This window comes from Procambarus clarkii, chromosome 60 (genome assembly GCF_040958095.1).
Source record: "Procambarus clarkii isolate CNS0578487 chromosome 60, FALCON_Pclarkii_2.0, whole genome shotgun sequence".
Taxonomy (NCBI): domain Eukaryota; kingdom Metazoa; phylum Arthropoda; class Malacostraca; order Decapoda; family Cambaridae; genus Procambarus; species Procambarus clarkii.
This window is the reverse complement of record NC_091209.1, coordinates 30696267-30768355: the sequence shown is the minus strand read 5'-3', so window position 1 is coordinate 30768355 and position 72089 is coordinate 30696267. Positions and strand designations below refer to the sequence as shown.

The window sequence follows — 72089 nt, the reverse complement described above, 5'->3', positions numbered from 1 at the left end:
CGCTATCCACTCTGCCGCGAGGCCCCTGTATGTGTGTGTGTACTCACCTATTTGTACTCGCCTACTTGTGCCTGCAGGATCGAGCATTGGCGCTTGGATCCCGCCTTTCTAGCCGCCGGTTGTTTAAAGCAATGACTCGTGTCCTACTTCTCTATCATACCAAGTTTTAAAGCTATGAACAGTGTTTGCTTCCTCAACCTGCTCCTTTAGTTCATTCCATTTACCCACTACTCTCACGCTAAAAGAAAACTTCCTAACATCTCTGTGACTCATCTGAGGTTCTAGCTTCCACCGATGTACCCTTGTTCTGTTAGTATTCCGTGTGAACATTTCGTCTATTTCCACTATATCAATCCCTTCAGTATTTTGTACGCTGCTATCATATCTCCTTACTCCCTTCTTTTTTCTAAGGTTGTCAGGTTCAGTTCCTTCAGTCGCTCTTCATATGCCATCAAATGCAAGTCCGGACCTAACCTTTTCCAGTTTCCTAATGTGTTTCTTTAGATGGGGACTCCATGATGGCATACTCTAAGACTGGTCTCACGTAGGCAGTGTAAAGTGCTTTTAATGTCTCCTTACTTAGGTTTCTGAATGACGTTCTAACCTTTGCTAGCATAGAGTACGCTTCTTTCGATATCTCATTTATATGTGCTACAGGAGTTAGATTTGGTGTTGCGTCCACATCCAGGTCTCTTTCTTGAATCGTCACAGGAAGGTAGTTTTCCTTCATTGTGTACTGTCCCTTTGGTCTCCTATCTCCTAGTCCCATTTCCATAACTTTACATTTCCTCGTGTTGAACTCCAGTAGCCATTTCTCTGACCATCTCTGCAGCTTGTTGAAGTCCTCTTGGAGGATCCAACAATAGTCATCTGTCACAACTCGTCTCATTAGTTTCGCGTCATCTGCGAACATCGCCATATAGGGCTCGCCTCATGTATACAAGTCGGTCACGTATATTAGAAATAGAACTGACCCCAGCACCGATCCTTGAGGAACTCCACTCGTTACTATTCGCCAGTCCGACTTCTCGCCCCTGACTGTTATTCTCTGGCTCGTGCTTGGTAAGTGATTCTTTACCCAAGCTAGGTCATTTTCGCTTACTCTCGCCTGCCTCTCAAGTTTGAACAGCATTCGCCCGTGCGGTACTGTACCAAAGGCTTTTTGTCAGTCCTGGAATATGCAGTCAGCCCATCCTTCTCTGTCCTGCCTTATTCTTGTTACTTTATCATAGAATTCAAGAAGGTTTGTTAGGCATGATTTCCTTTCTCTGAACCCATGTTGATGTTTGTTTGCATACCTGATGTTCTGTTCTCTAGGTGTGTAGCCAGTCTTAACCTAATTATTCTTTCAAGTACTTTACAGGGGATGCTTGTCAGTGACACTGATCTGCAGTTAAGTGCCTCTTCCCTATCTCCTTTTTGAAAATAGGTACCACATTTGCCTTCTTCCAGTAACTGGGTAATTCTCCCGTCATAAGTGACTCATTAAAGATCCTTGCCAGAGGCACGCTGAGAGCCTGCGCTGCCCCTTTTAGTATCCACGGTGATACATTGTCTGGTTCAACCGCTTTAGTTGCATCCAGTGTTGTCAACTGTTACATTATCTCCTCAACTGTCAACTCTATATCTGATAGTCTTTCATCTAGGCTAATCTCTTCTTACAATTGGAGCTGCTCAGGCTCGGTTGTGAACACTCCATGAAAACTGGCATGCAGTACCTCGCAGATTTCCTTGTCGCTTTCTGACAAGGAAAGTTTTCTGTCCCTTCTGTTTTCCTTAGTCTTGTCAATTGGTCGTTCACCGACGTTTTTCTAATTATATGGCTGTGTAGTAATTTAGGTTGCTTTTTCGCTTTCATTGTAATATCGATTTCATAATTTCTTTCCGATACTCTCCTTATGTTAATGTATCCATTCCTAGCTCTTTTACGTCTAATCCTATTGTCCTTTGTCCTTTGTCCTATGTCACTTTGTCTCTGTACCTTCTCCACTCCCTCCTGCTTCTCATTTTTGCTTCCTGGCACTGTTTAATAAACCATGGGTTTTTATATTCCCTCCAACTTTTTTCTTTTACTGTTGGTATAAAACTCTCTTTGGCCTCCTTGCATTTCCACTTGACTAAGTCCATCATATCTTGCACTGTTTTTCCTCTTAGTTCTTCTCCCACTGCACGTCTCCCAGATATTCTCTTATCCTCCTGTAGTCCCTTTTCCTATAGTCTACTCTCCTTTCCCAGACCTCTTGCCCCTTGGTCACAGTTTTAAACTCCATCATGTCGTCAAAGACTTGGACACAATGGTCACTGGCTCCTAGTGGTATTTCATGTTCCATATTCGTAATGTCTTCCTAATTCTTGGTGAAAATCAGGTATAATAGGCTTGGTGTATCCCCTTTCTTAACCTTGTTTTACTTCACATGTTGTGTTAGGAAATTCCTGTCCATAACGTCCACTAATTTTGTTCCCCACGTTTCTTCCCCCTCCATGGAGGGATTTCTTACAAGAAGAAAATGACAAAAATAGTCAGGAGAATGGAAAGGACATGTGAAGGGTTAGGTAATAACATGGAGCACACAGATATCATAACAACATTGATATATAAGGGCAGAGAGAGGGCGGCATAGTGGCAGTGATCCATAACCCCCACACACGGACTCGTACACAAATATGAAGAGAAACCCCATAATCAGACGATGAGTCCCCCAGGATGGTGCAGGAAGAGGTCATCACATGACAGGAGAGTCACTAGTTATGACACTTCTCTCGGGGAGAACACAATGAGACACGGGGAAATCTTCCGAGAAGGATAAGAATGAGAGTTATTTGAGACACTCCACCTTGTCTTTGTAACTCCGTGTTACGAGTCAATTATTACTTCAGGGGTTTTAAAATGTAAATGAATGTCTTTTTCAACAATTTATTCAAACCAATTTTCTAACATGACTTAAGTAAACTGTAGATGTACACTAGTGGTCTACGTTCCTTGTCAGAGATCCCCATAATATTCTCAACCCTTCAAGTTATGTAGAGTGGTGTAGGAAGCTTGAAGAATAAAGAAGCTTATAAGAAGATAATTCCAAATTTGGTGTGAGGAGAGGGCCAATCAGATCACGCAGCCTTATAAGAATCATCGGTGATTACATATAAATTCATATATAACACTGAACGTCATATATGGCATCTGAAGTGCAGATATATAGACGTTATTGTGACCATATTGCAAAGACGATAGTTTATGTGTCAGTAATGGTATAGTTATGTGTCAGTAATGGTATAGTTATGTGTCAGTAATGGTATAGTTATGTGTCAGTAATGGTATAGTTATGTGTCAGTAATGATATAGTTATGTGTCAGTAATGGTATAGTTATGTGTCAGTAATGGTATAGTTATGTGTCAGTAATGGTATAATGTGTCAGTAATGGTACAGTTATGTGTCAGTAATGGTACAGTTATGTGTCAGTAATGGTACAGTTATGTGTCAGTAATGGTATAGTTACGTGTCAACAATGGTATAGTTATGTGTCAACAATGGTACAGTTATGTATCGCCTGTGTTCAGACACTCTGGGGCCACCATAACATCGTCACTCTCTGGACGAACGGACGCGATTGGGTCAGTTCCCCGGCTGAGCCGTCAATATCATTGGCTAAACATTATGATAAAAAATATTACCTTCTCTCTGATTGGTCAAGCGAAGAACACTAGTAATATCAAGAGAGACGAAGGTGTACTAGATCAATATTACTAACTACGATGAATCAACTGCTTGTTGCATCTTGCATACGGGTCTTCGTAACACTGCTGCTTAAGGAATTGATAACACAAAGTGAATCTGATCTGATTCTGAATCTGAATGGTTCTGATCTCGATTTCCTTGGCCGAACGGAGACGCTTGAGAACGTTTTCTGTCATCTACTGCGACTGTTCACTTTGTGGTAAATGGATGCCAGGGAGTGAGGAGACTGTTGTGGTCTACATCCTGAGGATGGTCAGTCGTAGGCCTAGAGAGACCTGGATAAGCCTAAGAGGTTTGGTGTCTGGGACAATGGGACAATAAATATCCTGGCCAACTGTTGCAGGACAACATTGCTGGCAGGATTATACAACTTTGTGTCAACTCTGCTGATAAAAGTGGTAATTGTTTAATACATAACAACAATCACATAGCAATTGTTGTCAAACTCAAAGTTAGAGCAGTTCATAAAAAAAATTATTTTTTGTTCATTTTCATACTGGCCAATTATTGCAGCTGATAAAAATATATGGTAGAGACCCATTACCCAGATTGATGAGCACTGTAGCAAGGTTAAATGTGTGCACACACACACACACACACACACACACACACACACACACACACACACACGTGTGTGTGTGTGTGTGTGTGTGTACTCACCTAGCTCTATTCACCTAGTTCTGCTTGCGGGGATTGACCTCTGGATCCTTAGGGGCCCCCTCTCAACTGTCAATCACTCAACCTTTTTTTTTTTTTTAAATCTAAAAATCTGATGGAAAATCTGCCTATTTGTTTCCACCATCGCCGGGGGATCGATCCCCAGATCCTAAGATTACAAGTAACGGGCGCTGTTCACTCAGCCACCAGGCTCCTTGGTGTGTGTGTGTGTGTGTGTGTGTGTGTGTGTGTGTGTGTGTGTGTGTGTGTGTGTGTGTGTGTGTGTGCGTGCGTGCGCGTGTGTGCGCGTGTGTGCGTGCGTTTGTGTGTGTACTCACCTAGTTGTGCTTGCGGGGGTTGAGCTTTGGCTCTTTGGTCCCGCCTCTCAACAGTCAATCAACTGGTGTACAGATTCCTGAGCCTACTGGGCTCTATCATATCTACATTTGAAACTGTGTATGGAGTCAGCCTCCACCACATCACTTCCTAGTGCATGCTATTTACTAACTACTCTGACACTGAAAAAGTTCTTTCTAATGTCTCTGTGACTCACTTGGGTACTCAGCTTCCACCTGTGTCCCCTAGTGCGTGTAACACCCGTGTTAAATAATCCATCCTGGTCTACCCCTGTAAATTCCCCTGAAAATTTGGTATATGTGGTGATCATATTTCCCAGAGCTCTCCTGTCTTCCAGCGACGTGAGGTACAGTTCACGCACCCTTTCCTCGTAACTCATGCCTCTTAGTTCTGGGACTAGCCTAGTGGCATACATATAATAAAGTATCATTTTTCCAGATTCGTCTTGTGCTTGACAAGGTACTGGCTCCATGCTGGGGCCGCATACTCCAGGATTGGTCTTACATATGTGGTGTACAAGATTATGAAGATAAACCTTACTCAATTTCCAGAAGGATGTTCTGATGTTAGCCAGCCTTGCATACGCCGCTGATGTTATTTTTTTGAGTAGGGTTTCAGGAGACAGGTTTGGTGTGATATCCACTCGTAGATCTTTATCTCTGTCCGTTTCATGAAGGACTTCATCTCCCATTTGGTATCCGGTGTCTCGCCTCCTATATCCTCCGCCTAGTTTCATCATCTTGCATTTATTTACTTGGGTTGAATTTTAGTAGCCATTTGTTGGATCGTGCCTTCAGTGTGTCTAGGTCGTCTTGTAGCTTTATACTATCTCCTTATGTCTTAATCCTCATAATTTTTGCATCATCAGCAAATATAGAGAGGAAGGAGTCTATTCCTTATGGGAGATCATTTACTTATATCTGAAACAGTATAGGTCCAAGGACTGATCCCTAAGGGACTCCACTGGTGACGCCTCGCCTCTCCGAGACTGTGACTCGCTGTCATGTGTTGATTAAGTACTCCCTTATCCAGTGGAGAACCTGCCCTTACATCGGATGTTTACAGCAATGACTTCGGTCTTATTTCCCTATCATACATAGTTTTAAAATTATGAATAGAATTTTCTTCCACAACCTGCTCCTTCAGTGCATTCCATTTTTCCACTACTCTCACGCTAAAAGAAAACTTCCTAACATCTCTGACTCATCTGAATATGCAGCTTCCACCCATGTCCCCTCGTTCTGTTACTATTCCATGTGAACATTTCGTCTATGTTCACTCTGTCAATTCCCTAGAGTATTTTATATTTTATATGTTCCTAACATATCCCCCCCTCTCCCTTCTCCTTTCTAGTCTCGTAAGGCTCAGTTTCTTCAGGCGCTCTTCATACCCCATCACTCGTAACGCTGGGACGAGTCTCGTTGCAAACTTCTGAACCTTTTCCAGTTTCCTTAAGTGTTTCTTCAGATGGGGACTCTATGATGAGGCGGCATACGCTAAGACTGGCCTCACGTAGGCAGTGTAAAGTGCCCTAAATGCCTCCTTACTTAGGTTTCTGAATGATGTTCTCACTTTTGCCAGTGTAGAGTATGCTGCTGTCGTTATAATATTTATATGGGCCTCAGGAGGTAGATTGGGTGTTACGTCCACCCCCAGGTCTCTTTCGCGCATCGTCACAGGTAGGCTGTTCCCCTTCATTGTATACTGTCCCTTTGGTCTCCTATCTCCTAGTCCCATTTCCATAACTTTACATTTGCTCGTGTTGAACTCCAGTAGCCATTTCCTTGACCATCTCTGCAACCTGTTCAAATCCTCTTGGAGGATCCTACAATCCTCATCTGTCACAACCCATCTCATCAACTTTGCATCATAAGCGAACATCGACTTGTAGGACTCTAATGTAAACATGTCGTCAACATATATTACAAATAGAATTGGTCCCAGCACCGATCCTTGAGGTACTCCACTCGTTACTGTTTGCCAGTCCGACTTCTCGCCCCTTACCGTAACTCTTTGGCTTCTTCCTATTAGGTAGTTCCTTATCCATACTAGGGCCTTTCCTCCCACCCCCGCCTGCCTCTCGAGCTTGAACAGCAGTCTCATTTGCGGTACTGTATCAAAGGCTTTCTGGCAGTCCAGAAATATGCAGTCTGGCCAATCTTCTCTGTCCTGTCTTATCCTCGTTATTTTATCATAGAATTCGAAAAGGTTTGTTAGGCAAGATTTCCCTTTCCAGAACCCACGTTGAAGTTTGTTTACAAACCTAACGTTCTCCAGGTGTGCAACAAGTCTTAGCCTAATTATTTTTTCAAGTATTTTACAGGGGATGCTTGTCAATGATACAGGTCTATAGTTGCCTCCTCCGTATTACCTTTCTTGAAAATCGATACAATATTTGTCCTCTTCCAGCAATATGGCAATTCTCCCAACATAAGTGATTCATTAAAGATCATTGCCAGAGGCACGCTGAGGGCCTGAGCTGCCTCTTTTAGTAACTACGGTGATACTTTGTCTGGTCCAACCGCCTTAGTTGCATCCAGTGTTGTCAACTGTTTCATTACCTCCTCTGCTGTCACCTCTATATCTGATTGTCTTTTATCTAGGTTAATCTCTTCTAACAATGGGAGCTGCTCAGGCTCGGTTGTGAACACTCCATGGAAACTTGCATTCAGTGCCTAGCAGATTTCCTTGTCACTTTCTGTATATGCCCCTTCTGTTTTTCTTAGTCTTGTCACTTGGTCGTTCACTTACATTTTTCTTCTTATATAGCTGTGTAGTAATTTTGGTTGTTTTTTCGCTTTGATCGCAATATCGTTCTCATAATTTCTTTCTGATGCTCTTATGTTAATATAATCGTTCCTAGCTCTGTTGCATCTGATCCTGGTGTCCTCTGTCCTTTGTCTTCTGTACTTCCTCCACTCCCGCCTGCTGGCCATTTTTGCTTCCTGACACTGTCTATTAAACCATGGGTTATTATATTCCTTCTTATTTTTTCCCTTTACTGTTGGTATAAATCTCTCTTCGGCCTCCTGGCATTTCTGTATGACTAGGTCCATCATATCTTGGACTGTTTTTCCTCTAATTTCTTCTTCCCACTGCACTTCTCCCAGATAGTCCCTTTTCCTCCTGTAGTCCCCTTTCCTGTAGTCAACTCTCTTTTCCCAGACCTCTTGTCCCTTGGTCGCAAGTTTGAATTCTATCATGTAGTCAAAGACTAGGACACAATGGTCACTGGCCCCTAGAGATATTTCATGTTCCAAATTCTCGATGTCTTCTACGTTCTGGGTGAAAATCCGGTCTAGTAGGCTCGGTGCATCTCCTCCTCTTTCCCTTGTGTCTTCCTTCACATGTTGTGTTAGGAAATTCCTGTCTATAACATCTACTAACTTGGCTCCCCACGTTTCTTCCCCTCCATTGGGATTCCTTGATTTCAAATTTATCTCACCATGATTTAGGTCCCCCATGACCAGCAATTTCGCTCTCATTCTGTGAGCTAATGTTGCTGCCCTCTGCAGTTCATCTAAGTTCAGTCTTCTACTGTTTGGTGGATAATTGTAGATTACCAAAATCATAATCTTCCTCCCATCTACTGTCAGAGTTCCATGTATGGAGCTTGTGCTCTCATTGGTTCCCCGATTTCCCAGGTCTTCAAACTTCCATTTCTTCTTTATTAGGAGTACCACTCCCCCTCCCTGTCTCTGTGTCCTCTCCTTTTCTTATCACCTGGTACCCCTCTGGAAAGATTACATCCGAGATCATGCCATTTATTTTAGTTTCCACTATTGCAACTATGTCCGGATCTGCCTCACTAACTCTTTTATCTCTTCTGCTTTATTAAATACCCCATCAGCATTGGTGTGCCAAACCTTGAGACTCTTCTTGGAAACTCTGGTATGAGAGTTCACTTTCTCTTGGGGTCTGGGGGGGGGGGTGAATGGGGGCTGGGGGGATCCGGGGAGTGTATGGGGGTGAATGGGGTCTGGAGCTGTGAGCAGGAACTGCGGCATGATCTCCCGCACTACATCACCGAATGCCTAGTTATTAGACCTTTCAGACCAGTTTGCATGAGGTACCTGGAGCTTTGCAATTACTTTATTCACTCTCGTATTCTTGAAGATATCCTCATTGTACCAAAAATTTGCCAGTGGAGGCTACTAAACATATGGTCCTGTATGACTAACCACCCTGCGAGATGGGGACTTGTATTACCACTGCTACCTTATTCACTCTTGTGTTGATGATATCCTCAAAATGCTTCCGGAGTCTGCCAATGCAGACCGCTTATCACATGCTTCTGTATGACTAACCATCCTGTGTGATGGTTTTTTTTAGCATCACCTAGTTAGTTTTTTTGACACACTGTACTCCACTTCATATAGTCTAGGGTAGCTGCGCTAATGCAAATGTACCTCATGTATTAATTTAAAAAAATGGAGGGGTGATTGGGGTGGGGGGGGGGGGGGGGACGAGTGGTGGCTGTGCATCTAGAAAGGTAGGTTGGAAGGTCTGGAGTAGTAGGGCCTTGGTAGGTAGGTCTGGAATAGGAAAGGCATACTGGGTCTGAAAATTAGGGAGGGTCTGATAGGCACAGGGGGTGGGGGGGGAAGGAGGGTTTGAGAGGTAGCGTGAGGATGAGAGTCAGATAGAGGTTGACAGGTTGGGGGGGGGGAGAAGGATAGAGGGGGGTGGGGGAAGAGGGGAGGATGGAGCATGGATAGTGAGAGTGGCAGATAGGTTGTATTAGTCAGGGGGAACTCTGGGGTATGTGTGGCATTGGGGCAGAAGGGGGGGGGGGGAAGTTGAAATGTAGGAAGAGGTTGGCGTGCTCCCCCCGTCCCCCACGGGGGGGTCCATGTGACCCCCTCCCCTTGTGAGGGGGGTCACATGGAAGAAGGAGGGGTGAGGCCTGACCGGGTTTTGGGGGTTGAGGGGTGAGGGGATCTTTGGAAAGTGGGATGAAGCAGATGGATATGATTGCATTGGGGTCAGAGGGGACAGGGGAGGTGTTGGGGAGATAAGCAGGGGGATGGGAAGGCAGGTTTGGGGAGTGTGTCTTGGGAAGCAGTTGTGGGCTTGTGAGGGAATCTAGATTCCCTCAGCTAGTTTTCCTAGTTTCTAGATTAGGCTAGTCGCTCTAGAAACTGAAGCTTTCAAAATAACATATACTTGTGGGGTGTTGAATGAAAGCTTATGTGAAGGACTGTCGGTTGGGACTGGTCAGAAGTCTGTGATTTCTCTGTAGAGAGAATTACAGAGATTTGCATGTTTCTGTGAAATAAGAATGTATGGTATGAGAGGGTACTTGACTAAAACTGTTAGAGGTGGGGGGAAGAGTGGAGTGAACGTTGCCCCCCCCCCCAACATGTAAGACAGTACGCCACTGTCTTTTAGGCCTCCCCCTCCTTGTGACGTCATGGGACGCTCGAGGGTGGTGAGGCTGTGATTGGAGTAGGCAAGTGTGCTCCAAGCCGAGTTTTGGCGCGAAGAGCTGTGATTGGGAGCGGCAGGAGGGAGCCGTGCCGGCTTTGGGCTGATTGGTCAAGACAAAGTAAGGGAGGAGGTAGGGTATTTGAGTTTCCCTGCCCGCCAGGGAGTCAGTTTGAATTGGGCGGCAAGCGGAGGAAGAAGTGTCTGGTGGAGGTGGCAGGCCGGCCACCTCCACCCCACGTTAATCGCTTCTGTCGTCCAAATTACTCATCGAATATGGCACTCCTGCCATCAGGGGTTGTGTCAAGGCCCAATTGCCGTGAATTGGGGTCAAGGATTTACCGAAGGAACAGTAAAAAGCTAAAGAGACAGTTGACAGTGTCCACCCATGAGGCAGCTGGCAGAGCCTCATGGTGCAACAGGTGGTTGAATAACCTGTCTAGTGTGGTTGGACAATTAGCGGAAATCAGACAGGGCCTCCTAGTGTAATTGTGGTAAGATTACAGGCCCCTGTGGGACTTCGAATTCCACCCTGTTGGTCCGACCGGTGGTGACGCCGCCGGCCATTGTCACCCCAGTGTAGAGCAAGGCAGGCTCTGGTTTGCTGGAGATGTGGGCGATTCCTCAACCACGTGTGTATGCCCGGGGGCCACCCCGGCCACCCGCCGCATGGCCCGGCCACCCCACCCGCCTGCTTGCGCGCCGGCCACCCACCCAGGCCACCCGCGCGGCCAAACCCCACCCCACCCCGCGCGCCAGCTCAGCCGGGTGGGGTGCTATGACGTCATGCGCTACCCGTGGCCACCCCCTTCGGGCCACGCGGTGGCCACATGCCTTGGCCACTTTCCCGGGACAGCCTAGGGCCACATCTTGTCGACACATGAGGAGCAAGCAAGCTAAGTGTTGACAGCTAGTGTGGTAGTGACCTGGGAAGTGAGTAAAAAAAATAAGGAAAGACGTGAGTACTATTATCATTCTGTACAGTGTGATGAGTACCGGTGGAAATTCCCGGTAAGAGTTATCTCAGAGCCTCTCCAGGCTAGAGAAGCAGCTGAGTGACAGCTGTCAGTAGGGTCCAGGTGATTGATAGGGCGGTACCTGGAGATAGAGGTTATACACGGGACCACACTGTAGTATCATAATGTATATATGAAGTAGACTGACTAGAGTATGTAACCAGTCAGTGTAGAGATTTACCATATAAGTGATCCAGCCTGTCGATTCTATATAATCGTTCAGACTGGATTAATGCCATAGAGTACCGTAAAATTGTAATCATTAGAGATAGGCAGGCCCGGTTGCAGGGATATCAGTGGGTAACCCTGAGGTCTGTGTAGTTAGTTACATTTACCTGATGATATAATTTTCATTGATTATGTGAATGCCATTTCTATGTGTTCATTTGCATGTTTCTGTACTGTGTTGTGTGGTAAGTCAGTAGATGTGATTGCTGACTGATTGCCTAATGATGTCATTAGCATGTGGGGTATGCTGACGGCATCATTATGTTGCAGGTTTGTGCAGTGTTGTTATCAGTTTATACGATATTATTGCTGCCCTATGAACTGTGTTGAGGGTTTAAGGGACCTCTAGGATTATTCAGGGGAATTCACAGTGCTTAATGAGAGCAGGCAATTGATGGGTTAATTGCCTTGCTGAGGTAAGTGTGTGTTCACAGTAGTCCTTTGCAACGGGTGCAAGATAAGGGGGGGGGCAGTAATATTGGTATACTCTTGTGTGTTGCACAACCGTGTGTCATTATTGTGTGGGCACAGTAATTAGGGAGTTGCAGTAGCCGCAACCGGATGTGGGCAGTGCATTTATGATGTTGCATGCCATTGTAGTGTGACCTATGTAACACTGGGGTTACTTTGTTTCTTTAAGTTGTGTTGAGGACTTAAGGATTCAGTGAGTTAATAATTGGGGAATTAACTGGATAAGGGGTGCACACTTATTGTGGAGTGAGTGAGAGTTGTTATGAGAGAGAACAGCGTTGAGCTTGAGTGAGATACGTCTCGGGAGCAATTAATTGTCCGTGTGACAACTAATTGACCACTCTAGCTAATTATGTAATAAGCCTTCTCATCATGAATTCACGTAGTGGGAGAGGATCTGTCAGAGGCTGTCAGTATTTGTGTTAACGTAATTTGCTCGAGATTAATTACCTTTCTGGGGTATAGCAATTAGTGGCTCAGGGTAATTAGTGGAGTAATTAACATTGGAGAGCTCCGATGACTCGGTAAAGCGAGGTCATGGAGCTAGCATTAATCGTTGTATTAATCATATCCTGTCTGAGGACAGTGGATTAGTGGCACATCTTGTTAATTAGGGGTAATTAACTCCTTTCCCGTGAATTCACAGTGTTTGATGAGACCTGCTTAGGCAGTGTGGAGTGAGACGTATTTATGGATGATTAATTATTGGTCCTCGTGACAGTTAATGAATTGCTCAGAATTAATTAGGGAATTAATTAGGGTAATTAACACACACTAGTAATTTTTTTACACAGACTGTTGAGAAGCTACCAAGTTAGGGTAGGCTTAGTTAACGTAACTCAATGGGGATGTAATTAGTGGTCCGTTTGACCTTAATTGAGAATTACTCACTGAATACTTGCTAGGAGTCAAGTGTGATGTAATATAAGTTTGAGTTATTGTTAACAAGAAAGACAAGTGTTAAAGATTAACGTAGAGTATCATCATGTTGTTGTCTAGTGCGAGACAATTGTTTGTAATTACCGTAGTACTTTGTTGCTGACTGCTGCGATCAGTCAATTAACGTAATTAATCACTTAAGGCAATTTCTTTTGGTTGTCGTCTGGTGACGAGAGTAGAGTCATCTAGGGATCTGTGGAGCTGTGTCCCAGAATCCCGCCTTGCCTGTCTTTATTACTGTTTACAACAGGGCAACTTCTTGTAGGGAGTTGCAAAGAGTGTTCACACTGGGTTGTGATAGGGGGGGTCACTGTTGGACTACCTGCCTAGTTACGTGGGTCTCTCCTGGGGGGCGGGAGGACCCCTAAGTTTGTGATTATAGTAGCTGTCAGGGAAACCGAGACACTATTGATTGCATGCTTGTGTCTTCAGTGGATATCCTTCATTTGTTCAGTTAGTTCATGTTGTCAGCCCGAAGTGTCAGCAAGATGGAGCCTGCTGTCACTTCTCGAGGGGCTGTTGAATAGCCGTTATTGATGTACAATAACGTAACCATTCGCTGTGGTGTAACTTAGTCTGTGATATTTTTCTTTGTTTTGCAATATTGCGTCATCAGTGGGCACACCTGTGTTCAGGTTAGTTCAATATGCAGCCGCACAGCAAGGGTTGCTATTTAGCTGTTTGTTATCGTGCCACTGGATGGACATTAACGTAACATAAACTCGGTAATGTAGTAGTTAGTCTCTTGTTATTAATAAATTGTTATGTTATAGAAAACGGTCTTTGATGTCAACCCTTCAACCATATTATTCCACCATATTTCTGCATATTATTAAATGTTGATGTGATCTTGATATGACGGCTGTTCTTGGGAATTCGAATTCCAATTCATAGCGCCACATCAAATATAAATGTTTGATTGTGAGAACCCGTCGGTTACCCTTTATTAGTTTCAACGTCCTGTTTAACTAGGAGGAGCCAGCGGCCTATTGTGGACAGGTTTTCACCCTTGGTGGTGGAGGCCTGGCGGTTTGCTCCCGCTTTTCCTTTATCTATTGGACTCATGCTTAACTGCCGTGAGCAGCCTTTAAACTTGTAGTCCACCTCCTAAGGGAGGTAGGCGTAGAAAAAAATCTCACAGGGCTGGTTAGCAAGAGTGGTGTGGGTAACTACGTTCACATGGGAGGAGTTGTGTCGTGCCGTGTGTACTCGCCTAATTGTGCTTGCAGCGGTTGAGCTTTGTCTATTTGGTCCCGCCTCTCAACCTTCAATCTACTTGTGTACAGAATTCTGAGCTCCTCAAGCTCCATCATATCTACATTAGAAACTGTGTATGGGGTCAGTCTCCACCACATCACTTCCTTGTGTGTTCCATTTACTAACTATTCTGACGCTGAATTTTTTTTTATTAATGTCTCTGTGGCTCAATGGGTACTCAGCTTCCAGCTGTGTCCACTTGTGCGTGTACCACCCGTGTTAAATTATCCATCCTTATCTACCCTGTCAATTCCTCTGAGAATTTTATCTGTGGTGATCATGTTTCCTCGAGCTCTTCTGTCTTCCAGCGACGTGAGGTTCTGACGTTCCCTCAGCCTTTCCTTGTAACTCATGCCACTTAGTTCTAGGACTAGCCTAGTGGCATACCTCTGAGCTTTTCCCAGCTTCGTCTTGTGCTTGACAAGGTACGGGCTCCATGCTGGGGCTGCATACCCCAGGATTGACCTTACATATGAGGTATACAAGGTTTCTGAAAGATTTCTTACACAAGGTTTCTGAAAGCAGTTCTTATGTTAGGCAGCCTCGCATACGCCGCTGATGTTATTCTTTTGATGTGGGCTTCAGGAGACAGGTTTGTGGTGATATCAACTCCTAAGTCTTTCTTTCAGGAACAGTTTAGGTCCAAGAACTGATCCCTGTAGGACTACATTGGTGACGCCTCGCCACTCTGAGACTTCATCCCTCACAGTGGCTCGCTGTCTTCTGTTGCTTAGGTACTCCCTTATCCAGTGGAGTACCATCCCTTTCACTCCAGCCTGCATCTCCAGTTTGTGCACTAGTCTCTTATGTGATACTGTCTCATAGGTTTTCTGGCAATTCAAAAATATGAAGTCTGCCCATCCCTCTCTTTCTTGCCTGTAATTTTTTAGCCTGGTCATAGAATTCAATCAAACCTTTGAGGAATGATCTGCCATCCCTGAACCCATGTTGATGCTGTTACAAAGTTCTTCCGCTCCAGATGTTCCACTACCTTTTTTCGCACAATCTTCTCCATCAGCTTTCATGGTATGCAGGTTAGAGACACTGGCCTGTAGTTCAGTGCCTCCTGTCTATCCCCCTTGTATATCGGGACTACATTAGCCGTCTTCCAAATCTACAAGGCAAATCACACATAATCTACTGTGTTTTGTTTATAAAGTGTTTATAAAGTTATTTATTATTTCCTCCCTTAAATCTCTCTTGCCCTTTCTTCACAACACCACAAAATACCTTTTGTTTCCCTCAATATTATTTCCAAATATTTATCCTAAATAAAAACAAGAAATGAGATTAATAATCTAATCAATTTCTCTGGCAGAAAAGCTTTTCATTTCGCGTGAAATTTCCTGGCACGCGATTCCGTTGTGTTGTGATGGCGTCCATGAGGCGGGTGTTGTGTGGGGGAGGAGAAAGGAGTATTGGGAGACGCCGCCACCACGAGTCGTATCACAGCTGTGAAGGACATCCAATATCCTGCGGGAATGGGGTTAGCCAGACCTTGTTTAAGGCGGTAATCAAGAGACATCCGGATTTGGATCGTGATACAACGGGTATATTGCAGCCTCAGTTCTCTCTAGCTTATTTTCTCTTCAAGTTAGATTAAGAGAATTTCATAAGGCAAAAATGTTGCTTGAGACGTCCGTCTAGCAGATTAATGAGACAAGGAGGAGGGAGGGGAACTATCAGGAGAAAACGCAAATTCATTACGACAGCACTGGGAAGGGGTCAGGATAAGGATTTGGGATGGGACGGGAGAGGGAAGGAATGATGCCCAACCACTTGTGGACGGTCGGGGATTGACAAGGAGAACTCTGCTACTTGACGAATAAGGGATGTTACGGCCCTCTCGGGACGCAACGGGGTCCTTACTCTGAAGTTGTCAGAGGAAGATATATATATCCGTTCCCAAGCCAGTAGTGGCTATCAAGGGATGAGATCCGTGACGCAAATAACTTAAAGGGAGTAGGGAAAGAAAGCTAAGAACTTAATATTATAATTATTACCATCACCGATTAAATATAGAAAATAAAAGAGTGCACAAGGGGGAGGGGTATTAACACTAGACAAGGGGATTATTCACAATATAGTCTTCTGCTGAAGACTCTGGATCCAGAAGCTAGGTGTTGAGTCCTCGGTGCTTTCTTCGTGGCCCCACAACGAATTCTCCAAAGAAGTTGAGCCTACCCTGGCCACAGGTCAGCCAAAACACAGGTCCACTGGGGGCACCGCCGTGGAGGTGCCCCCAGTGGGCACCTCCACGGCATCAGGGGGAAGGAGGGCAGCCATTGTTGTGTCACCTCCGAGACGTGTGGAGCAAATTCGGCTCCTATCATATCTGGACAATGTCGGCCAGTAACGTCAATAGTATGGAGTGTTAAACAGCCATTGTTTATACTGAGACCAGAGGCTCACACGGGAGCAAATTCGGCTCCTGTTAATTTTACTTGGACGAAGTGTTATGGAAATCAAAGGTCTACCATTATCAACACGCTGTCTACAAATTCAAGTTAAGTGTCTATCCGAAACCCGTTTATCATTCATTTATGGCCATTAATGTCAGGATATAGGGTGATCCGGTTAGAGCACGTGGAAGCCTCAAACTAAAGGTAATTAAGCCAGGTCTTTATTGTTCCATGTACTGTATAGTGTTTTCTCTGATATAGCCTGTCATATATAGGATTCTGGCTTCACAGCTAGCGCACTTTTGACAGGTCAAGACGAGGAAGATTTTGTGCACCAGTTACTGGGTGATGGAAGCTACCTCAAAGAGGATAATTTGGTGTCTACATCCTAGTTATACCTGGTGGACTAACCTGCTGTACTATAAGATAAGGAACCTCTTCAATGTATGTAGTTAATTCTGTAGTTTGATTGGCTGCATACATATAAATATAAACCCCCCTAATGTGTAGAGGATCGATTTGTGAGATTATGAGATTATTGCAGAAATACAGTCCACTTATCATTATACAAATTGCTATCGAAGTATATAAATTAACGTAAATATAAATTCATATAAATTAAATAAATATAAATCTCACAGGTCGGTTCCCACAAAAGCGTCAGTAATTACAAAAGCGCACAAGGAGCACAATAAACCAAGGGTAAATTATAAACAGGAATACACATACAAAAAAACACATACAAAAATAACACAAACGCAAACCACACGCACCATGCGCCGCACCACACAACAGTAGACTACACATGCACCATGTGCCACACCACACAACAGTAGACTATACACGCACCATGCGCCACACCACACAACAGCAGACAACACACACACCATGCGCCACACCACACAACAGCAGATAACACACACACCATGCGCCACACCACACAACAGCAGACAACATACGCACCATGCGCCACACCACACAACAGCAGACAACACACGCACCATGCGCCACACCACACAACAGCAGACAACACACGCACCATGCGCCACACCACACAACAGCAGACAACACACACACCATGCGCCACACCACACAACAGCAGACAACACACGCACCATGCGCCACACCACACAACAGTAGACTACACACGCACCATGCGCCACACCACACAACAGTAGACAACACACGCACCATGCGCCACACCACACAACAGCAGACAACACACGCACCATGCGCCACACCACACAACAGTAGACTACACACGCACCATGCGCCACACCACACAACAGCAGACAACACACGCACCATGCGCCACACCACACAACAGTAGACTACACACGCACCATGCGCCACACCACACAACAGCAGACAACACACCACAGAATCGAGAACACAATAACAAACATGTTAATATAACACTGTAAATACAACATAGTAAGTAAATGCAGGAAAATAACAAAGGAATACAACAAAACAATACACAGCACAGTACATAAAATAAAGGAAACAGAAAACATTAGCATTATATAGTAAAATAACATAGTAAAAAATAAAGTAATCGGTATAGTACAAACCGACATTGGAACATATAACACAGTAAAATGACACAGATAACAAACAAAGTGTAAAAAAGCATAAACACACAAACAAACAACACATGCCACCCATACGGGGCGTGCCAACAGGAACCATAATGAAAAGCACATAACACAAGGCAGCAAGACAAATTGACAATGAACACAAGCATACAAAAAACACACAACAATGGAACACATACGAGACAAACACAGCCACCCAGCACACAAACCCGACCCCTACAGACAGAGGACGGCCAGCCACCAAGCAGAAAAAACACCCAGGCACCGGACACATCAGGAGAGAGACAGACATGCCACGCAACACCACAACACACCCATACCCACCCACACACAAACAAAACCCTACCACACAAGGTAACCAAGCAAACCTCAGCACACACAAAACCCCAAAGACAACCAAACACAGACCCCCCAAACTCCCTCCCACCAGAGGGAACCGAACCAGAGGAACACGCACACACACAACCACACCCACAGGAACCCACCACCTACACCAACGCAGCACCCCGGACATACTCGACCGTGAACCAAGCATCAAAAACCCTAGGAAAGGAGCGACGCAACCACCACATAGTATAAGACAGACGACCTTTCAAAAAGCCCAAAATCCTCCCCACCCCATACCCCTCCATCCTACCAACCCATAAACAAAAAATATAGTCCGCTAACAACACCCCGAGCGTGTTACGCACCCGCCTGGAGCCCCGAGGGAACGAAAAAAACAAAAACCGCAATAAGTCGACCTGCACCCCTGGACCACAAAAGGCTGCAATGACATCCCGCAACCACCCAACCAAACCCTGAACCCGCGCACAAAAATAAAAGATGTGCAACTGAGTCTCACGTCCCCCACAATGAACACAACTATCAGAGGCGACCAAACCCAACATAAAGAGCCTCGCATTCGTAGCCAAAGACTCATGCAAATATCGAAAACCCAACTCACGCGTCCGTGGCGCAATACACGGCCCACTCAACGCCTCCCACACATTCCCCCAGTCGAAACAAGGGTACAAACTTTCGACCCTGGGAGGCACCCGAGAGGCAAGCGCCCCATACACCTCCCGACAACCAAAAGAGACAAACCCAGGAAATCGACAAAGCGCCCGAAGGATCAAAACCGCCCACGAATACACTGGAGGCGTATACAGGGCCACCTCCTGGCAATGATCCAGATCAAGCAAAAAACTAAACCTCATAGAGCAGTAAAACAACCCCAAGGAGTTTAACCCACCCCCTAACACCAAACTCCTCCGAACCGACCCCCAAAACAAAGCCAACGCCTTCACATAGACATCAGCAATACCAATTCCACCTTCTGACACCTTAAGACATAACGTAGATCGACGAACCGGATGATACCGGCCACACCACACATAACGATACACCAAACCCTCCAGAGCGCGAGCCTTCCGCCGATCCAACGGAAAACACTGCGCAACAAACCAGACCCGCGACAAAACCTTACAAGACACGACAATCGCCCGCTGGTAAATAGTCAGGGCCCGTTGCGACAACATCCCCACAGCTACGCCCACCCCCCGTCACTCTCTTAATTGGTCGTTCATCCCTCAGTGTTATTACACGTGTATTCCACCTTTTTCGTCCCTAGAATATTTCTCAATTACGACAGATCATCATTTTGGTACCCTGGTACTTTGGTTTGTCTTCTGCAATCCGACCAAAGGAGGATAAAGAGGGCCATAGTTCCTCTAGCACGGACTACGCTGTTGAATTGGGACCTCAACAGCAGTTCTCGTCACCAGTGGACACTCGCACCCCTACACGTCGGTCAGGGATGATGATATTTACTCAGGTATGGAATTGGCTTTCTTTTTCAGAGCACAAAGAACGCTAATTCTGTAAGTATCATTTAGTTAAGTAGGAAACCCCTTGCTTCTGTCCTATAGAGACCCGGCAAGGTATCCCTACATTCTTGGACTACCCTTTCACTTTTAAAACAATTTAAAGTTTCATTTGTTTTTGAAACTATCAGTTTCATTTGTTTTTGAAACTATCAGTTTCATTTATTTAGTAGGATATTCTTGCCCTTATTCTCTTATATTGAGGTACCGGGTACCGGGTACCGGGTACCGGGTATTCTCTTATATTGAGTACAAGATTTCCTGTGGTTTTGATTGAATAACTATTTAACATCTAATATTAACGTTAATTATTTTTACATTAACGATTGAATTTCCACAGGATAGCTATCAGTTGCCATGTCATCCTGTTACTGACACTTATAATATCACAGGTATATTCGCTGTACATTTATTTGCTATCTCAAAATGTTTCGTCTCCCAGCATTTCGTAATGATTCAGCAAGTGAAGTAGGGAACTTAATTCGTGCCAGGAGGACAGAATTACAAACTCTAGCACATGAGTATCACCTAGATTTTCCCCATGGAGCCAACAAAATTGACTTGCACAATATTATCCTGGACCACCTCTTAGATGAAGGAATTATAGACTCTGATTCTCACGAAAACTATTCTATTGCAGATCGGCATGCTCTGGTAGCAATGAAGTTAAAGCTCGAACTAGCGAAAATAGAGCGTGAACAACAAAAATAAGCTCTCCAGATAAAGGAACGTGAGGCTGCCCTGAAGAAAGAAGAACAGGAACGCGAGACGGCCCTAAAGGAACGCGATGCTGCCCTACAACGTGAGCGTGAGAGGGAACAGCTTGAAGCCAGAAAACGTCACCTGGAGATGCAACGTGAGCACGATAAGAAGCAAGCTGATAGTGTTCTAGAATACCGTCGACAAGAACTCAACTTGGAAACTACACATCACACTCAGCGCCAACAAGCTACAGCTAGTCTTCCAGTAAGCTTCAATGTCTCCCAGACAAGTAAGTTAATGCCACCATTCGTTGAGACAGAGATAGATGTGTTTTTTACTACTTTTGAGGCCCTAGCTAAAAAACTTAGCTGCCCTGAAGATCAATGGTCTACACTTCTCAGAGTGCATCTCACAGGTAGAGTTGCGGTTACTCTCAGTACCTTAGCGTCTGAGAATGACTACCAGATTTTAAAGCAAGCAGTTTTAGACGCCTACCTTCTCTCCACCGAAAGCTACAGACGAAAATTCCGTGATTATCTGAAGGCAAGTACCACCACCTATTTAGAATTTGCCAATACTAAGAAAAGATATATCATGAAATGGCTGGAAGCAGCGCATGTCTCTTCATTTTCAGAACTCGTCAACCTCATTCTAGTTGAGGAATTCTTTAGACGTGCTCCCCCTTCGATCCGTCTATATTTAGCAGACAAAGAGGAAACTGACCTCATCAAATGTGCGAAGTCGCCTGACACCTACAGTCTTATACACCGGTGAACACCTGACACCTCTTCCAGTAAGAAGTCTTGGTCTAGTTATGACAAAGTGAGTACCGATCAGGCGAGCTCTCAATTGTATTGTAGGTATTGCAAGCTCTATGGACATATTATAGATACATGTTGAAAAACCCAATACAAAGGCTATAGTAAAACTCCTAAACCCAAACCGACTCCTCCTAAGTCTGGTAAGCCTGTAATGAATGTTGGTGTTCCTGTTAATGATCTTTCTCTCTTCAGCACACACCTGTATCCTGGAACTGTCTCTGCCAGCAGTACAGATTCGGAGGGACGTTTCAAATTGAAGATCTTGGGGACACAGCGGCTCTTCAGTCAATAATATTGAAATCAGCTGTGCCTAGTATCACCTACACCGGGGAAACCGTCCTTATCACTGACCTCACTGCTACCACTCCGTATCCACTCGCCAGAGTCCACCTAGATTGTTCTTTCGTGACCGGTGAAGTCCAAGTCGCCTTCAGGGAAAAGCCTTTTCCCATTTCAGGGGTACAACTTCTCCTGGGCAACGACTTGGCCGAAGATTAGCAACCTTCCAACTTGATCATCATGCACAAACCCCAGGTATGTGACTTGTAGTGGAAAACCCCATCTTGAAGTATGTTCCAGCAGAGGTCCAAGAAAGTGATGAAGCCTCTCCTCTGGTTTTGGTGACCACCCGTGCACAAGCTGCACGCCCGCAACCAGCTGACTCTACTGCAACAGCTGTCCCTCAAGACCATAAGAATCTACCACCGAATGTTACTATGTTGGAGTTCTGTAAGTTACAGAGGGAGGATCCTTCATTAACACCATTATTCTTCCAGGCCGAGACTCAATCTGACAGTATCCCTGGGTTCTTCCTAGAGAATCAGTTGCTCTACCGCAGGTACAGACCCAGAAAAACTAACAGAGGATGACGATTGGGCTAATGTCGACCAACTAGTAGTTCCCACCAGCCTACGGCCCAATATTCTACACGTGGCCCATGGAGCGCTTTCTCACTACGGTTTTAATAAAACCTATCACGGAATCAGACAAGACTACTACTGGCCAGGTATGGTTAAAGATGTCAAAACTTATGTACAACAGTGTCATACATATCAGATGGCAGGAAAACCTAACATCCCGATTCCCAAGGCTCCTTTAATTCCTATCCCGGTGCCTTCGGAACCTTTCCACAGACTCATCATAGACTGTGTTGGTCCTTTACCCCGGATCAGTTCTGGCAACGCTTATATACTAACCATCCTGTGTCCAACCACCAAATTCCCCCATAGCAGTTCCTGTAAAGAACATTACGGCTGCTACGGTGGTGAAACAACTATTGAAGATCTTTACCCAATATGAATTTCCTCGGGAGATTCAAAGTGACTGTGGCACCAACTTCACCAGTGATCTCTTCATGAAGACACTGGAAGAATTCAGCATCACTCAGGTATTGTCCAGCCCCTATCTTCCTGCTTCACAGGGTTCTCTTGAACGTAATCACCAAACGATAAAATCACTACTTAAGAAATTTTGCAATGAAATCATGAAAGACTGGGATAAACAACTTGACATCATCATGTGCATTTTCAGAAGTCTCCCAAATGATTCTCTAGGAGTATCTCCTTATGAGATACTCTACGGACGTAAATACCGTACTCCTCTCAAAGCTTTTAAAGACTCTCTACGTAATGCCACCTTCAGTGACCCTCAGCTTGTGCCCCAGTTTCTTCAAAACTTAAAGCACATTCTAGAGAGAGTACGTAAATTTGCTAATGATAATTTATTGAAAGCTCAAGATAGGATGAAGACTCATTTTGACAAACGCAGCAAAATCAGGAAATTTAAACCAGGAGACTTCGTGTTGGCATATTTTCCGATCCCAGGTTCTCCATTGCAAAATAAGTTTTCAGGACCTTACCGCATCAAGGAGTGCAGAAACAACCACAACTACTTTCTTGAGACTCCAGATAGGCGGCGGAGGACCCAGTTGTGCCACGTCAATCTTTTGAAGGAGTATAAAGGTATTCCCGCCACTGTGCTAATATCTCTCTCCACTTTTGAAGATCCATACCTCCACAGTGAGACTTTCCTTGCTTCTCCTCCTGAAAGCACTAACACTGAGTCAGTGCCTTCCAACTCGGAAATCCTTACTGATCTTCCTAAATATTTACAGGACTGTAATAGTGCTCCTCTCATCAAAGTTTTTCAAGAACATCAGAAGTTGTTCAGCGATGATCCCCAGGAGTGTAATGTGGTTCAGCACGACATTCAGCTGCTTCCTGATACCCGGCCAATTCGTCAACCCTTCTACCGTATCAGCCCGTACAAAAAGGAAGTTATGCGTGCTGAAGTACAGTACCTTCTGGACCATGGGCTGGCCACCCCTTGTGAGTCCCCTTGGGCCTCACCCTGCATCTTGGTGCCGAAACCGCACGGTAAAGTACGACTATGTACCGACTATTGAAAACTGAACCTTGTGACCGTCAAGGATGCTTACCCTTTACCACGTATAGATGATATCCTTAACGCAGTAGGTAATGCTAATTATTTGTCCCAAATTGATTTGTTAAAGGGCTATTACTAAATCAGCCTGACAAAGCGAGCTAAGGAAATATCTGCCTTCACCACTCCTTTTGGCTTATACAGATATGAACTCTTTCCTTTTGGACTGTGTAACGCCCCGGCCACCTTCCAGCGAGCTGTCAACCGCGTCATCTACGGCCTAGATCACACCTATGCCTACTTGGACGACATCATTATGGCAACTAACACCTGGAGCGAACATCTGCTCCAGCTGCAACGATTGTTCTCCAAGCTCCTGACAGCTGGCCTTACCATCAACTTGGGCAAGTCCACCTTTGCTAAAGGTAAAGTGCGTTATCTTGGTCATGTGATAGGGAGTGGCAGCATAGCTCCTTTAACCATTCACACTCAAGCCATTCAGCATTACCCACAACCTACAAACAGGAAGCTGCTCCTGCGCTTCCTTGGTCTTGCATCTTACTATCGTAGGTTTGTGAAAAATTTTAGTACGGTAGCGACACCGTTGATTAATCTGACCAGCCCCAAGCAACGGTATCATTGGACCATTCAACAGACTGTTGCATTTGAACAATTAAAATCTCTGCTATGTTCTGATCCCATTCTCGCCTCTCCAGATATTACGAAGCCCTTCATCATCATTGTCGACGCAAGTGGCACCGGCATCGGGAGCGTCCTAATGCAACAACGTGGCGAAGAGGTTCTTCCTGTCAGCTACTACAGCTACAAGTTGAAGCCCCATCAAACGAACCATAGCACCATAGAAAAGGAACTCTTCTCCATCGTCCTGAACCTGCAACATTTCGAACCTTACCTACAGGGAAATCGGTCTATTACCATCTTCTCAGACCACAACCCCCTACGGTTCCTGCAACAGGCCCAATTCAGCAATCAACGTCTTCTACACTTGGCTCTGTACCTGCAGAATTTTAATCTGGAGATCTTCTTCATCAAGGGTTCGTACAACATCATAGCCTACTTCCTCTCCAGAGTCTACGAGGTAGAGACTGCTACTCCTACCTCTCTACTATCTACTGAAGATATATGTAAATATATATATATATATATATATATATATATATATATATATATATATATATATATATATATATATGTATATGTATATATATATATATATATATATATATATATATATATATATATGTATATATATATATATATATATATATATATATATATATGTATATATATATATATATATATATATATATATATATATGTATATATATATATATATATATATATATATATATATACATATATATATGTATATATATATATATATATATATATATATACATATATATACATATATATATATATATATATATATATATATATATATATATATATATATATATATATATATATATATACATATATATGAATGAAAACTCACACCCCAGAAGTGACTCGAACCCATACTCCCAGAAGCAACGCAACTGGTAACTACAGGGCGCCTTAATCCGCTTGACCATCACGGCCGTCAAAAGGAAGTGATAGCCGAGGCTATTTGAGCCACTTCTCCGGAGCTCGGAGATGGAGGATGGAGCTCGGCTATCACTTCCTTTTGACGGCCGTGATGGTCAAGCGGATTAAGGCGCCCTGTAGTTACCAGTTGCGTTGCTTCTGGGAGTATGGGTTCGAGTCACTTCTGGGGTGTGAGTTTTCATTCGCATATAGTCCTGGGGACCATTCAGGCTTGTTCGCATACATATATATATATATATATATATATATATATATATATATATATATATATATATATATATATATATTATCACTTGCGTTTAAACTTTTGCCAACACCTATGTTGACTTCAGTGCTACACAAGCAGGAGGTGCTGCCAATCACCGGGAAGCAGCCAAGTCACGTAAATACAGAGACTTTGAGCACCACTACAATTTTGTCCCCATTGCCTCAGAGACACTTGGTGCCTGGGGTAAAAGTGCTGCTAGTTTTTTGAAGGAGTTCTTGTCCCAGCTAATTGAAACAACTAGAGACCCTAGAGCTTCCAGTTTTCTCTTTCAGCGCCTTAGTGTGGCGATCCAGAGAAGAAATGCTCACTGCATCCATGGTTCCTGCCCGCCATCTGAGGAGATGGAGGAGCTCTACAACTTGTGACAAGTAGCCTTGTACCCTGCATGTAACCAATTTTGTAACCCTTTTTCTGTAATGCCATTTTCAAATAAAGTTATATAGATATACACACATACCAAAAGAATAGGGGTGGTAGAAGAAGAAAATATCAAAGTGTTCAGTGAGGATCCACAAGGTCTTCTCTGAGTACTTTTTATTTTCTTCTCCGAGGCTATGGGTCTCTACGCTTGCACCAGAGGTGGTACCCCTTCTAGGTTTACAAAAAAATTATATTATATTATATAATATATATATATATATATATATATATATATATATATATATATATATATATATATATATATATATATATATATATATATATATATATATATATATATATGTCGTACCTAGTAGCCAGAACTCACTTTTTGGCCTACTATTCAAGGCCCGATTTGCCTAATAAGCCAAGTTTTCCTGAATTATTATATTTTTTTCTAATTTTTTTCTTATGAAATGATAAAGCTACCCATTTCATTATGTATGAGGTGAATTTTTTTTACTGGAGTTAAAATTAACGTAGATATATGACCGAACCTAACCAACCCTACCTAACCTAACCTAACCTATCTTTATAGGTTAGGTTCAGTTAGGTAGCCGAAAAAGTTAGGTTAGGTTAGGTTAGGTAGGTTAGGTAGTCGAAAAACAAATAATTCATGAAAACTTGGCTTATTAGGCAAATTGGGCCTTGCATAGTAAGCTGAGAAGTGCGTTCTGGCTACTAGGTACGACATATATATATATATATATATATATATATATATATATATATATATATATATATATATATATATATATATATATATATATATGCGGAAAATCCACAGAGAAATATGAAATGAGGTGAACGTTTCGGCTTTGTTAAAGCCTTTGTCAACACCAGACTGACTGGTGTTGAGTCAGAGTCAGTCTGGTGTTGACAAAGGCTTTAACAAAGCCGAAACGTTCACCTCATTTCATATTTCTCTGTGGATTTTCCGCATAAAATGATCAGTGTTTTGTGATCGTCAATTGCATATATATATATATATTTATATTTATATATATATATATATATATATATATATATATATATATATATATATATATATATATATATGTGTGTGTGTGTGTGTGTGTGTGTGTGTGTGTGTGTGTGTGTGTGTGTGTGTGTGTGTGCGTGTGTGTGTGTGTGTGTGTGTGTGTGTTCCCTGTGGGCGCCACAGGAACGCCCACAGGGGCGCCACAGGGAACGGACGCTGGGAGGAGGCTCTGCCAGCCATGTGCCATTATCTTGTGACATCCTGACCCCACCAGACCCAGACTTAACAGTGTGCAGTGTGAACATCCTGGGAAGGTGTGAGAGTGTCGGGAAGTGTCCAGGGTGAACTATCGCAACCAAAAACAATCAAACAAGTGGATTGGCAGTGTGGAATCGTTTGAACTGCAGTGAGGGCCAACAAGGGCGCCCTGAGGGGCTCCCTCGGTTATGGTGGTGGGGGTGGGGGGTGATGGGGATGGGGTGTTGTTGTGCGGTCAGTCGAGGGTGGGGGGTGACCAGTGTGTAAGTGTTTATGAAAATATCCCTCAAAAATAGATGCCTCGGCTCTCAGGAAACAGGTATCGTGTTTTAAGTGCATCGAGTCTACAGTGAACCAGATTATATTGTGCAGTGATATATCATGAAATTATACAAACGTGTTAGTGTCACCCCTCTGACCCCCCCCCCTCCCCATACCCGCTAGTGTGTACCGTCACCCAACCCAAGAGTCATCCCCCCCCCTGCCCCACCCCAACGGCGACCGCCACCTCCCTGTGTCCACTCCCTCAAGCTACGTCCTCCCAACGCCCACCCAGCGCCCGCCCAGCGCCCCCCGATGTCGCAGGTCACAACTGACAGCCAGGCTTCTCTCAGCCAAGAGGAGCCATCAAGCGAGGCACATGCCAAGTGTGTGACAAGGTGTGGAGACTCAAGCGTAACGGAGATGTGCGCAAGCATGCTCACAACGGAACCGATTGTCCGGGCATGTGGCGCCCTCCCAAAAAGAGTATCAATCAAGGCCCCACTCCAGCAGTCAGGGAAAACACCTCCAACAGCTTCATTTCGACTGAGAATCTACTAGAAGCCATCAAAGCAACATCGGTTGGAACCTTGCAGCACATCCCCAAAGCTGCCCGGCCCTAGGCAGCAGCCAAACTATCCAGCCTCTTGAAAAAGGTCAATGACTCCCCCGGAACCATCCAAGCATGGCGCAACCTTCTCCTGTTTGGAAACATATGCCTAGCTGTCCCTGCATGGAGAGACAAATCACTAGCTTCGTCGGTCATTATGGCTATAAATAGTTTTCCTAGAGAGGACAACCAGGCACCCCTCCCCACCCGTGCCAAAAACACCCACGGTAGGAAAGGTATCAACAGCAGAACCGAGGCATCCAAAATCAGAGCAACAGTCAGCAAGAAAATAGAAGAAGGCAACACAATAGGGGCAATCAGAGTCATCACCAGTGAAGACACAGTTGCCACCAGGGATGCCGATACAGCACAAGCCCTGAGGGAAAAACACCCACCCAGAGCTCCTCGTGACGAGAGTGTTCCCCTAGTCGGTGTCACCAGAGCAGAACCCCTGTGTGTGCTCGAATCCATGGTGCATAAAGCAGCTTTATCCTTCCCACCAGGATCAGCAGGTGGGTTCACAGGACTAAGACCCAACTACATCAAACAAATGCTCAACCCTGCACTGGGAGACATTGCACAGGGCCTCCTGGTGGAACTAACTAGATTCGCCAACACATGTCTAGCTGGCAACATACCAGAGACCATATGGCCTCTCTTTTTTGGCGCTACCCTCTGTGCCCTGAGGAAAAAAGATGGAGGAATCAGACCGATAGCTGTGGGCAATTCACTCCGGCGTCTCGTCGCTAAGGCTGCTGCTACAGCAGTTAGTCAGGCAGCAGCCGACATGCTGAAGCCAAAACAGCTTGGGTTTGGCATTCCCCAAGGGTGTGAGGCAGCGGCTTATGCAGCTAGAGCTTATAAGCCGCATAAGCTTATGCGGCTTATGCATTGCCAACATTACAGATGAAAAAGCCCTGATAAAGCTGGACTTCCAAAAAATGCTTTCAATCGGGTTAGAAGGGATGCAGTACTCAGTGCGGTTCATCGCCTTTTTCCTTCCCTCTACCCGTTTGTAAACACTTGCTACAGCAAGAATCTAACTGCTTTTTGGGGAATATGAAATTGAATCACAAGAAGGTGTCCAACAGGGTGACCCCCTTGCTCCTTTTCTTTTCTGCCTAGTCATCAAGGAAGTCACCAATAACCTGTTCAGTGAGCTCAACATTTGGATTTTGGACGATGGTACTCTAGCCGGCTCCCCAGCCTCACTCTTGGTCGACATAAGAATAATTCAGGAGTAAGGAGCAAGCCTAGGCCTCACCCTGAACCCTTCCAAGTGCGAAATAACCTCCACCAACCATCACATAATAGAGCAAATAAAGGTTGTTTTGCCTGACATTCATACAAACAACCCTGAGGACAGCACACTCCTAGGTGCTCCTATTGGAAGGAATGCCATCGACGAGGTCCTTGGTAAGAAGATCACTGACCTGAAGAGGATGAACGAGAGGATTGAAGACATCGATGCCCATGATGCACTTTACCTCATCACCAGATGCTTGTCCCTCCCCAGGCTGACCTACTTTCTAAGATGTTCGCCATCTTTCAACAATATTAAATTAGAAGAGTACGACAGCTTGCTGAAATCAACACTAGAAAAAGCCTTCAATCTTTCCCTCAGCGACTCACAGTGGAAACAGGCCTCATTCCTGTCAGACTCGGGGGCCTTGGCGTGCGCACAGCAACACAAATTGCTGTACCAGCGATCCTGTCCTCTTCAGTGGGGTCTGACAACTTGGTGAAGGAAATCCTACCTGAGCACCTAGTTCAACAGGCAAGGGTACATGATCCCAGCTTCACAGACTGATTTACTGTATCAGTCTGTGAAGTGTATCAGTCTCCCACAACCAAATGGGTCTCTCTCGCAGGACCAGCACCCCAACCACCGCCTTCTGAAGCCCATAAGCAATCCAGCTGGGATCGCCCCATTGCCGACCAAGAAGCTGCGGCTTTGCTAGAAGCTGCGACAACACCACATGACACTGCCCAACTTAGAGCTGTAGCAGCTCCCCATGCAGGTGATTTCCTATTAGCAACCCCAATGTCAGCAACCGGCACCTGTCTCAAACCGCAGGCCCTTCGAATTGCCGTGGCTCTCCGCCTCGCTGCCCCAATCCACACCGAGTACAGGTGTGTTTGCGGCGAGGCAGAGGCTGACAGGTACGGATGGCATACAAGACACTGCGAGGTCAATGACATTATTAAGAGAAGCCTTACCACAGCCGGTTGTCCAGCAGAGAGAGAGCCCTGTTTCCTAATGTCCCGCAACTCTGATGAGCCTGTCGGTCGCCCAGACGGAATGACGGTGAACCCCTGGAAGAAGGGTAGACAGTTGGTGTGGGACTACACTTGCGTTTCAACTTTACCCAGTACCTATGTTGACTTCAGTGCTACACAAGCAGGAGGAGCTGCCAATCACTGGGAAGTGGCCAAGTCACGCATATACAGAGACCTTGAACACCACTACAATTTTGTCCCCATTGCCTCAGAGACACTTGGTGCCTATAGTAAAAGTGCTGCTAGCTTTTTGAAGGAGTTGGGGTCTAAGCTAATCGAAACAACTAGAGACCCTAGAGCTGTCAGTTCTCTTTTTCAGCGCCTTAGTGTGGCAATCCAGAGAGGAAATGCTCACTGCATCCATTGTTCCTATAATTTAGGTATATATATATATACATATATATATATATATATATATATATATATATATATATATATATATATATATATATATATATATATATATATATATATGTCGTACCTAGTAGCCAGAACTCACTTCTCAGCCTACTATTCAAGGCCCGATTTGCCTAATAAGCCAAGTTTTCCTGAATTAATATATTTACTATAATTTTTTTCTTATGAAATGATAAAGCAACCCTTTTCTCTATGTATGAGGTCAATTTTTTTTTATTGGAGTTAAAATTAACGAAGATATATGACCGAACCTAACCAACCCTACCTAACCTAACCTAACCTATATTTATAGGTAAGGTTAGGTTAGGTAGCCAAAAAAAGCTAGGTTAGGTTAGGTTAGGTAGGTTAGGTAGACAAAAAAACACTAATTCATGAAAACTTGGCTTATTAGGCAAATCGGGCCTTGAATAGTAGGCTGAGAAGTGCGTTCTGGCTATTAGGTACGACATATATATATATATATATATAAATATGTCGTACCTAGTAGCCAGATCGCGCTTCTCAGCCTACTATGCAAGGCTCGATTTGCCTATTAAGCCAAGTTTTCCTGAATTAATATATTTTCTCTAATTTTTTCTTATGAAATGATAAAGCTACCCATTTCATTATGTATGAGGTCAATTTTGTTTTATTGGAGTTAAAATTAACGTAGATATATGACGGAACCTAACCAACCCTACCTAACCTAACCTAACCTATCTTTATAGGTTTGGTTACGTTAGGTAGCCGAAAAAGTTAGGTTAGGTTAGATTTGGTAGGTTAGGTAGTCGAAAAAACATTAATTCATGAAAACTTGGCTTATTAGGCAAATCGGGCCTTGCATAGTAGGCTGAGAAGTGCGTTCTGGCTACTAGGTACGACATATATATATATATATATATATATATATATATATATATATATATATATATATATATATGTATGTGTGTATATCACGAAAATAAACACATGATTAAGAATGTGACAATGTCAGGCCACGGAGGAAAAATGAAACAAGAAATTTCCTTAAGTACTTTCGTATATTAAATACATCTTCAGAAGGTCCTTCCTTCCTTCAAATTATGACCTTCTAAAGATGTATTTAATATACGAAAGTACTTAAGGAAATTTCCTGTTTCATTTTTCCTCCGTGGTCTGACATTGTCATATATATATATATATATATATATATATATATATATATATATATATATATATATATATATATATATATATATATATATATATATATATATATGTCGTACCTAGTAGCCAGAACTCACTTTTCAGCCTACAATGCAAGGCCCGATTTGCCTAATAAGCCAAGTTTTCATGAATTAATATATTTTCTCTAAATTTTTTCTTATGAAATGATAAAGCAACCCATTTCATTATGTAAGAGGTCAATTTTTTTTTATTGGAGTTAAAATTAACGTAGATATATGACCGAACCTAACCAACCCTACCTAACCTAACCTAACGTATCTTTATAGGTTAGGTTAGGTTAGGTAGCCGAAAAAGTTAGGTTAGGTTAGGTTAGGTAGGTTAGGTAGTCGAAAAGCAATTAATTCATGAAAACTTGGCTTATTAGGCAAATTGGGCCTTGCATTGTAGGCTGAAAAGTGAGTTCTGGCTACTAGGTACGACATATATATATATATATATATATATATATATATATATATATATATATATATATATATATATATATATATATATATATATATGTCGTACCTAGTAGCCAGAACGCACTTCTCGGCCTACTATGCAAGGCCCAATTTGCCTAATAAGCCAAGTTTTCCTGAATTAATATATTTTCTCTAATTTTTTTCTGATGAAATGATAAAGCTACCCATTTCATTATGTATGAGGTGAATTTTTTTTTATTGGAGTTAAAATTAACGTAGATATATGACCGAACCTAACCAACCCTACCTAACCTAACCTAACCTATCTTTATAGGTTAGGTTAGGTTAGGTAGCCGAAAAAGTTAGGTTAGGTTAGGTTAGGTAGGTTAGGTCGACGAAAAACAATTAATTCATGAAAACTTGGCTTTTTAGGCAAATCGGGCCTTGCATAGTAGGCTGAGAAGTGAGTTCTGGCTACTAGGTACGACATATATATATATATATATATATATATATATATATATATATATATATATATATATATATATAATATATATATATATATATGTCGTACCTAGTAGCCAGAACGCACTTCTCAGCCTACTATGCAAGGCCCGATTTGCCTAATAAGCCAAGTTTTCACGAATTAATTGTTTTTCGACTACCTAACCTACCTAACCTAACCTAACCTAACTTTTTCGGCTACCTAACCTAACATAACCTATAAAGATTGGTTAGGTTAGGTTAGGTAGGGTTGGGGTTAGGTTCGGTCAGATTTCTACGTTAATTTTAACTCCAATAAAAAAAAATTGACCTCATGCATAATGAAATGGGTAGCTTTATCATTTCATAAGAAAAAAATTAGAGAAAATATATTAATTCAGGAAAACTTGGCTTATTAGGCAAATCGGGCCTTGAATAGTAGGCTGAGAAGTGCGTTCTGGCTACTAGGTACGACATATATATATATATATATATATATATATATATATATATATATATATATATATATATATATATATATATATATATATATATATATATATATATATACAACCTTAGAACACTTTCCCACCAGGAGATTCGAACCCTAGCCAGCACAGAAACCTTACAGCAACTGGCATAACTGGTACGCCTTTAACCCACTGCACCACAGCTCAGACCCTTAAGAGATTGTAATTTCGGAGTATTTCACCTCCAAAGATCACCACCTCCCAAGGGCAACTAGAGCATAGCGAGGGAATATTCACATTCTTTCATCAAATTCCTGTTAATATGGGAGAACTCTGTGTCTATGCTTAATGCACAACTTGCCTAAACACGCAAGAGAGTGAATTTGATGAAAGAACGTGAGTAATCACCATCTCTTTTAAGGGTCTGAGCTGTGGTGCAGTGGGTTAAAGGCTACAGTTATGCCAGTTGCTGTAAGGCTTCTGTGCTGGCTAGGGTTCGAATCTCCTGGTGGGAAAGTGTTCTAAGGTTGTATAATCTCTCTTGCGTGTTTAGGCAAGTTGTGTATATATATATATATATATATATATATATATATATATATATATATATATATATATATATATATATATATATATATATATATATATATATGTATATATATATATATTGTAGTTTTCATCTTACAGGGTGTATTACAATATTGCTTTATTTTTCTAGATTGCCAAATACTATGTTGTTGCTATACAATGATCCAAAAAAATATCACCAATTGGTGAGGCAGCTACTTATTTGAGGAATGCTTATTTTATTTACCTTATAAGCTGAGGCAGCTTATTTTATTTGAGGAATGCTCAGCTGATTCCTTTACATTTAGCATTGAACTAGTGTGACTAAGACCTTTTCCTGTTACACAATTTGGCTGTGTGTAACAATAAGTAAGTAATTATCAAAAGAATGCACCAATCAGGGCCTCGTAGCCTGGTGGATAGCGCGCAGGATTCGTAATTCTGTGGCGCGGGTTCGATTCCCGCACGAGGCAGAAGCAAATGGGCAAAGTTTCTTTCACCCTGAATGCCCCTGTTACCTAGCAGTAAATAGGTACCTGGGAGTTAGTCAGCTATCACGGGCTGCTTCCTGGGGGTGGAGGCCTGGTCGAGGATCGGCCCGCGGGGACACTAAAAGCCCCGAAATCATCTCAAGATAACCTCAAGATAAGATCAGGAAAGGCTATGTAGCACCATTGTAACAATAAACCTATTTTTTTAACAGATAAATGCACCTGTGAGTAAAATAAATCCTGTCAGCTGTAACAATTTTGATCCAGTTATTTAAATAAAAAATATAATGAAACAAATATTTATTGTTTTTTTTAATGTATATCCAAAGAAGTGAAAAATTCAGAAATACTGAACAATTTAATGATTCAAAAGAAATATTAATAACATTGTCGTCGTCTTTTCATCTTGTAGTGTGTTGTTTGGTCAACATTACTAACATTACGTATCAATATGAGATCTTAATGATCCATTGTTAATATTGATGACATAATAAGGATAATACTCATAACAATAATAATACAAGCTATAATATAAAACCTTTATTACTGACTTCTTTTTATTAACAAGCTTTGATATACACAGCAATGTGCTGCTACCTTATGCTATATGAAAGATTGCAGTGTAGATCAGAAACTAGCTACAAGCTCATCCAACATCCCCACCTCACAGGATGGTTAGTCATACATGGAATAATCAGGGAAGAAAATACCTGCGTGAATATAAAAAATAAATCAATTCTGACTAAACAACACCTCCCGATTTTCACAAGAGGTAAACACTGAATCATGTAACATTATATTATAATTGCTCTTACCTGTTTCTACAAGACTCCTCTCAAACAATATATATATATATATATATATATATATATATATATATATATATATATATATATATATATATATATATATATATATATATATATATATATATATATATATATATATATATATATATATATATGAAAATGAAAACTCACACCCCAGAAGTGACTCGAACCCATACTCCCAGAAGCAACGCAACTGGTAACAACAGGGCGCCTTAATCCGCTTGACCATCACGGCCGTCAAAAGGAAGTGATAGCCGAGGCTATTTGAGCCACTTCCCCGACGGCAACTCGGATGGTAATCTTGGGCATAGCATTTCACCAAATCACCTCATTCTTTGGGGCACACGTGAGGAACACAAATGCGAACAAGCCTGAATGGTCCCCAGGACTATATGCGAATGAAAACTCACACCCCAGAAGTGACTCGAACCCATACTCCCAGAAGCAACGCAACTGGTAACTACAGGGCGCCTTAATCCGCTTGACCATCACGGCCGTCAAAAGGAAGTGATAGCCGAGGCTATTTGAGCCACTTCCCCGACGGCAACTCGGATGGTAATCTTGGGCATAGCATTTCACCAAATCACCTCATTCTTTGGGGCACACGTGAGGAACACAAATGCGAACAAGCCTGAATGGTCCCCAGGACTATATGCGAATGAAAACTCACACCCCAGAAGTGACTCGAACCCATACTCCCAGAAGCAACGCAACTGGTAACTACAGGGCGCCTTAATCCGCTTGACCATCACGGCCGTCAAAAGGAAGTGATAGCCGAGGCTATTTGAGCCACTTCCCCGACGGCAACTCGGATGGTAATCTTGGGCATAGCATTTCACCAAATCACCTCATTCTTTGGGGCACACGTGAGGAACACAAATGCGAACAAGCCTGAATGGTCCCCAGGACTATATGCGAATGAAAACTCACACCCCAGAAGTGACTCGAACCCATACTCCCAGAAGCAACGCAACTGGTAACTACAGGGCGCCTTAATCCGCTTGACCATCACGGCCGTCAAAAGGAAGTGATAGCCGAGGCTATTTGAGCCACTTCCCCGACGGCAACTCGGATGGTAATCTTGGGCATAGCATTTTCGAGTCACTTCTGGGGTGTGAGTTTTCATTCGCATATAGTCCTGGGGACCATTCAGGCTTGTTCGCATTTGTGTTCCTCACGTGTGCCCCAAAGAATGAGGTGATTTGGTGAAATGCTATGCCCAAGATTACCATCCGAGTTGCCGTCGGGGAAGTGGCTCAAATAGCCTCGGCTATCACTTCCTTTTGACGGCCGTGATGGTCAAGCGGATTAAGGCGCCCTGTAGTTACCAGTTGCGTTGCTTCTGGGAGTATGGGTTCGAGTCACTTCTGGGGTGTGAGTTTTCATTCGCATATAGTCCTGGGGACCATTCAGGCTTGTTCGCATTTGTGTTCCTCACGTGTGCCCCAAAGAATGAGGTGATTTGGTGAAATGCTATGCCCAAGATTACCATCCGAGTTGCCGTCGGGGAAGTGGCTCAAATAGCCTCGGCTATCACTTCCTTTTGACGGCCGTGATGGTCAAGCGGATTAAGGCGCCCTGTAGTTACCAGTTGCGTTGCTTCTGGGAGTATGGGTTCGAGTCACTTCTGGGGTGTGAGTTTTCATTCGCATATAGTCCTGGGGACCATTCAGGCTTGTTCGCATTTGTGTTCCTCACGTGTGCCCCAAAGAATGAGGTGATTTGGTGAAATGCTATGCCCAAGATTACCATCCGAGTTGCCGTCGGGGAAGTGGCTCAAATAGCCTCGGCTATCACTTCCTTTTGACGGCCGTGATGGTCAAGCGGATTAAGGCGCCCTGTAGTTACCAGTTGCGTTGCTTCTGGGAGTATGGGTTCGAGTCACTTCTGGGGTGTGAGTTTTCATTCGCATATAGTCCTGGGGACCATTCAGGCTTGTTCGCATATATATATATATATATATATATATATATATATATATATATATATATATATATATATATATATATATATATATATGTCGTACCTAGTAGCCAGAACGCACTTCTCAGCCTACTATGCAAGGCCCAATTTGCCTAATAAGCCAAGTTTTCTTGAATTAATTGTTTTTAGACTACCTAACCTACCTAACCTAACCTAACCTAACTTTTTCGGCTACCTAACCTAACCTAACCTATAAAGCTAGGTTAGGTTAGGTTAGGTAGGGTTGGTTAGGTTCGGTCATATATCTACGTTAATTTTAACTCCAATAAAAAAAAATTACCTCATACATGATGAAATGGATAGCTTTATCATTTCATAAGAAAAAAATTAGAGAAAATATATTAATTCATGAAAACTTGGCTTATTAGGCAAATCGGGCCTTGCATAGTAGGCTGAGAAGTGCGTTCTGGCTACTAGGTACTATATATATATATATATATATATATATATATATATATATATATATATATATATATATATATATATTTAACAAGCTCAGGTATACACATAAATGTGCTACTTCCCTATTCTGTATGATCTACCACACAGTGTAGATCAATATCCAGCTACAAGCTCATCCAACATCCACACCTCACAGGACGGCTAGTCATACATGGAATCAGGAGAGAAAAAAAATGTAAGACTGATCTATTAGCCCCAACTAGCTAAATCTGGGTAAAGCACAAGAATATCTTGCAATATTCCTGAGTGAATGAAGTAGTTACAGAGCTCAAAGTACCTCATACCATTTGGTCTGATGTCACTAACCATCAGGGCAATCACAGGTATAGTGTTAAAGAGTACGTCCTCTCAAGTAGGACTGAAAACAGATGTTTTTTCATCCAGAAGGTTATAAACCCATGGAATTGCCTACCCGCTGACGCCGTAAATGCCAAAATCTAGTTAGAAAATATCATTAGGACATTTGGCGGGACTTTTAACAAGCCGCTGGCGTTCTGTCCTTGCCAAGGCCACTAGATGGTTAGTGGCCCTTGGGTAAATTCAGGTAAATATATACAATAATTGTCAGCACGTGTTTATCAATCTTCTTAGCAACAAGAAAATTTACGCAATATCTCTAAGAATTACGTAGGTAAACAAAATAAATATAAAATATTGGTTTACTACAATGTCGGTGCTGACTGTAGAAGTTGAAAAAACATTCATTTATTTCGAAATATACTAATTTTATACGAAAATAGGTGACAAGTGAGCTCTGATTAGCCAGCGTTGTGATTGACTAAATCTTTAAGATGAAGAATGTTGCCTGCTCTCTGATTGGCCAAACGAAAAGCCCCAGTGACATTTTGTGAGAGTTAAGTGAACTACTTGAAAGTGTCTAAAATCTTCGCAAGTACACTTTCCTGAATCGCATGCTGACACGATCTTAGCCGGTACTTAAGAACCTTTGTAGCACACCTACTTACGAAGAAATACAAGGAACTTCGTGAATCCAGGTCCAGTTCTACTGGCTCTCGCTCTTTTTAACGATGTATCAATATAAATAGCAAACAGAATTGGACTAAGAGCAGCAACTTGTTTGACCCCATTTTGTGGAGGACCACGAAACATATATAAGATAAGGTGTGATTAGTCTTTAGAGTGATGTTGATGGTTGAAAGTGCATTGTAAGAAAGGATGTTTAGCGACCACCAGACAAGGGTTTTGTCTGGTGAAAATTCTACAGAATATGACAGGTTTTGTCATATTCTAAAGCTGTACAAACCCAAGAAAGATGCGAGAGAGCGTTTGGTCTCGTGTTTGTCTGTCTGTTCTTCTACTTTTTTTTTTTGCAGGGATATTCCTGCGCGGGCCCTAAGCCTCTGGCTGGCCCACTAAGTGTTGCTTGTTTCTGTTTTACTTGGGCGGAGTATGAGTATTTATTACTCGTATGGTCGCTTCAGTAAGATTTTGCCATATGTGTTTAACAACTTCTGCTCTGTTGAATCTAAGTTGAAATCTTAATGGGTTTGTAACTGTGCACTGTGTTAGATAATGTTCCAGTGGTCTGTCGGGCATTTCTCCACAGTGTTGACATTTCATCTCATCTTCCAGAACCTGTAAGCCTATTTCCTATGCACATGGGTATCCAAGCCTGATGCGATGTAAGTGTACTTCTGTTGCTCTACTGTTCCCTTTCATCAAACTAAGTGGTTCGTAGTTGGTTTAATTCTTGTACCACCCCGCAGATCCTGATGTTGCAACTGCTGTGTTGTGGTCACTGTACATCTTTTACATTGCTCTGTTTCTAATTACTTTCTTAATCTGTGATAGACTCTGTGGTATGTAAATGTCTACATTTCTTCTCTTAGTTGCAAGTTTTGCAGCTTCGTCTGCAATGTCATTTCCTATTATTCCCACATGACTTAGCACCCAGTTGATAAGTACCCGTCGGCCTTGACGTTTGAGTGTTTGCATTAATGATATTACATTTGTGATCAGATGTATGTTATCACATATGTGTTCTTGTTGCAATGTTTCAATGGCGGCTCTCGAATCTGTATGTATGATAACATGTTGTCGGTGTTCAGCAAGAGCATGTTCCAAAGCTTTTTGAATGGCTAGTATCTCTGTTTGTAAAGTCGAACACCCATTTGAGAGCCTCCACCTATTTACAAAGTTTCCTGTTTTAACTGCAGCTCCGGTTACTTGTCCCTGCTGGTCTACTGATCCATCTGTGAAGTAAGTAAAGCTGTCGGATGCCATGTTTGCTCCTATATGCATCTGTGCAATGTTGCGTAGCAGATGAGGATTTGTCTGGTTCTTTTTTCCTTCAGTAACCATAATTTTAAAGTCTGCTGGAGGAAATTCCCAAGGGGTTTACATAACAAAGTCTGCATGTATTTCGTCGACACCCTTCTCAGTGACTGTGTTTGTTATATCGAATGTATTGATGGTGTTCATCGCACAATGGGTCCACCTGTTGCTAATGGAGGCTCTTCTGTCCAGAGTTAGTGCGCCAGTGATTATATCTTTAAGTGAACTGATTCTAGGTCTAGTCAATATCTTGGTCAGCATGCACGCAGCAATCAATTTTACCCTTATTTCAATCGACGTTAGCTTTGTTTCTAGTCTTAGGTTCAGTATTTTAGTCCATCTGGGAGCCCCCTGTTATGACTCGCAATGCATCGTTTTGAATAACCTCAACGTTTGCCCACTGGCCAGGAAAAAGAGTAAGGTATGTGCTGCATAATCAACTAGGGAACGAATGGCGTGTATGTAAAACATTCACTTTGTGTCCCGCTCCTGGGACACAGGGAGCCAGTCGGCCGAGCGGACAACACGCTGGACTTGTGATCCTGTGGTCCCGGGTTCGATCCCGGGCGCCGGCGAGAAACAATGGGCAGAGTTTCTTTCAACCTATGCCCCTGTTACCTAGCAGTAAAATAGGTACCTGGGTGTTAGTCAGCTGTCACGGGCTGCTTCCTGGGGATGGAGGCCTGGTCGAGGACCGGGCCGCGGGGACACTGAAAAAGCCCCAAAATCATCTCAAGATAACCTCAAGATAACCTCCTAGACGGGGCCCTGTGATTGCTCTCATTATATTTAGTCGTGATTTTGCTTTCTCCTTTAGATATTGAATTTGCTTGTTGAATGTCATTTTAAAATCTATCCACACTCCGAGATATTGATATTGTGTAACCCACTGAAGGTTAATGTCTTCAATGTTCTTCTACTGCTGGTCGATCGCCTCTCTTTTGCCGTTTTCCCTGAACAGCCGTGTTGTAGGGGAAAATGAAGTCACTACAGACGTTTAGGAATAATATGTATCTGTTACCTTCTGCCATGTGTTTGGCTAACTGGATACAGGCTTTGACTTACACGAAATGATGTCCTGATGTGCAGTTACCCATTAGTGTCGACGGAGTAGTGAGATTTAGCTCTTTGTATCCCGCCTACAAGCCTTGAACTTGTTGCGTTTCAACCTAACTTTGACTTTGAAATTCTTTGTTGAATCGGGTCATAAAGTTGTAGATGGAGGTGGCTTCCACACCTTTCTTTGGTTGAGCATTCCACTTGTTAACTACCCGTACAAAGTACTTGTTAACTACCCTGTATGGATAGTTAGCAAGTACTTTCTTACATTTTATCGGCTCATTTGCGTTCCCACCTTCTACCTGTGTCCTCTTGTCCTGCTTTTTTTTTCAATCTGAAGAGGCCATCCATGTCCACCTTACCAGTGTGTTACAAGCTAGTTGGTGAGAGGTTGAGGGTGGACAATAGGAATTATTTGGGTTGTGTGTGTTTCTGACAGCATCTGAGTACACCAGTTGGTGATTGTGTGTACTGGCGAGGGCCTGGTTGTTGTGTGTACTGGCGAGGGCCTGGTTGTTGTGTGTACTGGTGAGGGCCTGGTTGTTGTGTGTACTGGTGAGGGCCTGGTTGTTGTGTGTACTGGTGAGGGCCTGGTTGTTGTGTGTACTGGTGAGGGCCTGGTTGTTGTGTGTACTGGCGAGGGCCTGGTTGTTGTGTGTACTGGTGAGGGCCTGGTTGTTGTGTGTACTGGTGAGGGCCTGGTTGTTGTGTGTACTGGCGAGGGCCTGGTTGTTGTGTGTACTGGTGAGGGCCTGGTTGTTGTGTGTACTGGCGAGGGCCTGGTTGTTGTGTGTACTGGTGAGGGCCTGGTTGTTGTGAGTACTTGTGAGGGCCTGGTTGTTGTGTGTACTGGTGAGGGCCTGGTTGTTGTGTGTACTGGTGAGGGCCTGGTTGTTGTGTGTACTGGTGAGGGCCTGGTTGTTGTGTGTACTGGCGAGGGCCTGGTTGTTGTGTGTACTGGTGAGGGCCTGGTTGTTGTGTGTACTGGTGAGGGCCTGGTTGTTGTGTGTACTGGTGAGGGCCTGGTTGTTGTGTGTACTGGTGAGGGCCTGGTTGTTGTGTGTACTGGTGAGGGCCTGGTTGTTGTGTGTACTGGTGAGGGCCTGGTTGTTGTGTGTACTGGTGAGGGCCTGGTTGTTGTGTGTACTGGCGAGGGCCTGGTTGTTGTGTGTACTGGTGAGGGCCTGGTTGTTGTGTGTACTGGTGAGGGCCTGGTTGTTGTGAGTACTGGTGAGGGCCTGGTTGTTGTGTGTACTGGTGAGGGCCTGGTTGTTGTGTGTACTGGTGAGGGCCTGGTTGTTGTGTGTACTGGTGAGGGCCTGGTTGTTGTGTGTACTGGCGAGGGCCTGGTTGTTGTGTGTACTGGTGAGGGCCTGGTTGTTGTGTGTACTGGTGAGGGCCTGGTTGTTGTGTGTACTGGCGAGGGCCTGGTTGTTGTGTGTACTGGTGAGGGCCTGGTTGTTGTTGTGTACTGGTGAGGGCCTGGTTGTTGTGTGTACTGGTGAGGGCCTGGTTGTTGTGTGTACTGGTGAGGGCCTGGTTGTTGTGTGTACTGGTGAGGGCCTGGTTGTTGTGTGTACTGGTGAGGGCCTGGTTGTTGTGTGTACTGGTGAGGGCCTGGTTGTTGTGTGTACTGGCGAGGGCCTGGTTGTTGTGTGTACTGGTGAGGGCCTGGTTGTTGTGTGTACTGGTGAGGGCCTGGTTGTTGTGTGTACTGGCGAGGGCCTGGTTGTTGTGTGTACTGGTGAGGGCCTGGTTGGTGTGTGTACCTGACTGGGCAGGTGTATGTACAATAGAGTGGGCCATCCCAGTTCTGTGCTGGTACAGTCTGTCCCTAAATGACGCTGATCGGAGCGCACGCAACACTATTGGGACTCTTTGAATGATTTTACCCGAGTTTAACTGAGGGGGCCCAATATGTCTAATGGCCTCGATAAGGACAGGAACCCGGCGGCTTGTCAAGAGTCTCCTCCTTTGTACTCGTGATTTTATCGGGTCTGATCTTGAATTCTAGCAGTGTTTTGACATTAACTACAGTGTCTGAGGTGGACCCCGACCCTGACTTGTAACCTACTGGGCCCTAAACGTCCCAGGCCTTAGTATGACGTCCAAGGCCTTAGCATTCACACATGTGAATGCATGTGTGTGTGTGTATATATGTATGTATATGTGTGTGTGTGTGTATGTATATGTATGGGTATAAAGTATATATGGAAGCTGATCAGAATTACATTTCACCTTTGTGAATGTACATTAATGACACTATGCAAAAGACACATCTAACACTTTATGTAGGGCATACGTAGATCTGTGTATCTATGTATTTACGTATGTAGGTTAGCTTAGCATTTTAAAAGCACCGAATCACCTTCTGTGGTTGAGTGTTCAATAAACCCTTGGACTATATGTTTAACACTCCTCTAACCCTGTCCATGGAGGACAGAAGAAAATGTATATATGCTGGTTAGCATTGTAAATGTCTGGCCACGTCTGTGGTAGAAAATAATAATAATAAAAAAAGGCCTTAGTAGGAGGGATTACTGTGACCTGGTGGTCCCAGGCCTTGGCTGGAGGTACTACTGTGACCTGGTGGTCCCAGGCCTTGGCTGGAGGGACTACTGTGACCTGGTGGTCCCAGGCCTTGGCTGGAGGGACTACTGTGACCTGGTGGTCCCAGGCCTTGGCTGGAGGGACTACTGTGACCTGGTGGTCCCAGGCCTTGGCTGGAGGGACTACTGTGACCTGGTGGTCCCAGGCCTTGGCTGGAGGGACTACTGTGACCTGGTGGTCCCAGGCCTTGGCTGGAGGGATTACTGTGACCTGGTGGTCCCAGGCCTTGGCTAGAGGGATTACTGTGACCTGGTGGTCCCAGGCCTTGGCTGGAGGGATTACTGTGACCTGGTGGTCCCAGGCCTTGGCTAGAGGGATTACTGTGACCTGGTGGTCCCAGGCCTTGGCTGGAGGTACTACTGTGACCTGGTAGTCCCAGGCCTTGGCTGGAGGGACTACTGTGACCTGGTGGTCCCAGGCCTTGGCTGGAGGGACTACTGTGACCTGGTGGTCGTAGGCCTTGGCTGGAGGGACTACTGTGACCTGGTGGTCCCAGGCCTTGGCTGAGATGGAGGGACTACTGTGACCTGGTAGTCCCAGGCCTTGGCTGAAGAGACTACTGTGACCTGGTAGTCCCAGGCCTTGGCTGAAGAGACTACTGTGACCTGGTGGTCCCAGGCCTTGGCTGGAGGGACTACTGTGACCTGGTGGTCCCAGGCCTTGGCTGGAGGGACTACTGTGACCTGGTAGTCCCAGGCCTTGGCTGAAGAGACTACTGTGACCTGGTGGTCCCAGGCCTTGGCTGGAGGGACTACTGTGACCTGGTGGTCCCAGGCCTTGGCTGGAGGGACTACTGTGACCTGGTGGTCCCAGGCCTTGGCTGGAGGGACTACTATGACCTGGTGGTCCCAGGCCTTGGCTGGAGATGGAGGGACTACTGTGACCTGGTGGTCCCAGGCCTTGGCTGGAGGGACTACTATGACCTAGTGGTCCCAGGCCTTGGCTGGAGGGACTACTATGACCTAGTGGTCCCAGGCCTTGGCTGGAGATGGAGGGACTACTGTGACCTGGTGGTCCCAGGCCTTGGCTGGAGATGGAGGGACTACTGTGACCTGGTGGTCCCAGGCCTTGGCTGGAGGGACTACTATGACCTCGTGGTCCCAGGCCTTGGCTGGAGATGGAGGGACTACTGTGACCTAGTGGTCCCAGGCCTTGGCTGGAGATGGAGGGACTACTGTGACCTGGTGGTCCCAGGCCTTGGCTGAGATGGAGGGACTACTGTGACCTGGTGGTCCCAGGCCTTGCCTGGAGATGGAGGGACTACTGTGACCTGGTGGTCCCAGGCCTTGGCTGGAGATGGAGGGACTACTGTGACCTAGTGGTCCCAGGCCTTGGCTGGAGATGGAGGGACTACTGTGACCTAGTGGTCCAGGCCTTGGCTGGAGATGGAGGGACTACTGTGACCTGGTGGTCCCAGGCCTTGGCTGGAGATGGAGGGACTACTGTGACCTGGTGGTCCCAGGCCTTGGCTGGAGATGGAGGGACTACTGTGACCTAGTGGTCCCAGGCCTTGGCTGGAGATGGAGGGACTACTGTGACCTGGTGGTCCCAGGCCTTGGCTGAGATGGAGGGACTACTGTGACCTGGTGGTCCCAGGCCTTGGCTGAGATGGAGGGACTACTGTGACCTGGTGGTCCCAGGCCTTGGCTGGAGATGGAGGGACTACTGTGACCTAGTGGTCCCAGGCCTTGGCTGGAGATGGAGGGACTACTGTGACCTAGTGGTCCCAGGCCTTGGCTGAGATGGAGGGACTACTGTGACCTGGTGGTCCCAGGCCTTGGCTGAGATGGAGGGACTACTGTGACCTGGTGGTCCCAGGCCTTGGCTGGAGATGGAGGGACTACTGTGACCTAGTGGTCCCAAGCCTTGGCTGGAGATGGAGGGACTACTGTGACCTAGTGGTCCCAGGCCTTGCCTGAAGGAAGTACTGTGTCCTGGGGGATCCTTGTTAGGGAAAGTACTGTATCGAGGTAAACCCCCTTCCCCCCTCGGTCGAGGGAGTACCTCGGGGGAACTACTGCGGACATACCCAGAAAGGCAAGTTTCAATTCTCTTAACACTGTATTTTTACCTAAAAGTGTTTAAATATATGTGTACATATTTTACGATGAACGTGTTTCGCTGTATTGTGAAACAAATTGCTCATTTGAGAAGTTGAGAAGGCCAAACATTTTTTGGCCTTCTCACTTGTTATAATGAATTGCATTTAACATTATGTCAAATCTGGAACTTTGATCATGATGTAGCCTATGAAAACACAAAATGTGAATTATAATGAACAATTCCTGTTTCACTGAACCTCATCTTTTTCACCTACAATGTAATATCTCTAACGTTCAGACTTCAGTTTATAAGTAGTTTATTCTAGGTAATATTTAGCAATATACTCTAATCTGGCATTTCCTCAGATTATAAAACATCATAGAAACTTTCATTTGGGAATCTCTTCTACCAGAGATCATCCGAGAGAACTTTAGCAGCTGTTTCAAGCATGTGGGTGACAGCTGTATGAAGCAGGGTGGGTGACAACTGTATCAAGCAGGTGGGTGACAGCTGTATGAAGCAGATGGGTGACAGCTGTATCAAGTAGGGTGGGTGACAACTGTATGAAGGAGGTGGGCAACAGCTGTATCGAGCAGGTGCGTGACAACTGTATCAAGCAGGTGGGTTACAGCTGTATCAAGCAGGTGGATGACAGCCGTATCAAGCAGATGGGTGACAACTGCATCAAGCAGGTGGGTGACAATTGTATCAAGCAGGTGGGTGACAGCTGTATCAAGCAGGTGGGTGACAGCTGTATCAAACAGGTGGGTGGACAGCTGCAAAATGTAATCAAAAGCTTTCATTTGAAATCTCTTCTACCAGAGATCATCCGGAGAGAACTTTAGCAGCTGTTTTCAAGCAGGTGGGTGTGACAGCTGCCAGGTGTTCAGCAAAGGTTCTCCACAGATGCTGCCGATCCTCCTCTGCTGCCTCTTCAATATCGGCGAGTGTATCAACTAATCCAGCAAATGCTGTACTTGAATATGCATCGTTCTTGCTAGGAGCAGTTATCACATGGCTGTATTGGGGAAGAGAAGATGTGTTAAGTACTGGTAGAATCTAATCATTGTAGAATCTAATTTAGAATCTAATCTTCCAGAGCAGACCTCAAGGGCAGGCAGCTGTTCATTTTAATGCAAAATAGGGACCTCTCCTTCCAAGGCCCTCACTTTAAGACAGTCTTTGCGGACAACCTTAGGGGTACCCCTGACATTTTGGTGATCAACAGAGACTGATCTATTTCACTGCAAAGTGACCCCAGGCAAGAATGTGGGTGGTGTGACCACATCCCGGTGGTCACCATCCCGGTGGTCACCATCCCGGTGGTCACCATCCCGGTGGGCACCACCCTCCAAGCTACCCCCTTCCGGTTTGTGGCACCTCACATCCGGAAGCACCTCACAGCTGGAAACCATGGAAGCTCAGGCCCATCACGCCTTTCTCGCTGATGACCCCATCCTTGACTTTGACAATCTCCCAACCCAAACAATCGACCACGCTGTCAACACCATCCACAACCGCATCCACAAGAGCAGGCCGACCTCAGGGGCGCAGTATGGCAAAAGACAATCAACAGCTTCAAACAGCAGAGCCTTCAACAACATACACTTCAACCATGTCAACCAATGGACCACAGAAACGCCGCTTCTCTACTTAGCACCCCCTCGATAGACCTAACAACCCTCCCACAACGACCACCCCCTAACAAGAAGCATGTCAATGGTAGAGATGAGTGGAACCATTAAGAGCATCCGCAATAAGGCCCCAGGACCATCGGGCATCAAGGCAAAGCAGATCAAACTCCTACCATTGCAATCTTCTGCAATCCCTACTCAACATAACTCAAGGTCCATGCTGTATCTGGCCACATTCCCGTAGCATTCAATCGGCAAGATGATATTCATTCCCAAAACCAAGAAAAGTCCCACCAGCCCGGCAACTACCGCTCAGTTTCCCTCTTGGCCACATTAGGCAAGTGTTTTGAAAAAATCATATCCAACCGTTTCAACTACTATACAACAATCTCTTCACAGAAAAACAGTTCGGCTTTCGAACGCAGCAGTCAACCCAGCATGCAATAAACATCATCTATGATGTTGTCAGCTCAATCCGGCAGCAAAAACAGGTAGCCCTGATTGCGATGAGAGATGTACACAAGGCCTCCGACAGCCTATGGCACGATGGCCTTGTGTACAAACAAGCAGACTTACCAGCCCAAAACTGAACCCTCCTCAGACTGATCAGAAAATTCCCTAAGAACAGGCAAGTTACTCCCAGCTTCAAGACTAAAGTGGCAGCAGTCTTCACTTCAACAGCTGGAGTCCCCCCAAAGGTCGTGCCTGAGCCCGGACTTCTATAACATTTTTCGTAACGACCTGCCCCAACCGGGAGAACAGGGACACTATCATCGTCCAATTTGCTGACGACGTAACATACGTAATAACATCCAACCCAAGCATCCAAACAGCCAAACATGCGACAGTAATACGTAAGGCGAACGTAGTAGAACTAGCTAGGACTGCTAACTGGGAAAGAAAATGGAGGGTCACCACCTACCCAGACAGATCGAAATAACCACTGTCGGCTTTATGGCCTACACAATTGAAGATGAGGGGAGGAGGATAAGGATCAGGGGCGAACCCATAGTCATCTCAAACTCCAACACAGTGCTTGGATACAACTTCAACAGGCTACTTAACTCCATCCAGTACGTCTCCCAGAAGACAGCGATGACTTAGGGTTCCCTGACGAGGCTATTCTGCTTCCGGCAAGCCCCATCCAACGTCAAGCTAAATCTGCAGAGAATGATTATAAAACCTAGCCTCGCGTATCCATACGTCCCCCTGAACCTCACCATCAAAAACAACATGTTGAAGATCCAACGGGTCCAAAACAAAGCACTTCGCTTCGTGGCGGGCCTGTTGCTGGCAGACAGGGTCAGGCAGCTGTACAGCATGAAGCATATGTATGTCCCAGACCCCGAAGAACCCCACGAAGCAGTAAACACAACCGTTTACTATGAGATCCATGAACCACCGCGCAGAATCAGAAGAATCACTCTCTAACAAAAGGATCAGACATATCCATGATCAGGCCTTCCTGAGACCTCAAATACTAAGTGGTCTGCCAGACGAGCCAAATGAGTGGCCCATCCCGGACCCGATTTATACTTATTTAAAAATCAATAAAATGAAAATACAAAATTTTTTTTTTGTGCTATTAGAAGAGTATCTACACTGATGCTACTAAGATTAATCTCCTGCAGTTAACTCCAACGGCTTTAGGGTTTCCAGACACCAGCTAGGACACAAACACTAGCCACCCAGCCAATGTACTGACAACCCAACATACCTGTGGGTACCGACCTGTGAGATTTATATTTATTTAATTTATATGAATTTATATAGAATTTATATATACATTAATTATATATTTCGATAGCAATTGGTATGATGTTAAGTGGACTGTATTTCTGCAATAATCTCACAAATCGATCCTTACACATTAGGGGGGGGATTTATATTAAATTTATATATATGCACCCAATCAAACTACAGTATTAACTACACATATTGGTATACATTGAGGAGGTTCCTTATCTTATTGTACAGCAGGCTTAGTCCACCAGGTATAACTAGGATGAAGACACCAAATTATCCTCGTTTGAGGCTAGCTTCCATCACCCAGTAACTGATGTATCAAATCTTGCTTTCCCTTTTTGTTCCTGTCAAAGGGCGCTAGCTGTAAAGCCAGAATCCTAATATATGACAGCTATATCAGATAAAACACAGTATAATAGATAAGATAAGGACCAAGGCTTAATTACCTTTGAGTCGATTATTTGTGTTCTAACCGGTTCGCCCAATATCTACCTAACATTAATGGCCCAAAAATGATTAGATAAACGGGTTTCCGGAAAAGACACTTCCCTTGTGTTTGTTGACAGCGTGTTGATGATGGTAGAACACTACTCTGATCTCCATAACACTTCGTCCAGAGAAATTATAGGAGCTGTACTCGCTCCAACGACTCTGGTCTTTACCAACAATGGCTGACCTCTTCCTACTCACTGACGCCATGGCACTTTGTCCAGATATCAGTAACTGATAGAAGGATCACATTTACTTTATTTTGGTACTGATAATTAAGTTAATTCAAATGAGATTGTTTTATGATGTAAAAAGTCCCAAAGAATAATGTATTTAAGAATAATTCCCAACAGAATAGTTGGTGAATTTATAATAGTATGTGGAAACTGATATCTCGTTTTCTATTGACAGAAAATTCCACTACAAGCTACATTTTCTATGGGTAACTTGTGTATACAACACAGCAGCAATATTATCTGCAATTGCATGTATTATTAAATGGTGTCGGGTTTTTCCGACAATACCACATACCCATACAAACGACACACACACATGCCAACCCATGGTGACAGGCCACCGACAAGATGGACAGGAATCCTCCCTTCTCTCTCTCTTCTCTCTCTCTCTCTCTCTCTCTCTCTACTCTCTCTCTCTCTCTCTCTCTCTCTCTCTCTCTCTCTCTGTCTCTCTGTCTCTGTCTCTCTCTCTCTCTCTCTCTCTCCTCTCTCTCTCTCTCTCTCTCTCTCTCTCTCTCTCTCTCCTGTCTCTCTGTCTGTCTCTCTCTCTCTCTCTCTCTCTCTCTCTCCTCTCTCTCTCTCTCTCTCTCTCTCTCTCTCTCCTCTCTCTCTCTCTCTCTCTCTCTCTCTCTCTGTCTCTCTCTCTCTCTCTCTCTCTGTCTCTCTGTCTCTGTCTCTCTGTCTCTTGTCTCTCTGCTCTCTCTGTCTCTCTCTGTCTCTCTGTCTCTCTCTCTCTCTCTCTCTCTCTCTCTCTCTCTCTCTCTCTCTCTCTCTCTCTCTCTCTCTCTCTCTCTCTCTCTCTCTCTCTCTCTCTCTCTCTCTCTCCCTCTCTCTCTCTGTCTCTCTCTCTCTCTGTCTCTCTGTCTCTCTCTCTCTCTCTCTCTCTCTCTCTCTCTCTCTCTCTCTCTCTCTCTCTGTCTCTCTCTCTCTCTCTCTCTCTCTCTCTCTTTCTCTCTCTCTCTCTCTCCTCTCTCTCTCTCTCTCTCTCTCTCTCTCTTCTCTCTCTCTCTCCTTCTCTCTCTCTCTCTCTATATATATATATATATATATATATATAGATATATATATATATATATATATATACCCACATCCTCTTCCAGAATTTCACCTCCCCATCCCTCTTCCTCCCCTATCCTTTCCAAACCCTTTGGACATAAAAGCGATCTTTTATTAGATTACTAATAGTAATCTAATAAAATAGCCCTGAGCAGAATTCAACTGATGGGATGAGATATTCAACAAGTTTCTTGCAAGAATTCGTCATTTGTGTTGTTTAATGTGATCATATAATAAGTGTAGTCTGTTTGACCAGCCCACACACTAGAAGGTGAAAGGACGACGACGTTTCGACTTGAGAATGGTCCAGGAAGGACCGAAACGTCGTCGTCCTTTCACCTTCTACTTGTGTGGTCTGTTCAAATTACTTTAGCCACGTTATTGTAACTCATCGCCTGCCAAATGTAGTCTTTAGGGTGGAATGGATGGAACTGATGTGCAAGAAGCAACAAGCTAATGGATCTAGAGAAATGCCAGAGTTGAAGAGTAAATTACAGCTTTTAATGTAAAATATATGTAGAAGCAGGAACAACCTGACAATGTGTCGTGGCGCATATTTCTCTATAAATAAAATGAAAATGTAAATGTTCGTTTGTTCAAAATCGCTAATCTCCGAAAGTTCTTCACTAATTGCTTTGAAATTTTGACACAATGTTTCATTCGCATACGAGCGTGTTTTTAAATAACTACACTATAAATATCACGTTTGTGACAGGTAAAACATGTTTTTTTTTTTTTAACTGTTTTACATGTGAGTTTACATGTGAGGGAAATCTCCCAAACCTCTTCACCGATTGCTTTGAAATTTTGACACAATGTTCCATTCGAATACGCGTGTGTTTTTATATACCAACTATATAGATGTCACACCTGTGACAGGTAATTTTTTTTTTTAAACAAGGCCATATGGGCACATAAAAGCAACACACGCTATACTAAATATGTTACGAGTCCATTACAACCTTTCGGATTGCATTGATAAATTTAATTTTCATTGATGTCTATTTATTTTAATTTTAATTTAATTATTTTGTGTGACGTTGAGTTGGAATTGAGCTGCGTTGTTTAACATCAAAACATTTCGTGAGTATAATTGATTTTTTATTTTTCCTTGTTTTTCATTTCATTTTCTTTAATTGTTCTTACTTTTTTTCAGTGACGGGAACATCATATCATTTGATGTTGCCATTTTTCTGATGGGAACATCAGATCATTTGGGAACACATCCGACGAGGGAGTGGGGAATGATGTAGAGACATTGGACAACATTGGATAACGACCAAAACTCAGGAAAAGATAGTTTAGAGAACCGCAGCAGTAGTGTGGAGGAAGAGGGTATTGTGGTACAAAATAATGGCAATATTACAGAGCCAGGTAATATAAACAATGAGAGCAACAGTGAGACAGAGTGCATAAATGAAGGAATTGGGACGAAAGACGGAGATGGCTCCAATAAAGAGGTAGACAAGACAGACACAGGTATAAATACCTTGAAAAACGCAAAACCTGAACATATTTGCAAATTCTGCGCTAAAGGAATATGCAAATAGGGAAAATTAGGAGCAAAATGCAATTTTCTGCATCCTCGAAAATACAGGAACATGTTGGCGAGGGGTACATGCCGTTTTGGAACAGGGTGTAGATACTTTCACCCTAAATTATGTCAATTTTCAATTAGGGACAAAAAATGCTACAATCTTCAGTGTCCGGAATTCCACGTGAGAGGTACAGAGCGTTATAGACGGGAAAATCAATATGACACTATTGGAATTTTTTTAGAGGAAGGCAGAAACAGAGTAGAAAATATAAGAGAGAGAGGAACAATCAGATTACATTATATGCAAACATACACTACATTATATGCAAACATACAAGTCTTGAATCCAAAATCAAGAAATAAAGTTAAGTTCACCAATTGCCTCCTAATAGAATCGAACTCAATATTTGGTGCATTTACAGAAACCCACACAAAAGACCACATGGATAGTGAAATCTGGATTCCGAATTATAATCTATATAGATGTGACAGAGTAATTAGGTCAAGTGGAGGAGTAGGTCCGTATATTAAAGAGGAGCTGGCATGCACAGAGCTCCTTAACTCATCCAATGAGGTGGTAGAGGTACTTGGAATCAAGGTAGAAAATATGAATCTACTTATTATTTTAATATACAAACCGCCAGATGCAACAGTTGAGGAATTCACTGAACAGATCCACAAAATAGAGAATATCCTTGATAACCTAGCAAACCCAGTACCAGATATCATCTTCCTTGGAGACTTCAATCTACCCAGTTTAAAATGGAGAATAGTAAACAATAACATCATAGCAGGAAGTCAACCTGGAAATAACCAACCACAGGTCAGAGAACTACTGAGATTCTGTGACAAATTCTCGCTCAGTCAGCAGATTACAGAACCAACTAGGAACGAAAACATGCTGGACCTCATATTCACGAGCAGTGAGGAGCTAATCAGAGACATTACTGTCTCAGACACTACGTACTCAGACCACAAGCTCATTGAAGTGCAAACTAACATTAATAACGGTAGTAGGCCCAAGAGAAACAATAAGCGAGAAGGGCTATTCAATAAATTAAATTTCAATAATAAGAGGATAGACTGGGAGGAAATAAACAGGGAACTTACAAACATTCAATGGGAAAATGTTCTAAGAAATAAAAATCCTACACAAGGAATAGAAAAACTGACTTCTGAAGCATATGAAGTCTGTCTGAAACATGTTCCTTTGAGGAAAGCCAGAAAGAGGTCCAATGTAGAAAGAGAACGGAGACGACATTACAAAATGAGGAAGAAATTAACGGAAATGCTTAAGCAGACACGACTCTCCATACAAAGAAGAAATAATTTAAACAGGGAGATTGAAGAAATCGAACAGAGACTGAAGCATTCCTATCAGATTGAAGAAAGGCAATTAGAACAGAAAGCAATTCAAGAAATAAAGAAAACCCCAAAATATTTCTTCACATATGCTAAATCAAAAGCGAAAACCACTGCCAGTATTGGACCTATTCGTATTAGTGAAGGTTCATAAACTGAGGATGACAAAGAAATTAGTGAAATCCTAAAAAAGCAGTATGAGGACATGTTTAGCACTCCGATACTCAGCATGAAAGTGGAAGATTCGGACAATTTCTTTATGAATGATACTCAAACTCTTGTAAATATAACTGATATCAACACGAGCGTGGCAGATTTTGAAAGAGAAATTGACAATATGCCCATGCACTCAGCCCCGGGTCCAGACTCATGGAATTCAATATTTATAAAGAAATGCAAAGTGCCAGTAGCACAGGCACTCAATATAGTGTGGAGGAAGAGCTTGGACACAGGGGAGTTACCGGATGCGCTTAAAGCAGCAGACATTGCCCCTCTACACAAGGGTGGTAGCAAAGTATTAGCAAAGAATTATAGACCAGTTGCACTAACATCCCACATAATAAAAGTATTTGAGAGAGTGATCAGGAGTCAGGTCACTAGATTCATGGAAACCAATGACCTCCTCAATCCAGGCCAACATGGATTTAGAGCAGGAAGATCATGCCTCTCACAGCTACTTGACCACTGTGAAAAAATCACTGAGACATTAGAGGAAAAACATAATGCAGATGTCGTATACACAGATTTTACAAAGGCATTCGACAAATGTCACCATGGAGTGATTGCACACAAAATGAGGTCAATGGGTATAACTGGTAAAGTAGGACGCTGGATACTCAATTTCCTGTCGAACAGAACACAAAGAGTAACAGTCAATCAAGTAAAATCGAGTCCGAGCGCAGTTAAAAGCTCTGTACCTCAAGGTACAGTCCTTGCACCACTGCTGTTCCTTATTCTCATATCAGATATAGACAAAAACACAAGTCACAGCTTCGTGTCATCCTTTGCAGATGATACAAAAATCAGCATGAAAATTACCTCTGCTGAAGACATTGATAAACTACAAACAGATATTAACAAAGTTTTCGATTGGGCAGCAGAAAATAACATGATGTTTAACGGTGATAAATTCCAGGTACTCAGATACGGCAAAAATGAGGATCTTAAACATAATACAGGGTACAAAACACAATCGAATCTGCCCATAGTAGGAAAACAGCATGTCAAGGATTTGGGAATAATGATGTCCGATGACCTAACGTTTAGGGAGCATAACCAAGCAAGTATTGCGTCAGCCAGAAAAATGATAGGCTGGATTACGAGAACCTTCTAGTCCAGAGATCCCATCACAATGGTTGTACTCTTCAAATCACTTGTGTTGTTCCGTCTTGAGTACTGCTCAGTACTCACTTCCCCCTTCAGAGCAGGAGAGATTGCTGAAATTGAGGGAATACAGAGAACATATACGGCACACATAGTCGAGATAAAGCACCTAAATTATTGGGATCGTCTCAAAGCTCTCCAAATGTACTCACTAGAAAGGAGACAAGAGAGATACCAAATAATATACATATGGAAAATATTGGAGGGACAGGTCCCAAATCTGCACAGTAAAATAACAACGTACTGCAGTGAACGACATGGAAGAAAATGCAGAATAGAACCAGTGAAGAGCAGAGGTGCCATGGGCACAATCAGAGAACACTGTATGAACATCAGAGGTCCACGGTTGTTCAACGTCCTGCCAGCGAGCATCAGAAATATTACAGGAACAACCGTGGGCATCTTCAAGAGGAAACTAGATTGTTTCCTTCATGGAGTGCCGGACCAACCGGGCTGTGGTGGGTATGTGGGCCTGCAGGCCGCTCCAAGCAACAGCCTGGTGGACCAAACTCTCACAAGTCAAGCCTGGCCTCGGGCCGGGCTTGGGGAGTAGAAGAACTCCCAGAACCCCATCAACCAGGTATCAACCAGGTCAAGGGGACGGGAGTGAGGGATGGTGGGGAAGACGATGGAGTGGGGAATGGTGGGGAGGACGATGGGACTAGGGAGTAGCAGATGATTGGGAGGATGAGGGGATTTGGGAGGGGGAAATGGTGGGGGAGGACGAGGGAGTGGGGAATGGTGTGGAGAACGAGGGAACTAGGGAGTGGCAGACGGTGGGAGGATGAGGGGACCGGGGGGAAAATGGTGAGAGGACGAGGGGACTAGGGAGTAGCAGATGATTGGGAGGATGAGGGGATCAGGGAGAGGGGAATGGTGGGGAGAACGGGGGGGGGGGACAGGGGAGAGAGGCTGTGTGGCTCAGCAACGTGTGGTCAGGTACAGCTAGTTATCGATAATTTTAATTGGTTTTGATATTTAGTTATTTTAATAAGCCAAAATTTTGAGTAGAAAAGCGAGCAAAAAATCACACATTGGTGCAGATTAATGCCATACGAACTAAAGGGACAATTTAAATAAACTATTTATTAAATAAACATCTATTTATAATAGATGGTTAAAGGGAGAGAAAAAACACAAAGAGTATAAAAGGAATCTGTATGTAGTGGGATGAACCCCGGAGAAGGCCAGCAGTGGCCCTTGACCCCAGGCCCTGACCCCTGACCCCTGGCCAAATTATCCCATGGGTGGGGGGACCTGGGGCCTCAACTTTTCACGTACTCAGTACCGGCATCGAAAGCAGTTTATGAAACACTCTGTAAATTTGTTTTTAACATAGGTGAACGTGTGTACACCGCACAATACAATGTGGTGTATAACCTTAAGAAATCTTGGACAAGTTAAATATGGTTTTAGTATGACAAAAGTTCCCTCCCCCCTACCACTATCCTAGGAGGGGGGGGGGATAAAGTGGGAGGATTATTTGTACTTGATAAACGGAAGTACAGGAGAACCATCAACTCATCTCTGTCGAGTTTATTTATTATTATTTTCCACCACAGACGTGGCCACACATTTCCAATGCTAACCAGCATATGTACATTTTCTTCTGTCCTCCATGGACAGGGTTAGAGATGTGTTAAACATATGGTTCCTGCAAGTATAATTTTCCTAGGTAACTGTTTCTCAAGATGGATCATAGTTTAATGTTATTACTAAGAAGAGTTACAAATAATGATAGGAACAGAGAAGGAAGAATTAAAGAAAAAAAAAAAAAAAAAAAAAAGACATATGACGCTTAAAAAAACACTTACTTCAACTCAGGTTGTCGAGGAAGGCCGCGGGGGTCAATGAATGATCTTTCTACCATCATCAACTGATCATTGACACGACGAACAACCAGAGACTGAAATGTTGAATTTTGAGTAAAAATTCAATCATAAATTAATTTTCAACCACATCTTAAAAAAATGATCAAATGTTAAATACAAATATAAATCACAAATTTTCAAGTGTCTGAGTATGAAGTGTAATTTACTTACAATATGCAAAATAATCAGAAAATATATTTATTAAATAGTTCACTTGCAATTGGAAGTGGCTAGGTATAAGGGTTATACCGAGGTAGAGCCCCTATAGGTTGTTCCCTTAAACTATCGGACTATATATCTTGAGGTTATCTTGAGAGGATTTTGGGGCTTAGCGTCCCTGCGGCCCGGTCCTCACAAGGCCTCCTTTTTGTTACACATCCCCTGGAAGCAGCCCGGAACAGCTGTCTAACTCCCAGGTACCTATTTACTGCTAGGTTAACAGGCGCATCAGGGTGAGAAACTCTGTCCATTTGTTTCCGCCTACACCGGGGATTGAACCCGAAACCTCTGGACTACAAATCCTGAGCACTGTCCACTCAGCCGTCAGATCACCAACAATTTTAAAATAAAAAAATAAAGTTCTGTCACATAGCTGGGAAAATACGACAGCAGGGAAGGTAAACTGGAGTGAATAATGAAACAGCAAGTCCCTATACGAGGTAAGTATTACCCCTAAAACTGTAAAATCTTTCCCTTATTATCTGGTGTCCCTCCTTCCCCTTACACAAGTTATTTTTTTCAATTTTTTTCAGGTGTCAAAGAATATAATAAATATAGAGAACATTTATTCTAGAACTATCGATCTAACCCATTGCCATATTTAATTATTATTATTATTATTAATACATATAAATATATATATATATATATATATATATATATATATATATATATATATATATATATTATATATATAATATAAATATATATTGGCCTACTTTCATGATGCTTCTATATTGGTACGGGGTCTTTAAGTGGGTAGAATATAGTTGTGCATTAATTGGCTGTTGATTGCTGGTGTTGACTTCTTGATGTGTAGTGCCTCGGAGATGTCAAGCCGCCTGCTATCGCTGTATCTATCGATGATTTCTGTGTTGTTTGTTAAGACTGCCCTGGTGACGGTCTGGTTGTGGGAAGAGATTATATGTTCCTTAATGGAGCCCTGTTGCTTATGCATTGTTATTCGCCTGGAAAGAGATGTTGTTGTCTTGCCTATATACTGAGTTCTTTGGGGCTTACAGTCCCCAAGTGGCCATTTAAAGGCATAGACGACGTTGGTCTCTTTTAGAGCGTTCTGCTTTGTGTCTGGAGAGTTTCTCATGAGTAGGTTGGCCGTTTTTTTGGTTTTATAGTAAATCGTCAATTGTATCTTCTGATTTTTGTCTGTAGGGATAACGTTCCTATTAACAATATCTTTCAGGACCCTTTCCTCCGTTTTATGAGCTGTGGAAAAGAAGTTCCTGTAAAATAGTCTAATAGGGGGTATAGGTGTTGTGTTAGTTGTCTCTTCAGAGGTTGCATGGCGTTTCACCTTTCTTCTTATGATGTCTTCAACGAAACCATTGGAGAAGCCGTTGTTGACTAGGACCTGCCTTACCCTACAGAGTTCTACATCGACTTGCTTCCATCCTGAGCTGTCGCTGAGAGCACGGTCGACATAAACCTTAAAGACACTCCTCTTGTAACATTCTGGGCTGTCACTGTTGGCATTGAGGCACATTCCTATGTTTTTTTCCTTAGTGTAGACTGCAGTGTGGAAACCTCCCCTCCTTTCCATGACGGTTACATCTAGAGAGGGCAGCTTCCCATCCTTCTCCATCTCGTAAGTGAAACGCGACATTGAATTCAGACTAGAAACTAAAATGAATTTTGGAGAATTGATTTTTCAATTACCATCAACTGTTAAAAAAACATAAGAAATAATAAAAAAATTCGTGTTAGAATTATTAATCTTACTTTTTCGGTCATATTGAACAACATATGTTTACAAGAAAGACTGCAACCAAATATACTAATATTAAAACGCACGAACCAGCAGCAAGAAATCAAGACTTAAGATAAAATATCGCCAAGATCTAATTCGAAATCAGATACACAAGGCAGAAAATTAAATCAAAGACAACAAAACTTACCTACTTCATGCTACAAACCAATGGAGAAACAGCAACATCGACGAAAACCTCCGTACTCATATCGAGCAACACCTCGACATCCTCACAGATCGACATCACCACAGCACCGAAACCAGGATAATCAAGAAACTAACAACATTATATGGAGGACCTATGGCGATTCCACGACCAAGAGACGGCTTCCTGAACCTTGCTGGAATCAACCTCACTGAGGACCAAGTCACTCTCCTAAATCTGGGTATAAACTGTCACGTTATGTCCAGACCAAGTGAGATGGCCCGGAAAGTGGAGTTGGAGATCCTGTGGGACGACATATTTGACCTCGAGACACAAAAGAAGGTCACCACCAAAGACACCTTAGAAGCAGAACTTATTGCAGAAGGAGAAAAAGATTCGAAGCAACTACAGAAGCACCTTACTGTCCCCCGAGCTCAAAACGGCAGCTAAGATCCTTCGTTAGAATAAGGAGATATATACCAATATACGTCATTCTTAAAAAAGACGAATATCTGGCGAAAATGAACCTCATACTCTCTTACCAAACTAAATTCCAAAGGGTAACGAAGAACACTACAGCCGAATTGAAAACCAAGGGTAACAGATTGATCGAAAATATGAACGCCAAGAAATCCGGACTCCACCTGCAAAAGATTATTGTTGAATACAAACTTGGGTATGAGTATGGAAATGTCAAGACACACAAGCCTGGAAACCCACTTCGGCCATTCATCAGCCAGATACCCACACCCACGTACAGACTGGCGAAGCGACTCAACGGCTTGCTGACTCCTTATGTACCTTGTGCTTTCAGCCTGAACTCTCCAACGGAATTTGTTGACTTACTGCGGGAAACACGGGCCACAGAGATAAGAGCTTCATTGTATGTAGAATCACTGTTTACCAACGTACCTGTGGATGAAACAATCGGGATGATAGCGGACAGATTGTATCGTGATCCGGCCTATACTCCTCTTGACATACCAGAAAACATTCTAAGGAAACTACTCCAAGCTTGTACTAAAGAGGCACCCTTCTTGAGCCCAGATGGGCACATGTATAAGCAAGCAGATGGGGTCGCCATGGGCTCTCCCCTAGGTGCCCTGTTTGCGAACTTCTACATGGGTACCATCGAACAAAAGGTCTTAGCTGACATGAATTTGAAACCTGCCATATACTGCAGGTATGTTGACGACATTTCTACACAGGTACCTGATGTCAGACGTCTGCAGGAGCTGAAGGAGGCATTCGAGCGGAATTCCGTGTTGCATTTCACTTACGAGATGGAGAAAGATGGAAAGCTACCCTTTCTAGATGTAACTGTCATGGAAAGGAGCGGAGGTTTCCATACTGCAGTCTACACTAAGGAAATAAACATAGGAATGTGCCTCAATGCCAACATTGACTGCCCAGACAGGTACAAGAAGAATGTTGTTAATGCTTATGTCGACCGTGCTCTCAGCCACAGTTCAGGATGGAAGCAAGTCGATGAAGAACTCTGTAGGGTAAGGTAGGTCATAGTCAACAATGGCTTCTCCAATGGTTTCGTTGAAGACATCATAAAAAACGAAGGTGAAACGCCATGCAACATCTGAAGAGACAACTAACACAACACATGTACCCCCTATTAGGCTATTTTACAGGAACTTCTTTTCCACAGCTCATAAAACGGAGGAAAGGGTCCTGAAAGATTTTTTTTCGGCTACCTAACCAAACCTAACCTATAAAGATAGGTTAGGTTAGGTTAGGTAGGGTTGGTTAGGTTCGGTCATATATCTACGTTAATTTAACTCCAATAAAAATAAACTGACCTCATACATAATGAAATGGGTAGCTTTATCATTTCATAAGAAAAAAATTAGAGAAAATATATTAATTCAGGAAAACTTGGCTTATTAGGCAAATCGGGCCTTGCGTAGCAGGCCGAGTACGACGTTCTGGCTACTAGGTACAACATATATATATGTTGTACTTTCTATTGGATAATTTCAGCAACTTGGAGAGTGGGGACCTGCTGCATGCGTAACAGCTTCTCCTCCATATCTACCTACCCATCCTTTGCGCCCTGGAGAGGGCACTCCAGCTTCGCCTCACAGCGTCGAACCAACACGGGAAGCGACAGTCTACCGGTTTTAAGTCTTCTGCTCGATTGGCAAAGAGTGTGACGCCAGGAGTTGCTTCCGACGGTGGGAGGGGTCATCGCGCCCCACTGGGCAGCTACCGCCCGCCTCAAGCTGGGCAAACCCCAGCCAATAAGGTGTTTCCTCGCCAAGGTCCGTTAACCTCACTGGGTTCGTGGGGTTTAGGGTGAAAACCGGCAAGCGACAACAAACCTACCCGACAACTTTGCACCAAGCAATACCAAACCTAAGAAGAAAATATCAACTGCCCTACAGCTGGGCACATGGGACGTCAGGACACTGACACCAGGTTTCTCTGACGACCTGCAAGAAATCAATGACGCCCGAAAAACAACAATTATCGATAGGGAGCTGAGAAACTGCAGATGGATATTGTTGCTCCAATAATTTTAACTCCAATAAAAAAACATTGACCTCATACATAATGAAATGGGTAGCTTTATCATTTCATAAGAAAAAAATTAGAGAAAATGTATTAATTCAGGAAAACTTGGCTTATTAGGCAAATCGGGTCTTGCATAGTAGGCCGAGAAGTGCGTTCTGGCTACTAGGTACGACATATATATAGACAAAGTCTGCATTACATATGTGAACCGTAAATCACTACAAGATCTAATGACCTAGCCAGGGTTCGAACCTATGCCGTCCAGGATCCATCCCGTCCTCAAAAGACCCAAAAGTGATTCCATGCAGCTGCCAAACGCCCTGTTTATGACTGAAAGACGGTTTACACACGACTGACAACTGATTTCGTTCGAACACTTCCAGAACAAGTGCTTCACTGACAAATTTTGTTCGAACCACAAAGCTATAAATGCTTCTCCCACGCACTATAACTACATATAAACGCCAACAGACCCTAAACACCTAACCTATGCCTATATATGCATAATATGCTAATATATTATAATAATAATTATATATGAGAAAATTCCTCTTTTCAATGAACAGCGTGTAAAAATTTATGAATGAGTCTGTGGGGTCGACTGCTGGATCTAATGGACTTGAGTCGAGGACGGGTTGCCAACCCATCCTCTGATTTGACAGTACGTTTTAATACTAAGTGTCTAAGTACATTTCCTGACTGTTATACATTTTTTTTTTTTTTTTTTTTTATAAATTACACAAATACAAGAACACACAAAACAACGCAAACCTGTACACAGCAAGTACACCAATGAAGGAACAGTACACAGGGATAAACAGTCTGTACACTAAACAATAACAGTAACCGCAAAACAAACACAAGCGCTGAACAAAATAAAAACGCATTGAAGCAATGGGCTAAACAGTACAGGGAAATAAGTGCTAAAACAGTACATGGAAACAATAGGCTAAACAGATCATATCTACATAGCAACACAGAACATGGCCAAGAAAATTACATGAAAAATAAAGAAAACAATAAAGTACATAAATAACATTTAAACACACCTGGAACCAATAACATAAACATACACAGACGTGGATATAGAATCACGTGCACAAAACCACGCCTACCACACACACAGAAGAACAAAGGAGCATAGGACCATACACGCGCTACCCAGGAAAATGACATACACTAAATGAGAAGAAATTATGTACACACACACTAAACACACTTTAAACAACAAGACAAACACACTCACACCACCCACACCACCACGGCACACCACACAGCACCCAAGCACGCAAAATAATGGGTTACAGGCCAAAGCGAAACACGGCCACAAAAGGAACAGTAGAAAACAGTACAGCAGAAAACCCAGGCCCACGCAGGAGCCAAAACCCCCCTCAAAACCACACACCCACACGCATACGGACACAACCGGCACCCAGAGGTACGGAAACACACCACACACACACAGGAGCAGCAGCATCTCAAGGGGGAAGACACAAACACACGCAACCCCCGCCAAGGACACCCCAAGAAGCGGAAAGGGAGCGCATAGCAAAGTAAACCCCGAAACCCCCTAACCCCTCTAAACCCCCCATCAACACCCCAACCCCACCCAAGACGAGAACATCACCCTGCCACCAAGGCACCCCCGACCCAAAGGCAACCCCACGAACATAGGCATCTGTGAACCACCGACCAAACTCCTCCGGAAAAGCGCGCTGCAACCACCACCAGGTAAACCGCATGCGCCCCCGTAAAAATCCTAAAATTCGGGCAACCCCAAAACCCTCCCGCCTCCCAACCCACACACAAAACACATAATCAGCAACCAAAACACATAATGTATTACGCACCCGCAGCGGATAAGCCGGAAAATACAAAAACAAAAACTGCAAAACATCACCTCGACAACCCGGACCACAAAACACCTCCAGGACATCCCGAAACCAGTCCACCAACCCCTGTAACCGGACACAAAAATAAAATACATGCACCTGCGATTCACATAAACCACAATGAACACACGCCCCAGAATCACGCAAGCCAAGCATACACAACCGCTCATTTGTCGCCAGCGACAAATGCAGAACCCGAAACAGCAATTCACGCTGCTGAGGCGCCAAGAACCGTGCCCCCAAACACGACCAGATACCACCCCCAATCCCAACACGGGAACAAGCCCTCCACTCGAGGCCGCACCCGGGGCAACAACACCCCATACACAGCCTTGCACGAGAAAGACAGAAACCCAGGATGGCGGCAGAGCTCCCGAAGAATCCCCACGGCCCAAGAATAAACAGGGGGGTAAACAAGGCCACCTCCTGACAAACCCCCAAATCAACCAAAAAACTGAAGCGAAGCGAGCAGAAAAAAACACCCAGCGTATTCAACCCCCCACCGAGAGCCAGCCCCCGACGCAACGAGACCCAGAAGAGGGCCTTGGCCTTCGTGAAGACGTCAGGAATGCCAACACCCCCTCTCTCACCCCTAACACCAACGTCGAACGGCGCACCGGTTGATAACGCCCACACCATACATATCTATACACCACACTCCAAACTCAAGGCCTTCCGACGATCCAACGGGAAACATCGAGCCACAAACCAGACACGCGACAAGACCTTACACGCAACAAGCAGTCCCCTCTGATAAATCGTCAAGGGACGACGCGACAAAAGGCCAACTGCAACACCAACCGACCGAGAGACAGCACCCCAATTCCACTCCAAGGAGTGGTCATAGGAGGCAAACCAAGTAACCCCAAGAACCCGAATCGAGGAGACCACCGGAAACCACGACCTATCCCACACCAGGCGGGAGGCCCACTCACCGATCCCCATCAACCCCGACTTCGCCCGATTAAGAACGGCCCCCGTAGCGGACTCAAACCGCAGGAGAACGTCCTGGACAGCTTCAACAGAATCCTCCGAAGCTACAAATAGAATGGTGTCGTCAGCATACCCGCAAACGGGTAGCCGGAGACCGGACGGCAGACAAGGAGGCACGATCAAGGAACACGCTTTCACCGCCCGGAAAAGAGGTTCCTGAAAAATCACATACAAAAGCATGGACATGGGACACCCCTGACGAACGGAACGGCAAATAGGAAAAAATGAGCTAAAAAACCCATTCACACAAACGCGACTGCGACTCCGGACATACAACAAACGGACCCACCCCAAAACACCACCGGAAAACCAAGCCTCTCCATAGCACTAAAAACAAGCTCTAAAGACACCCGATCAAAGGCCTTGGACCAGTCCAAGCTGATCATAGCCGCCGAAAGCCGATACTCGGACGCATAGAGAAGCACGTCACGAAGTAAGGCATTGCAATGCATCAGGGCACGGCCAGGCACACCACAAAATTGCTCCATAGAGACCACCGACGCAACGACACCCCGACATCGACGCGCTAAAACCTTAGAAAGAATTTTATAATCAACATTTAAGAGCGTAATAGGCCTCCAATTGGAAAACAACTGCAAATCGCCCGGCTTCGGGAGTAGCCGCACGATCCCGTCACAAAAGGAATCAGGCAGAGCACCCAAACGCAAACACGCCTGCACCACTTCCAAAAGCACCCCCACCCCCCCCAACACATCCCAAAAGGTAAGGTAGAACTCAATGGACTGTTATACATAGTACATAATTGCACTTATGGGGCTGTTACATTTACGCAACCCCCTCCCCCGATTTAATTCTTCTCGTTTTCTGTTAGGACACTTAAAATTTTAAGATGAAGTTTTAAAGTTAAATTGCTATACACATGTTTTATATATTAAGAATTTCTTTTTCACTTTTAATAAACAATAGAGATTTTATACAAAATTTGAAAATATCCTAAGTTACTTTACAATTTATCGAAATATTTTAGTTTGATTTATTTGTTTTATAAAACTGTAATATCAATATAGCTATAGGTTAAGTAATAGTTGTAATTAAGATGCAATAAAATGCTTATCTTCACAAACTAAGATGGTGAGGTTAGGTCGTGGGTTTCTATTCAGCTTTTTAGGTAAACTCAAATATTCACAATATATTTGACAGTACGATTTAGTACTAAGTGTTAATAAGTACAATTCTTGACTGTCATACATAGTACATAATTGCACTTATGGGGCGGTGTACATTTACCTCCCCATTTTTGGAGGACGGGCTGCGGGTTGCAGGATCATCCCCAAGCTGTAATCACATCAATGATCGTCAGACGATCATATTTGTCCAACGAATACACTCACACACACACACACACAGGCATCACATATATTTGAAATATGCCTATATCTAGTATCACTAACCTTTTCAGGTCTAGAGATTCCAGCGCCTTATTGAAGATAAAAGCACTCGTATTGAACGTCTGTCCAGCATCAGTAAAGTACTCTGAAATTCAAGAACTCATTATTAAAGCCACGTATGGAACTCCTTGCTTAATAAAGAACCGTGTTACTCAATATATTGTCACATAATTACGCTCATTATTCGGGCACTGGCTTCTCTTAAACAGTCATCAATAACACTACGTCCATTCAGGAATTCATGTAAATAGCCCATGTGAATATTGTATAATAAAAGTGCATCATATTGTGTAACACAACAGTGTGTTCGTTCATTTGTGGCATTCCAGCACTAGCCCTGGTGCCGACCCATTGTATAATAACCGCGCCAGCAATTTATGATCACGCCACCCACCCTCCAGGGGCCAGATTCACGAAAGCACTTACGAACCTGTACATCTTTTCTCAATCTTTGGCGGCTTTGTTTACAATTATTAAACAGTTAATGAGCTCCGAAGCACCAGGAGGCTGTTTATAACAATAACAACAGTTAAATGGGACGTATTCATGCTTGTAAACTGTTCAATAAATGTAACCAAAGCCGTCAAAGATTGAGGAAAGATGTAAACATTCGTAAGTGCTTGCGTAAGTCCTTTCGTGAATCTGGCCCCAGATAGTCAACCTAGTCAGTGTCAGGTTGGGCGAGCTTCCTCAAGCCAGTCAACTCTGGCGATTGTCTGGAGTAACACCTCTCTTTCTTTGTTAATTGCTCCTGCAGTTCAGTTTGAGTTGTGGTCTTGGTACAATATATATATATTTTAGCTCTTTCCATATCATGCTTTACTTTCAGTGTCAGGCCACTGAAGTTGTAATTAGTGTTAATATAAAAAAACATAAAATAAAAAAACATTATGTGTAGAAAGACAGTTGTATTGTGAGTGTTAAAGTAATTTATTGTTTAATTAAATTAACTTTTGTTTTAACTTATCATTTTTTACTTTACTCCTGTTTCCCCATATTCACATTGAAGTTTAAATGCGACTTTATTGTTTTATGCCACATTAACTGGGCATAACCACAGTACCTCACTTACATCACCCACACCTGACCCCCGTCAACACCACTACTCACACCTGACCCCCCGTCAACACCACAACCCACACCTGACCCCCCGTCAACACCACCACCCACACCTGACCCCTGTCAACACCACCACCCACACCTGACCCCCCGTCAACACCACCACCCACACCTGACCCCCGTTAACACCACCACCCACACCTGACCCCCCGTCAACACCACCACCCACACCTGACCACCCCGTCAACACCACCACCCACACCTGACCCCCGTCAACACCACCACCCACACCTGACCCCCGTCAACACCACTACTCACACCTGACCCCCCGTCAACACCACCACCCACACCTGACCCCCGTCAACACCACCACCCACACCTGACCCCCGTAAAGACCACCACCCACACCTGACCCCCGTCAAGACCACTACTCACACCTGACCCCCGTCAAGACCACCGCCCACACCTGATCCCCGTCAAGACCATCACCCACACCTGACTCCCATCAAGACCACCACCCACACCTGACTCCCATCAAGACCACCACCCACACCTGACTCCCATCAACACCACCACCCATACCTGACCCCCATCAAGACCACCTCCCACACCTGACCGAACAAAGAACATCAGCAAGAAAGAGTATACACAGTTTAATGACACAAACAGGAAAGGTTCTTCACCGTCCCCCTTGCATGTTAAAGTGATGCTTAAGATGCGAAACATAAACGAACACAACAACCTGTCCTCTTACAAATTATGTCTGAATTTGGCCGTTTACCCATATGGCCGAAAATTTTCATAATTTTAAAATGAAAATAAATTTGGGATTATTTTTTCCAAAACAGTAAGTTTAGGGTCCTCTGGTAGGTTAGGAGGAAATTTATGAAATTCTCCTAAACTTTCAAAACGTTATGAAAAAATTAATTGAATGTTTCCTCTCCTAACTTTTCCCAGTAAGCACGAGGACAAACAGAAAAAGGGACAGTACATCACTTGCGTAAACCGATTTCATTTCAAATTACGCCCATTTTTGGCCATTGCGCACATATGAGTGAAAAGCGACGTTATTTTTAAGAGGACGAGTAGGACAAATAACTTCATTTCCATACTTAGCGTAATATTTTGCGAACGGATAAGATCCCCATAGCGCTGGGCGATATGGTCCTGGGCTCTCTTGATAAAGGCCGCGTATGAGACCAAAGAAAACGGGAGCACCTGAGGTGTCCAAGAAGAGAACGTTCACATAGCCTTGAGTAATGAGAAATTATCATATATTATAATTTCAAATTAAATCTGTATTATAATCATAAGACTGTAAAGAAAATCGTACAAAAGGTTTTAAGGCATACCTTAGACTCCGAGAGCACCGCAGCGAGGTCCCCCACATGGCTGCTACAGCAGAGTGGAAGTGGAAGCCTTTGTCATATATTTCATCCACCACAGCGAAGGTTTCATACAGTGTGTGGTACATGGGTTCTCCAATGGTACTCTGTACGAATATTTATAAGTATATTGGGTTTGTGAGAGTACACAACATTGGTGTTCTTACATTGTTGCAAAGCCACTAACACATATTTAACTATTTTTAGATTAAAGTTATACATCAAAAGTTTCTAATTTAAGAACTTCACTACACTTCATACAATTCAGTTATTCTTCTTGCTCTGCAGTATTTTAATCGTCAGTTGAAAATGTAGAGTAAAAACTAAATATTAGAATATAATGGTTCAAGAGCTTCACATGACGTAGGCGGCCTTTTTTCCCGCCAAAACCGTTAGCCATGGCGTCTGTTTGGTTAATAAACCATTCAAACACAAGAAAATAAAAAAAATTTTTATTATGCAGACAAAAAGAGCACATACCGTGCCTAAAAATTCAACATCAATGCACAACTCTGAAAATTACGGAATTGACAAATTTTAGGTCCATCCTGAATCATTATGAATCAAGTACTAAATATTTATTATTATTAACGTCTTTATTGACAAAATTAATTAAAAATTTTCCCTAATCTAAGGATTTCAATTAAGTCGTATTAAAGTAAGAATAATGCTGGTATTCAATGTCACACAGGACAGAGGGTCATACACAAGACAATAGGTTTAAACTGTAGGCGGATGCACATATATATCATGGTTACAATCAATGTTTTAATGTCTGAATATGTAAAAACAACTTTCTACTGTGCACTGCCACACAAAGGCAGGGATGGGTTCATATGGACTTAATACAGGTGAACAGTGGACCGAAACGTCTCCACTTCTATTATTCTCAGATCTGAAGGTTGTGTCTTAGATTTATTTATTTTAATTATATTCGGTTTCCGCCTCTTGTTGCAATTATGGGGGCTGTTGCCTCGGAGGAGATTTCTTTTTTGTTGTATTTTTTTGCTTAATCTGATGCAGCACATTTGCAAGTAAACAGTTTGTCAAAATCCTTTGTTTGATAAACTGTGCATGGAATCTGCCTCCACAACCTCTCTCTGCTTATTTTCCTCTGTCTCTCCCTCTGCCCCCCCCCCTCTCTCTCTCTCTCTCTCTCTCCCCATTTCTGTGTCTTATTCTATCCGTCTGTCCATCTGTCTCTCTCTCATTCTGTATGTCTATCTGTCTAGGTCTAATGTGTCGCTCTGTGTCTCTATATTGTTCCTGTCTGTCGTACTCTGTCCCTGTCTGGCTCATGCTTTGTGTTCTACATACATCTTGAGGTTATCTTGAGATGATTTCAGGGCTTTAGTGTCCCCGCGGCCCGGTCCTCGACCAGGCCTCCACCCCCAGGAAGCAGCCCGTGACAGCTGACTAACTCCCAGGTACCTATTTACTGCTAGGTAACAGGGGCTCAATCAAATTGAAAGAAACTCTGCCCATTGTTTCTCGCCGGCGCCTGGGATCGAACCAAGGACCACAGGATCACAAGTCCAGTGTGCTGTCCGCTCGGCCGACCGGCTCTCTCTCTCTCTCTCTCTCTCTCTCTCTCTCTCTCTCTCTCTCTCTCTCTCTCTCTCTCTCTCTCTCTCTCTCTCTCTCTCTCTCACCTCTCTCTCTCTCTCTCTCTCTCTCTCTCTCTCTCTCTCTCTCTCTCTCTCTCTCTCTCTCTCTCTCTGTTACGAACCCGGATCCAGCGTCCGAGCACGGAGCAGTGACGACCGCGCCATCTGTGGGTCAGCTCCCGAAACCCCCACCAAATGGACGACGACACCTGGCGAGGACGGGATGTATTGGCCTCGAGGGCCAGTTTCCAGTCCTGTGCAGCGCTCAACACAGCCGCTGCTGACCTCTGGTGAGGTGGTGCTCAGACACCACCGCCATCTATGGAGTGGATAGGTGGGCGTTTGTGTCTGAGCCTGTAAGTGAGGTGCCTCAGTGTGTCCCAGTTATTGATGACGTGTCTGCTTACAGAGTCGACCTGGGACTGCGGTGATGGAAGTTGAGTCAGTCTACCCGAGGCAGCCGTCTCCATACCTTGTACTTTGCTGCAGCAGTTGTGAAGTCGTCCCCCCGGAAGAACACTGTGGTGTGTTACCCTGCCAGTGGAGTGGCAGTAGAAGGATTACCCGGGACCGACTGTTGGAGACGATCATCTACTGGGGTATTGAGGACAGGAGAGTGATTTGTGGTGTCACACGAGGCTCCTGTCTAGGGCGTTCCCCTTATATCGTTCGTGGAGTGGCCTGACCAGCCTTGCTGATCCGGAACCTGCCAGCAGACCAGCTGGACGTGTGGTTGACGGCCTCCACGGCGGTGCCCCCAGTGGACCTGTGTTTTGGCTGACCTGTGGCCAGGGTAGGCTCAGCTTCCTAGAGGATTCGTTGTGAGGCCACGAAGAAGCACCGAGGATTTAGCACCGAGAGCGAGGATCCATAGTCTTCAGTAGAAGACTACAGTGTATTTCCCCTGTAAATAAGTGTTTATACCCCTCCCCCTGTGCACTCTTTTATATCTTATTTATTTATTTGGTGATGGTGAATTATAATCTTAAGTTCTTAACTTTCTTTCCCTTCCCCCTTTAAGTTACTTGCGTCACGGATCACATCCCTTGATAGCCACTACTGGCTTGGGAACGGATATATCTTCCTCTAACAACATCAGAGTAAGAACACCGTTGCGTCCCGAGAGGGTCGTAACACTCTCTCTCTCTCTCTCCCTCTCTCTCTCTCTCTCTCTCTCTCTCTCTCTCTCTCTATCTATATATTATATATATATATATATATATATATATATATATATATATGTCGTACCTAGTAGCCAGAACGCACTTCTCTGCCTACTATGCAAGGCTCGATTTGCCTAATAAGCCATGTTTTCATGAATTAATTGTTTTTCGACTACCTAACCTACCTAACGTAACCTAACCTAACTTTTTCGGCTACCTAACCTAACCTAACCTATAAAGATAGGTTAGGTTAGGTAGGGCTGGTTAGGTTCGGTCATATATCTACGTTAATTTTAACTCCAATAAAAAAAATTGACCTCATACATAATGAAATGGGTAGCTTTACCATTTCATAAGAAAAAAATTAGAGAAAATATATTAATTCATGAAAACTTGGCTTATTAGGCAAATCGGGCCATGCATAGTAGGCCGAGAAGTGCGTTCTGGCTACTAGGTACGATATATATATATATGTCGTACCTAGTAGCCAGAACTCACTTCTCAGCCTACTATTCAAGGCCCGATTTGCCTAATAAGCCAAGTTTTCCTGAATTAATATATTTTTCTAATTTTTTTCTTATGAAATGATAAAGCTACCCATTTCATTATGTATGAGGTCAATTTTTTTATTGGAGTTAAAATTAACGTAGATATATGACCAAACCTAACCAATCCTACCTAACCTAACCTAACCTATCTCTATCGGTTAGGTTAGGTTAGGTAACAGAAAAAGTTAGGTTAGGTTAGGT

At 43.7% G+C, this 72089-nt stretch overlaps 1 protein-coding gene and 1 pseudogene across 1 annotated transcript; one reads left to right on the top strand and one right to left on the bottom strand.

Moving 5' to 3' along the window:
* The first annotated feature begins 20800 nt into the window (after positions 1 to 20800).
* On the top strand, positions 20801 to 46245 carry LOC138353942 (uncharacterized). The gene is made up of 6 exons (XM_069307374.1): positions 20801 to 20942; positions 21288 to 21423; positions 23005 to 23136; positions 24004 to 24175; positions 24833 to 25001; positions 46229 to 46245. The coding sequence occupies exons 1-6, from the start codon at positions 20801 to 20803 to the stop codon at positions 46243 to 46245; spliced, it is 768 nt and encodes a 255-aa protein (XP_069163475.1).
* A 19475-nt stretch (positions 46246 to 65720) lies between these two features.
* Positions 65721 to 72089, bottom strand: part of LOC138353941 (N-acetylated-alpha-linked acidic dipeptidase 2-like) — a 63834-nt pseudogene continuing 57465 nt past the window's right edge.

Coding starts and splice junctions, on each gene's coding strand:
- LOC138353942 (XM_069307374.1), top strand. CDS start 20,801: ATGCAACGTGAGCACGATAAGAAGCAAGCTGATAGTGTTCTAGAATAC. Junction 20,943..21,287: donor CTTCAATGTCTCCCAGACAA/GTAAGTTAATGC, acceptor CTTCATTTTCAG/AACTCGTCAACCTCATTCTA. Junction 21,424..23,004: donor ACCTACAGTCTTATACACCG/GTGAACACCTGA, acceptor GTGCATTTTCAG/AAGTCTCCCAAATGATTCTC.